Genomic DNA, 72089 nt, shown 5'->3' on the forward strand with positions numbered 1-72089 from the left:
TCCAAGGTCTGGGCAGTGCTTTGCCCTCATTGTCCTCAAGCCGATAAGCTCCATTGCCTAATACTGAAGTAATTCTGTAGGGTCCTTCCCAGTTTGAGCCAAGCTTGCCTTCCCTAGGGTCCTTCTTGTTCCCGACGACTTTTCTCAAGACTAGGTCACCGACTTGAAAATCTCTTTGATTGACTTTCTTGTTGTAGGCTCTGGCAAGCTGTTGCTGGTATACTGCAAGCTGAATTGCAGCTTTCTCTCTTCGTTCTTCCAATAAATCCAGATCTTGGGCTAAGAGTACGTCATTGGTACCATTTTCTACTCCCTGGGTTCTGATCCCTGGGATGCCGATCTCCAATGGGATGACTGCTTCTGTGCCATAAGCCATGGCAAAGGGGGATTCTCCTGTTGATCTTCTCGGCGTAGTCCGATATGCCCAAAGTACATTGGGCAATTCGTCTACCTATTTTCCTTTTGCTGCCTGCAGCCTTTTCTTTATTCCATCCAGAATTACTTTGTTGGATGCCTCTGCTTGCCCATTGCTTTGGGGAAAACTTGGTGTTGAGAAATAATTATTGATCTTGAATTTTGCACAAAAGTTCTTGATGAGTTTGCTGTCAAACTGTGTTCCGTTGTCGGCAACTATTGCTCTTGGAATCCCAAATCTGGTGATAATGTTTCTCCATATAAAATTCTTGACGTCCACGTCTCGGATTTTGGCAAGAGGTTCTGCCTCTATCCATTTTGTAAAGTAGTCTGTTGCTACCAGCAAGTATTTTCTTTGCCCAGTTGCTTGGGGAAGTTGTCCAACCAGATCCATCCCCCATTGGGCAAATGGCCAAGGGCTGGATACTGGGTTTAGGTCGGCGGCTGGTTGATGTATCAAAGGTGCAAACCTTTGGCATTGTTCACACTTCTTCACATAGGCTTCGGCATCCTTTTGCATGTAGGGCCACCAATACCCCTGGGTAATGGCCCTGTGGGCTAATGATCTGCCCCCAGCATGGCTTCCACAAATTCCTTCATGAATTTCGTAAAGAAAATCTTCAATCTGCAAAGGGTGTACGCACCTTAAAAGCGGCCCAGTGAAGGACCTTCTGTAGAGATGGCCTTCTGCTGTTAGACTGAATCTGGCCGACTTCAGTCTGATTTTATGTGCTTCCTTATGGTTTTCTGGCAGCTTCCCCTCTTTTAGGAATGCAATGATTGCATCCATCCAACTTGGTCCCAAGTTCACGCACATTGCTTCTTGTTCGGTACTCTGTTTATCTATGCTCGGGGCCGACATGTAGTCGATCATAATTGTCCTTGTTTTTCCAGTTTGAATTGAACTGGCCAGGTTAGCCAATGCGTCGGCGTGGGTGTTGTCATCTTGGCTGACTTGGAATAATCTGCAGTTCTGAAATAGGGCTGCTAATCTGATGACTTCCTTTGCATATGCCGACATTCTTTCGTCTCTGGCTGCAAATTCTCCTGTTGACTGGTTAACAATGAGTTGTGAATCACAAAAAACAATTACCTCATCTGCCTCTGCTGCTGCTGCCAGCTTTAGCCCTGCAATTAATGCTTCATATTCTGCTTCATTGTTGGAGGCTTTGAACCCCAAACGGATGGACTGTTCTACTATTTCTCCATCTGGAGATATCAGCAGTACTCCTGCCCCTGCTCCCTGGCGGTTTGAACTTCCATCGACGAATAGTCTGAATGAGTCACCGATGTAGATGCTGCAGGGTCTAAGCTTCTCCTTCTCTTGCTTTTTTGTCTTTGGCTGGAATTCTTTTTGCTTGTTGGGACAATGCTCATCTTGGCTCGACGGAGCCCGATGTGCGATGGTTTCAGGTGTGAGTTCTGCGACGAAGTCGGCCAAAACTTGGCCCTTTATTGATGTTCTCGGTCTAAACTCCAGGTCATACTGGCCCAGGGTTACCGCCCATTTTGCTATCCTTCCTGTTAAGTCTCCTTGGTGCAACAAGGACTTCAGTGGGTGCTCCGTTAGGACCACAATCTTGTGTGCCTGGAAGTAATGGCTCAACTTCTTTGAAGCCATTACTAAGGCCAGCATTAATTTTTCCAGTGGAAGGTATCTTATTTCTGCGTCGGCCAAAGTTTTACTTACATAATAAACAGCCTTTTGTTCTCCTTTTTCCTCTCGGATTAGTACTGCACTGACTGCGTGTTCTGAGACTGCTAAGTACAAAAACAGTTCCTCCCCTGGTACTGGGTTGGAAAGAACCGGAGTTGTGGTCAAGTACTTTTTTAGGTCGGTTAAGGCGGCTTCACATTCTTCTGTCCATAGGAAGTCCGTGGCTTTTTTCACCAGGTTGAAGAAGGGTCTGCACTTATCTGAGCTTCTGCTGATGAATCTGTTTAGTGCTGCGGCCTTTCCAGTAAGCACTTGAACTTGCTTTGCCGATGTTGGGCTCTGTAAGTCCAGGATGGCCTTGATTTGGTCTGGGCTGGCCTCAATGCCCTTTCTTGTTACCAGATATCCTAAAAATTTACCTGATCCAACTCCAAAGGCGCACTTTGAGGCGTTGAGTTGGAGCCGATATCTTTTGAGTATGTCAAAGACCTCTTTTAGGTCGGCAAGATGACCCTTTGATTCCTTGGTCTTCACGACCATGTCGTCGATGTAGACTTCTACTGTTTTGCCAATTAGATGCTTAAACATCTTTGTTACTAACCTCTGATAGGTTGCCCCTGCGTTTTTCAACCCAAAAGGCATTACCTTGTAGCAGTACAGGCCTTTAGGGGTGATGAACGCGGTCTTCTCCTCGTCTGGAGGGTACATGGCAATCTGGTGGTACCCTCTGTATGCATCCAAAAAACTCATCCTTTCATGTCCTGAAGTGGCGTCTACCAGTTGGTCGATTTTGGGCAGAGGAAAGCTGTCTTTGGGGCAAGTTTTGTTGAGGCTGGTAAAGTCTACACAAACCCTCCATTTGCCATTCTTCTTTTTTACTACTATTGTGTTGGACAGCCATGTTGGGTACTGAACTTCTCGGATGGCCCTGGCCTCCAGGAGTTTGTCTATCTCTTCTTCTACTGCTTCGACGTGCATCAACGTCGGTCTTTTGGCTCGTTGAATCACAGGTTTTGCCGATCTGTCGACATTCAGTTTGTGGCAAGTGACCTCGGGGTCAATGCCTGGCATTTCATAAGGTGTCCAGGCGAATACCTCTATGTTTGCCCTTAAGAAATCTTCCAGTTCTTTCTCTTCTTCTCTAGCTAAGCCTGAGCCGAGAAGAAAGAAACGCTCTTCGTCGTTCTCTTGGACGAAAACTTTTTTTAGCGCCTCTTCGCTCTTTTCGGCTGGTTCCTTCCCGACGTCTTCTAGGACCTCCATGTCCTCATCTTCAACTTCTGCGTTCCTTGGCTCCCGTATACTACAGGTGGATTTCATTGCTGTCATGGAGCAATTTTTTGCTTGCAGTTGATCCCCTCTGACTTCTTCAATCCCCTGCTCTGTTGGGAACCGCAGTAGTTGATGCAATGTTGAGGGAACTGCCCCCATTGCATGCAACCACGGCCTTCCCAAGATGATGTTGTATGGTGAGGGCGTGTCAATTACCAGAAATTCTGTTTGGATCTTCTTAGTGTCGGCTTGCACCTCTAAGCTTGTTGCGCCCAGTGGCCATGTCGGCGTTCCATTAAAGCCGACCATCGGGCCGCTGGATTGTTCTAAGTCGTCAGGGTGAAGGCCCAGCTCCTTGTAACATCTGACATACATGATGTCACAGGAGCTGCCTTGATCTATTAGGATGCGTTTTACTTGGCACTCCCCAACCTGGAGGGATACTACCAAGGCATCATTATGCGGATGTTGGACCAATTCCAGGTCGGCTTCAGTAAAGGCTATCATCGGCCCTTGGCATTTTTCTGGCCGATGTCTCTTCTCCCTGACTTGGTAGATATGCTGTAAATGTCTTACCCTCTGGGTCTCTTCTCTGACTTCGTTTTCGTTGACCCTTGAGTGGATCACATTAACTACCCTCGGTCCTCCTGCTTGTGGTAGTTGTGTTGGGGGAGGCGGTGCTGCTGGTGCTTGAGGCAACCTTGCCTGTTCTTCCCTTGTCCTGGCCTCATCGACCAGGTCCCTCAGAAGGCCTTGTCTTACCAGGTCTTCCAAGTGTGCTTTTAAGGCTCTGCAACCTTGAGTTGGGTGCCCTTCTTCATTGTGGTAGGCACAACGTCTACCAACGTTCCTTCCCATGAATTCCCCTGGTGCTCTTGCCGGAGCCCTGAAATAAGGTTGATTTCGAATCTGATCTAAGACTTTATGGATTGGGATCCGGAATACCGTTGTTACCGCCTGTTTATTTCTTAACTCTGTTTCTTGTTTGGTCGGCCCATTGTTGCCTCGGCTTTTCTTCGGCGAGCCGTTTCCCTTTTCTTGCTTTATCTCTTTGTTTCCCGATGTATCTTCTTCGGCTCTGGCATACTTCTCGATTCTTGCCATGAGTTCTTCCATGCTTTTTGGCAATGTTTTTGCCAAAGACTTCCGTAGCGGGCAGTCATCTTTCAGGTCGTTCTTGAAAGACACGACCGCTACCTCTTGGTTGCATTCGGGTATTCGGTTGAACACCTCGTAGTACCTCTTCGCATAGGCCCTAAGGCCTTCTTCCTTGGTGATTCTTAGAGCCATCAAAGCATCAACCCTCAGGGGTTGTAGCTTGTTGGTCACGAACCTGGCCACAAACATCTCGGCCAGGCCTTCCCATGTCTTTATGCTTCCCTTTGGTAATTTATGGAACCAATCAGATGTAATTTCCCCAAAGGATGAGGGGAATACTTTGCAGAGCAATGGCTCGTTCCCGCTATATAACGCCATTGAATTCAAGTATAGTCTAACATGAAAGTTTGGATCTGACTTGCCATCATAAATTTGGAACCTCGGCATGCTGAATCTCTTTGGTGGCTCGAATTTGTCCAGTTCCACCGAGAAGGCTGTCTTCGGCATTACCGGGGAGTTTACCTCGGCTTCAACATTCTGCTGCCTTCTTTTGAGGTAGTCCCTCAAGTCTTCTTTCCTCCTTCTTGGAGCTCGGCTGTCTATAGATTTTAGTCTTTTTGGTACACTGCTTTCGTCCTCGTGGTGGGCCCGTTTGGATCTTTCTCCATGGGTTGTGTCGAAGTAGAGTGCTTGCCTTTGAATATGCCGATGTTTTTTGGGCTCTGGATTCTTCGTGTGGTGCGTCCTTCGGGACTCCTCTTGCCTCGGTTCTTCTCGACCGACCTCCCTGGAAGGCCGGTGAGAATGCCTTCCGCTCCTGGTATGCTGAGGGACGTCGGGGATTGTTTTTCTTCCGCCCTTCTGGGCGTTGGTTGCTGGCATCGGCGTATCTTGCAGCGGGTATGGTGGCTGCATAACATTATTTTGCATCATGAAGTTGACGACTGACTGAAGGTCTGCCAACTTGTTCGCCAATTCTTTTACTTCCTCATCCCTCCGTAGGCATCTGTCCCTCCATACCTGGAGGTTATCTTCATTATAGTACTTTCCTTGGTCTGTCCTTTTTGACGTGTCGCCTTCCTGGATGACGTCTTTCTCTCTGTGACCCTGGTCACGGGCTTCTGTATTGTGGTTGTCTCCTTCAATGTCAAGGTCAATTGGTCTGCCACTCCCAGCGGGAGCGTCATCCCCAATATTTTCCTGCTGTCTGTTACTGGCCATCTATTCTTCCTTCGTTCCCACAGACGGCGCCAAATTGTGTGGGTGAAAATCTGACCACACTGCCTGCTTAGTGATCAACTAGAGAGCACAGGCAAAATAGATGGCTTCAGCAACCTGAAACAGAAAGAAAAGGCTCCTGCGGTGGTTCTTCCACCCGGGGGCACTCCGACGATCAAGTCAGTATATCTCTCAAAGATAATCAAGTGCAAAACTTAATACTCAAAACATAAATTGCATACCTTAGACCCACGGAGGTGCCTATTTTTTTATAATATACTCAACCCAAGTCCCACTAGAAGTATGACTTCTATGAACCCCAATTTAGTGCTTACTTTGGACTCTTTAAGAGATAAAGATAAACTCCCTTAAGAGTTTTATCTTGGTTAAGTCCCCTCTTTGTCTTAGGACTCTTGTCCCTTATCTGCTTATCTTGGATTCCGATATCTTCGGGGATAACCTCGGCAACTCCGAGACCATCTCGGCTTAATTATGACGACATGTGGCACCTCGGCTAGCACGTCGGCGTCACCATGCCACGTGTTGGTATTCAGAAAATATATCCCCACACCAAATATATTCGTTCATATCTCTCTCTCTCCTCTTCTGCTAACAGATATGTTACCCGGTTTACCCAATCCTTTTCGTACTAATATATTTGTTCCACACCCTGTCAAGGAACAACTTCCTGGTGTCGACTACTGTGTTAACAGCAATCCCTCATGGCGTGCGTCTCTCTCTCTCTCTCTCCCTCTCTCTCTCTCTCTATATATATATATATATATCTTATTCTTCTAAGCATTTCTCTGTTTTTTTTTGGCTGAATTATTATTCAGTTCTCATTGTCCTTTGTCTATTTGCTGATCATGTAAATGTTGCATTTTCTGTATATTCAAGGGCATTTGTACACACATACATGTATGTAAATGCATATATATATACATAATCGCCCTGTATTTTCTCTCTCTAAATTGCTCTGTTTACATTGTGCTTTGTTGATGATGAATTCATCGGCCATGATAATCTCCTGGTTTGTGGATTCGTTGTGTGAACCGATCGTTTCCCTCTAGTTTTCTCTTCTTATTGAGCTTTTTCCTGGAATGTTTTTGGTTACATTTGTGCCATCACGGAGCGCGTGATCTCCTTTTATTACTTCGACGGTCTCGAATTCGGATTTCATGAATTCCATTTGCGATTGATTTTGTTTTCTACGACGAGGTTCATTGTTGATTCTCAGCATCCTCAAGTGTTTCAATTAGATCGCTATGGAATCATGGTTTTCTCAATTTTAGTTGATTAGACTCTTTGGTTTATAAAACTTCTTTTCACTAAGTTTTGCTCTGCTGGGTTTATAAAGATGAACCAAAAAAAAAAAAAAAAAAAGAAGAAGAAGAAGAAGAAAACAAGGGCTTCTGCTAAAGCAGAGTTAGTTTGGGGAGGGATTTATGGGGAGGCTGTTTTAATGACTTAAACTAGTGTAAATAAGAACACTAATATGCTGCTTGAATCGTGGCCCGTTCCGGTATGTAGAGCGGGAATGTGATACACTATCGGCCATAAAATGTAGTACCATAGACTTGTATTGATTACACATTTAATGGAATTCTAAAGTAATTGTTTTTTAACAATTAGACATCTAATTAAATGTATTTTTATTTATTTATATTTCTTCAAATTAATTGCGTAGCAAAACATTTTTACAAGCATTAGGACTTTTTTTTTTTTTCCTATCAAAACTAATCCAATTTTAGATTTTCATTCATTATATTTGATTTCTTCCCCTCATAACGAAATATTTATCTTGCATTTGGTTCATAGATTTGGGTAAGAATTTGAAAATGAAAAGTGAAAAGGAAAAAGTATGTGAAATATGAATAAAATATAACTACAGTCCACCTACATTTTACACATCTTTTCTCTTTGTCTTTCCAAATCTTTTTCTAAATTTATGAACCAAATACAACCTTAAGGAAATATATTGGAATGAACTTTTAGAATGCCTTTGGATCACTAAAATTAACTTTTGGAATGAAATTATATCATGTTTTACAACATACATTCCAAAATATAATTCACTAGGCTATTAATATTTTCTAGATCTAAGTAACACAAGCCTTATTATATGTACCTCTAATTTGTGCGAATTAGTTTTGCCAATGCATTTTGAGTGGATGTATATGTTTTATTGGTCTGTTTGTTCGGACGGACTAGATAAAGAAGATTGGAATCTATCGGATTGTTAATTCTGGGATACATTGTCCCTAGATTATTTGGTTGGACTGGATTTGTATCTATGTTTGTTTAGTCATAAGATTAGATGTTAGGAAATAACTATTTGATTGGATAGGATATGAATCCTATATTTGTTCGGGATATTATGGAGAATATTAAATGCCCGAATGACTATTTACCCTTTTTAATTATTTACTAAGTAATAGCAATATTAAACATATCTTCAATATTTTAATTATTTTTAGCTAGATTAAATAAAAATATATTTTATTTTATTTTTACACAATTAAATAAATTTATTTTTTAAAAATTAAATAAATTAAATATCAATAAAAATATATTTTAGTTTTTTAATTAAAATTTTAAATAAATTTATTTTTAAAAATAATAATAATGAAATAAAAAATCTATTAAAATTTAAATAATAAAATTAAATAAAATATAAACAAAGTTTTAAAATAAAACATCAATAAAATATCTATAAAAAATTATTTTAAAAAATTAAACAAATAAAACATCAATAAAAATTAAATAAAATTATTTTATTTTTAAATTGAGACATTTAAATTTTATTAAATTTTACTAAATATAATACATAATTAAATAGTAGAAGGTCAAAATGGTTATTTCACCACCTAATCTCATATCCCCCTTATCCTCCCGTTTGTGTCCCAATCCCCCCATGGGATACAATAGTCCAACAAATTTGGAACTAATAGTCCATCACCAACAGATTTGGGTCCGTCATCAACAGATTTGGGATTAATAGTCCGGTGCAAAAATTTTGAATCAAAAAACGGACTATTAATCCGAATGAACTATTAGTAAAATTTCATGACTCAATCCCTCGAAAACAAACATTCTAAAATATAATTCACAAAGGTATTACTAACACAAGCCTTAATATCTACCTCTAATTTGTGGGAATTAGTTTTGCCAATTCATTTTGAGTGGACGTCTATGTTTTATGAGTTTTATCGAAGTCCAGTAACGGAAAATTTTGGATTGGTACATTAAATAATACAAAAAGTCAAAAAGTCACTATCCTATTTAAGTCACATCATCTTATTTAAATCATATCACCTCTCTAACACATCACATCAAACCCAACCCAAACCTAACACATATAAGCCAATAAATTAAAAAGTACACTTTTTTAGAACATCCCAAACTAACCCTTAATACAGCTGTGGCCATACTTCTTGGTTTTCAGCACTATGTGGTAATGCTTGGGATATCATAAAGGATATATTTTGATTGTCCTGCGTGCTATTTTAAGGAGAATAACAAATCAGTACATATTTTGACCCCTAAAAAAAAAATTTAAAAAATCAAATTAATGATAAATTTTGTAAATTTTAATTATTAAGTATAAACTTTTCCATATATATGTAATTATTTTTTAAAGGTATAACTGATTTGTAATTTCTCCTTATTTTAAAAGAAAACTACAGTGGTGTGGAATATGAGGAAAATTATTACTAGTAAATGGTTAGCAAGTGAAAACTTTATTTACAAACACTCCTTTGAGGGGTCGCTTGCCTCCGGTTTGAAATCGAATTGGATGGTACTGTTCGGTCCATGAGAGTTTATCACGAGTCCCGTTTTAATAATTCGAATCATTCATATGTAGAATTTGTTGAGTACTATATGCCTGTAAAAAATCACGTTGATCAAATATTGATAGCTATCTCATCGGATCAGTTTTTTGTCAACTATTAATTTATTCACTTCAATTTTTTTAATATAAAACTGATTTGATCACATAGTTATCGATATCCGATCGACGTGTTTTCTTACTAGCCTATAGTAATTGACGGATTCTAAGTATTGAACGGTTCATATTATCAAAATGAGACCTGTGATGGGCTCTCACGGGCCGAATAATACTATCTAATCCGATATGAGACTGGAGACAATTGCTCCCTTTTTTAAAGGACCTCTTACCTTTTTATTTTTTTATTCTCCTCTCCTACTTTTTTCTATCAAATATTTCTCTCTCTCTCTCTCTCTCTCTCTCTCTCTCTCTCTCTCTCTCTCTCTCTCTCTCTCTCTCTCTCCTTCCTTATTTTTATTTTTTATTATTTTATTTTAATAAAATATGTATAACTTTTAAAATATACACAACGTTGCTCACATCAAAAAACACAACGTAAAACTTATATAAGGCAGGTTGCAACTTGATGTACTAATACATACTGTAGATTTGCGACCTATGTTGTATCACTTGACTTAGAATCAACACGCTAGCTAGGGATACCACATTTTTACTCCATTAAAAAAATTATAAAAAAGAAAAAAAAAACAAAAAAAAAACAAGGATGAATCATGGAAGGAAAAGAAACAAGCTAGCTAAAATGGTATTATGTATTTTAAGGATTGAGTCCATTTTCAGGTACTATAAGTCTCAAATTCTCTACCAAATAAATGATTAAATGTCTTACATATGTGTGAGGTTCACTTTTTTGTGAACCTCACACCCATATGAGAAATTTTGCCATTTATTTGATAAAAAATTTAATATCCTAATATTACTTGTTAAAGTAATGTATCACTATTAATGCATTGATAATGTTATATTATACCTATTGTTTTGGCGATAATAAATCAACTTTATTTTAAAGGGGAATTTGTTGTGCAGTAGAATATGGGAAAATTAATGGTAACTTCCACAAAATTCTCATAGCAATGGCATGTGAAAAACTATGTATAAAAAAGGTTATATTATATATATTGCTTTGGCGAAAAAGTCTACATCATTCTTTTTTGACCCTTTTTGGTTTTATTTTCCTCTCACACTTTTTTCTATCAAATCGAGTGCAGGCACACGTATTCTCTCTTTTCTTACCATACAACTTTTAAAATATAATACTAATTTTTATAAAATTAATATTATTGAGTAGATATCGATGATACCTTTAAAATCAGGCTAATATTAATTATATTAATAAAAAAATTATATTATTTGAAAAAATTATATAATTAAAAAGACATGTATGGTTGAAATTGTGTAACCAAAAAAATTTATAATACAAATAATAAAATTATCTAAAATAAGTTAAATATAAAACAAAAATTTCAATCTCAAAGTGAAAAACAAATGAGAATGTTGAGTTTAAAAATAATACAGCTGTGTTGGGTGCAAGTAACACAGTTGTTATGCAAACTAATAAATTTTATAAATTTTTTGTTAGTAACCAATGTGTCATCCAATAAATTTTTTTTTTAAAATAGACAACATTACCCACTTCAATAATGTAATAAGTATCACATTAACAAATAATAATTTTTTAATAAAATTTGTTAATTTATATAGTATTAGAAAATGACTACATGGTTCCATGTACCCTCTAAATTATTACAACAACAATGATTCATCCCAGTAAAAACATCACCACTAATAGCACTAATGCATTAAAAAAGTAAAAAAAAAAAAAAAAAAACACAACTCCAAGACCAAAACATTACATCATTAATGGCGGGACCCACTGCCACCTAATTAGTGGGAGCATTAATTAGTGCTCCCAAGCATTTTTCTTATTACAATTACTTAAAGTGACTCTATTGGATGACTCTTCTTAAATAAGTCATTTCATGGCTTGTTTTGGCGGCTCTGCTAAAAGTCATTTTTTTTGGATTATATCACCTCTTTTATTTTTTATATATTTTTACGAAAAAAGTTACCAAACAAAAACAAAATCAAATATTAACTTTTAACTTATTTTTTAAAACAAGCCTATATCCAAGTTGAAAAGAAAAATCAAATATCAGCTTTTAACTTATTTTTCAAAACAAACCTATATCAAAATTGAAAAGAAAAGAGAAAAAAATAAAAAAATAAAATAAAGGAGAGGTTATTAAGAGGAAGACTAGCCCAAAAAGAGAAGAGAAAGTAACAATCATCATATTTTTTGTTTGTCAAATTATGGAATAATCTACTTTAAGAAATTTTTTTAATTATTTATTATTATTTTTTATATATTTTAAAAACTTTATTTCCACTTATCATTCTAGCATTACTCTAGCTCTTTCAACTTGTTCTACATTGTGTAATTCCACATCACTCATAAGCACAAAGGTAATCCCAAATATACTTTTGTTAACTATCCTACAATATTTTTCATTTGCAAGTCCTAATGTGCTATTTTTTAAGTCTATTATTTAGATATTTGATTCAATAAATCGTAATTTTCATAGTTAAAATATTTTATAAACAATTTCTTCTTTACAAATATTTTTTTGAACACTTAGCAATTTGGTGATATGAATATTCATGTTTTACAGTGTGAATGTTTACATTGACGTGTGAATTTTGACATTGACACATTGTTAATATAGATATTATTATTAGAGATAGTTTGATAATTTTGTCACTCATAAGACTTATTAGAACATAAGAAAATAATTTAGATTAAGTGAAGTATAAGTAGGTGAAGATAAATTTATGAATAAATATCCATATTTTTAACATATTGTAATATTTATTTTCCAAAAAAGAAATGAAATAAAAGGAAAAAGACCCATATACATATTCATCAATTTTTATCTTTTTTTTATGGTAAACGGATAAATTATTATTTTTATTATTATTACAATTCTCTATTCATTTTCTTTTTATTTTTCTAACCTTAAAAAAAAAAAAAACTAGCATAGTCCACTTTATTTTCTAAACTTTATTTTTTGCTTTTTTCATTCTATTTCCCTTAATTCAAGATCTATATTAATATAGGTATATGAAAAAGGGGACAAGGAATCTAACAAGTGAAAAAGTCCCTCGAGTTAGCTAATAAGTTGCCTTCAATAATATATTTATCTACTAAGCAAAATGGTGAAAATATGAAGAAAAAAAGTTGTTTATTATTAATTTATTGGGTAGAAATAATTAAATAATAATATGTGGAAGGTTAAAATTGGCACATATGTGAAACTAGTTACAACTCGTACATCTCATTAGGAGGTTAGTGATTCAAAAATTTTCTACTTGTGTGTGAGTTTTGTTGTATTAATTATTGTTATATTTGATTTATGTATGAATCAGATTAAAAAACAAAAGAAGACTTGTTTAGCAAATATTCTATTGACGAAGACTTCACTATTCAATTACTTCTCTTTTAGCACTAGGTAAAAGTATTTATAATATAATAAATTACAATCAAATAATTATACATACATCAGTGCAATAATTAGCCCCATAATAGAAGGAAAAAAAAAAAAAAAAACCAGTTGAACAAAGTTTCATAATAGGAGAAGAATTATCAATCTTTAGTAAGTTTAATTTTTAGATAGAAGTGTACAACCATAACTAACTGAGTTAACTTAATTAGTTTCCAATTATAAGTTAGTTGTATCCAAAATTAATTAATTTTTTTTATTTCCTTGACCAAAATTTGGTTCAAAATTAATTGACGTTGTAATATGAAGTTGTGGGTTCAGCTCAAATAAAAAAGAGTTTAATATCTTTTTGAAGTGCTTATTTTTCCTATTATAATGAAGAAAATTTCAATCCAATTGTAATATTTATGAAGTTACTCATAATATATAACCACTTAACTAAGGAGAGAATCATCAATGAAATTCAACATAATCAAATCTATAACTAATCATAACTTATTAACTTTATAGGTTTTGCTAGCAAGTATTTATAGAGTACAAAAAAAGCACAAATAAAAAAAAATAAAGAACATGATGAGATATTTTTCATTGAATTTAATGTATTTTTTTAATTAAAATTAATACATTTTTTGTAATATTTTTACCTACCTTCAAAATATTTTCTTTGCTCAATCCTAATATTAACCAATTAATGTCTCAAGACATTCATTAATATGTGCCTAAATTTCTATACAATTCATATCACATTAAAAAAATATTATTAAATACTTGTAACTGAGTTTATGTTAAAATTATTATGCATTAACTTTTTTGTTTTTGGCTACATTATAAATACACTTTCTAATTTACTTATGATACAGATTATTCTATATAATTTTAGAAATTACATATTGCCCTTTTAAGTTTGACTCATTTTATTAAAAAATTATAAAGTTAATTAATAATTTTTAATGATATTAGAAATATATTTTAATTAGTAACAAAAAAAAAAGAAAGAAATATAATTTAATTAACAATTCAAATAATTTATTACTGTGCAAAATAGTAGTTAAAAATTTTATTTTATTTTTATTAATTTTGTTAAATAAAAAATTATTTTTAATTTTTAAAATTACATAAAATAATTTATATTTAAAATAAATCTATAGAAATATATTTGTACCATTTGTGTTTTGTTCAATACAATTTCAAAGACAAAAATACTCTATGAAAAAAAAAAAAAAAAACTCTATGCTGCTGAGCCTGATGGCTAATCATTGTCAAAATACAGTGAATCTCTGTTATGTCCAGACAAATCATATGTCTAATCTTAGAGAATCTTGACAGTTTTTTAAGCCAAAATGACCAACAAGACTTTGTATTGGCTATTTTTTTAAAACGGGAGGGCGGTGATTATTTGATTCTGAAAATTTTATTATACACATTTTAGAAAAATGTTTAGGAACTTTCAGGCGTGTTTGGCAAAAGCTAGTTTTTAGTTTTTTGGAATAAAAATTCATAAAAAAAATTAAATGGACTATTTTAAAAAGATGGTTATAATTAATTTTTTGGTTAAAAATTGATTATAAGTTGATTATAATCAACTTTTTGTAAGAGAGAAGTGAGTTATAATCTAGCAAGTGGATTATAACTTACTTCCCAAAAGACCATAAAATATCATATTAAATCCATAATCATTTCACTTTTTCTCTCACAAATATCACATCAAACTATAAAAAAATTCAACTATTTTTCTAAATTTAAAAATTTTAGTTTACTAAAATAGCCAAAAGCTAAATAACTTATTAAAATAGTAATTTTCCAAACACCCACAAAATGTTTTATCAAATATCTCACATGGTGTGGGACTCATATCATGTAGGTCTCATGTGGATCTCACACTAATGTGAGACATTTGATAGAATATTTGCTAAAATATTTGAGATCCCTAGTATTATTCCACAGTTTATATCATATGGATCTTTAAGGTATGTTATATTTTTTTATTTTATTTACGACTATTTTTTTTAATTATGATTTTATTTTAATTATAACTCATGAGATTTTTGATTATATCTCATATATTGGTTAGTTATGACTTTTTTTTTAAAAATTTTAATTATGACTTAATAAATATGAAATTATGTCATTTATTATTTAATTATAAGATGTATATGATATACATCTTTTGAGAGATACGTATGATATAACAATTGAAAAATATATATTAAAATATTTTTAAAAATTACAAAAATACATGAAAATATACATTAAAATTTTAATTCTTTTTAACGTTATTTGATTCTTAATGAATATTTGAACTCGTAATCCCATGTGCACGTTCAAAGTTATTACAATAATGTTCCTACCAAATCAATTAACAACACATTAATAAGAAAATTTCAAATTAATAAAAATAAAAAATAATTATAAATTTATAAGGTAATGCCAGTGGAAATTATGTTGCAAATGACGACAGCCTCTTTTGGCAATTAAGTTAAAAGTCAATTTATTAAAGCTATGTTTGGTTTTTGATTTTTTTGCTAAAAAAATACAAAAGACAAAATTGGCCACATAAGCTAATAAGATAAATTGTTACATCCAAATCATAATCATTACACTTTTTCTCTCATACGGGAAGTGGGTTGGCTTTTTGGCTATTTTAGCCTGGGCTAAAAAACTTGGTTTGGGAAGGGCTTTTTGGCTTTTTGGCTTTTTTGACTTTTTTTGTGAGGGAAGAGTGTAATGATTATGGATTGGATGTGATATTTTGTTTTTTGTGGCTAAAATAGCCTATTTTGTCTTTTGTGGCTAAAATAGCCAAAAAAGCCCCAAAATTTTCTTCCCAAACGTAGGCAAAATTCAAAAAAGCCGAAAATAAAAATCAAACGAAGCTAAAAAAGCTAAGTTAAAATAGTCAAAAAGCCAAGTTATTTTAACTCTTCCTAAACGAAGACTAATTTTTTAGATTTTTTGGATCACATCACTTTTTCTAAATTTTTTTTTGGTACGTTTTTTCAAAAAAAAAAAAAAAAAAAAAACCGACTTTTAATCTGTTTTCTAAAATAGGCCATTTTTCGCTTAGATTGGACTATCACTGACTTATTCATAAATTTAGGACTTGTTTGACAAGTGACTTTTTTAGCAAAAAAGTCAAAAAGTCACTAAAAAAATCAAAAAGTCAATAACTCATACAAAAAAATCAAAGATCATCTTTTCTCTCTACTTTTTGCATATTTTCACAAAAAGTCATCCCAAACATATTAATTTTTTTTTTAATCCATATTTTAATTAAATAACTAAAAAATTATTAAATTAGACTGTTCCTAAACGAGTTATTTTTCACATTGTGAATCGACTGTTGTTTTTTATTATAAGAATATTGCACTGAAATAATTGCCTCCCATGTGATTTTTCATGCATCTTAACGAGTCACATTATTTTTTAAATATGGTGAAAATTATTCTCTATGTGAATGCCCGTTTTGATCCAACATTTATTTTCTAAAATAAATTTTTAATCCATTTACAAGTTTCAATTTTTAAAAAAAGGTTGGGGTTGTTTGGACTCATAGGCTCACTACGGATGTGTTTTTGATGATTTTAATGGTTTATTTTATAAGGTTTTCAATATATATCATTTATGAAAAAATTAAATCGATTTGATAATTGTATCATTTTTACTTTATCATATTTGTTTTTGAGAAAAAAAAAAAGACGACAAATGCATTTTTTTGGAAGATTTGGTCAAAACCTCCTAATAATAAAATTTTAATGCATTAAGGACAAATAAAAAAAAAAATTCTTGAAAAGTCCAACAAATATCACTATTATTAAAATATTAAATTTTAAAATAATATAACTTTTGATGTAGATGTTGGTTTTCAATAAAATTAATATTTTTAAAATTCTCTCATCAAAATTTATCAAAAAAGATTCACATTGGCTATGAAATTTTTTTTAAGAAAAATTATTACCGTTGAAATTAATGTAAACAATAACAGTAACATGTTATTCTGTTTGACAGTAATATGTTACTCTGACAATATTGTGCAAAAAAGAATTTTTTTTTTTTTTTAACTTTATCCTTATTCAATTATGTGTTTTTTCCTTAAGGGATTTATAAATAAAAAAATTGGACTTTCCTTTTCACCAAACAAGGGTCTAATAGAGGGGTTTTGACTAAATTTCTCTTTTAAAAATAGACATTTTTTTTTTTTGATTGTTGGAGACAAACAAAATAAAATAAAAAAATTACAATTATTAAATTAAATTAAATTTTTTTCATGAATAACAGACAAAGAAATTTACAAAATAAATGATTTGAATAATTGAACCAACAGAGACTCAATTCTAGAAGAAAAAAACATAAACACCATTAAATTATTAATATTTTGAGAAGATGGTTAAAAACTAATTTTTTGATTTTTTTTTTTTTACTTTTTTCACTATTTTATATGAGAAGTAATATAATTCAAAATAAGTTAAAAACTGAGTTTTAATTTTTTTTTTTTTTTTTCTTTCTTTTAAGTGTGTTGCCAAAACAAAAAATTATAAGCACCAAAAGGAATGACAAAACTGGATAATATCATATGAGCGATGAGTTTTATTATTTATTATTTTTTAATGAAAGTTGTATTTAATTTAATAGAAATATTAAGAAATTAGGCGAATCCATCTCTCAAGCAAGCAAGCAAAGGATGAACAAATCTCCATGTCCAAATTACAAATTTATGCCTGTGCTCCCTTTTCCTCTCTCTCTCTCTCTCTCTCTCTCTCAACTGCACACTAGATGGAAATATACGCCAGTGTTACAGTAATCAAGTGCAACTGAAAATTGAGAGAGAGAAGACAAGTTTGTTGCTAGTTTCGCACAAAAACCTGTATTTGTCTTTGTGTCGGGGTGAGGAAGTCACGTTTATTGCTGATGTTAGGTTGCTTTCCGAAGAATATACAGAGAGAGACCCACTCGCAAATATATTAGACTTCCCAACTGCTTAGAAAATAATATCAAATTGGTCGTTGGGGAGCTTCTTTTAGTCCCAACGTCCCTCGCCTAATCTTCCATTTCCACATCCCCAACATCGTCATCATCATCACCCCTCTCTCTCTCTCTCTCTCCAACTTTTTATTGTTCGCTCCAACACAACCACATTTCTGTGCTTTTATATAAATACATATACATATATGTAGAGAGAGAGAGAGAGTGAGAGAGAGAGTCGTCTTCCTGTCACAAACACTCATCTGTTAGCAGCAGGGGAGAGAGAGAGAGAGATATGGCGAATATATTTGTTCCACACCCTGTCAAGGAACAACTTCCTGGTGTCGACTACTGTGTTAACAGCAATCCCTCATGGGGTGCATCTCTCTCTCTCTCTCTCTCTCTCTATCTATATATATATATATATATCTTATTCTTCTAAGCATTTCTCTGTTTTTTTTTTGGCTGAATTATTATTCTGTTCTCGTTGTCCTTTGTCTATCTGCTGAACATGTTAATGTCGCATTTGCTGTATATTCAAGGGCATTTGTACGCACAAGTAGATTTACACACATATATGTATGTAAATGCATACATATAATCGCCCTGTTTTTTCTCTCTCTAAATTGCTCTGTTTGCATTCGTGCTTTGTTGATGATGAATTCATCGGCCGTGATAATTTCCTGGTTTGTGGATTCGTTGTGTGAACTGATCGTTTCCCTCTAGTTTTCTCTTCTCATTGAGCTTTTTCCTGGAATGTTTTTGGTTACATTTGTGCCATCACGGAGCTCGTGGTCTCTTTTTATTACTTCGACCGATCTAGAATTCGGATTTCGTGAATTTCATTTGCGATTGATTTGTTTTCTACGACGAGGTTCATTGTTGATTCTCAACATCCTCAAGTGTTTCAATTAGATCGCTATGGAATCATGGTTTTCTCAATTTTAGTTGATTAGCCTCTGTTTGGCTTGTTAAGTTTTGCTCTGCTGGGTTTATAAAGATGAAAAACAAAAAACAGAAAAAAAAAAAAAAAGAAAAAAAAAGGGCTTCTGCTTTGGGGAGAGATTTCTGGAGAGGCTGTTTTAATGACTTAAACTAGCGCAAATAAGAAACACTAATATGTTACTTACTGAATAATTACCCCTTGAAACGTGGCCCGTTCCGGAAGAATGTGATACACTACCTGCCATAAAATGCAGTACCATAGACCTGTATTGATTACACATTTAATGTAATTCTATAGTAATTATTTTTTAACAATTAGACATCAAATTAAATGTATTTTTATTTATCTATTTATCTTCAAATTAGTCATGTAGCAAAACATTTGTACGAGCATTAGTCATGGACCTTCTTTTTTCCTATCAAAACTTAACAAACTTTAGATTTTCGTTCATTATATTTGATTTCTTTCCCTCGTAACGAAATATTTACGCTCTATTTGGTTTATAGATTTAGGCAAGGATTTAAAAAGAGAAAGGAAAAAGAAAAAAGTAGATGAAATGTGAATAAAATATAATTACAGTCCACCTACATTTTTACACACTTTTTCCCTTTGTCTTTCCAAATTCTTTCCCAAATTCATGAACTAAATACAGCCTCAAGGAAATATATTGGAATGAACTTTTAGCATGCCTTTGGATCACTAAATTTAACTTTTTGGAATGAAAGTATATCATGCTTTACAACATACATTCCAAAAGTAATTCGCTAAAGGATTAGTGTTTTCTAGATATAGTAACACAAGCCTTACTATATCTACCTCTAATTTGTGTGAATTAGTTTTGCCAATTCATTTTGAGTGGATGTATATGTTTTATGAGTTTTATCGAAGTCCAGTAACGGAAAATTTTGGATTCTAACATCTTCTAACTTAATGCAGCTGTGGCCATACTTCTGGGTTTTCAGCACTATGTGGTAATGCTTGGGACTACTGTTATCATTCCCTCGAGCATCGTTCCTCAGATGGGCGGTGGCTATGTAATAACTTTGTGACACTTCATTGTACACTTGGATTTTTTCACTTTTTTTTCTCCTCTTGGAGTATTTCCATGGTTTCAATTTAAGGTTCTTCTCTTCTTTTCTTTGTGGCAGCGAGAGAAGGCTGAAGTGATACAAACTTTGCTATTTGTTTCGGGAGTGAACACTTTATTACAGACTTTGTTTGGAACTCGGCTTCCAGTGGTGATAGGAGCTTCGTACACATTTGTTTTTCCTATACTTTCTGTTGTGTTAGCTGATAGATATAGCATATATGTCGATCCTCATGATGTGAGTTTAGTCATTCTCATTCCCCTTCCTTTGAGTTCTGATTGTATTTCAATAATTGTTCATTCCTGTCCTTACATTGGGGGTGTGATTAATTTCTTCAGAGGTTTGAAAGGTCTATGAGAGGAATACAAGGAGCTCTCATGATTGCATCCATTCTCCCCATATTAGCTGGTTTTCTGGGTGTCTGGAGAATCTTTGTGAGGTAGGATTTTGCAGAAATGGCATGGTGAAAGAGCAAATTATTGTTCAATGTGTAATTCATTTTAATGACTACACTTTCAATTGTCTGATAATGCTATAGGTTACTCTCTCCTCTTTCTTCGGTTCCCCTTATTACGCTAGTTGGTCTTGGGCTCTATACGCATGGTTTCCCACAGGTAGGAATTCTTAAGCCTTCATTATATTATCACAAAATATGGATGGTGGTTATTTGATTCAACATTTTGTTCTATTTATGTTTTAATGATAGTTTTGTGGTTGTCTCCTAGTCAGCTAGACTGATTTGAGCACTGTAATCACACTGATGAGACGGGATATTTCATGTAAAACCTTAGAATTGGACCTAACCATCATAGTTGTAATTAGGGAAACCTTGTCTCCTAGAAGTACTATTCATTGCTTGTCCAAAGGAAATCTGATGATCCATTCCTTTGGTTGAGAATAATGAAACTGGCCATGGCTAGATCTTATTGGGAGGCACAGTTGCAGATGTCTCCACAAAAATAGTTGGCCAGCCCAAGGATTGAACCCTTAGTTTCTAAGTGATCAGAGATATTTTAGTCTTGTTGCATACAGATAGGGGTGTAGTAGTGAAAGTGTGAAGCATGGAAGAGGGTTTTCCATCAATTATGACCCACCTATTTTGTATTGCTGGTTATTCTATTCAACTCGACTTGCAGTAGTTAACATCATGATAGCCATCTCATTGGCCTTAAACTTTCAAGCTAGCCAAAATGATCTGATAAGTTGGATAGTTCCCAGAAAGCTAGCAAAATGATATAGAACCTCAGGTCATCTATTTAATTGAATAGTTAGGCCCAAAAAACCAAAAGCAGGAGCCTTTACTGGTTGGGCTGTCAGTGCAAGTTTACTGCAAGTTGGCTCGGAGTATATTATGTCACATGTTGTAATGCCTGGAACTTGATGATATTTGTTTGCTGCTGTTACTTATATAACATTTTTTTAAATGTATTCTGTTTCATAAAGGTATTCATATGTTTACTTTGTGCTTTTCATTTTTGCTGATGGTTGTAGCTGGCGCATTGCGTCGAGATTGGGCTTCCAGAGTTGATTGTGCTAATTATTTTAGCTGAGGTGAGCTGGTTCTTGATTACTGATTTATTTCATCTGACTATTATTTAATTTCCCGTAGTTTGAGATGCTTTGACATATTTACATATATTTATTTATCTGAATGCTATGTTATGAGTGGATGGTTCTATTTGCTTTCCTACTCGATTGAAATTTGTGTCCAGAAAGCAATGATGCATGAACAGGGGCCTTGGACCAAGCACACCATGGAAGTATTTTTACTTTTTCACTTTACAAAGGAAGTTTGATCAATCAATTTTTAGAAGGAAAGTGAAACATATTAACAATATGCCAATGGACTTGAGGTTAATGATCATTCAGTTTGGTTTATCTTTTGAGTAAAACCCTGAAGAAAGATTGGAATAGTTATGGTCATGGATGGATTTTGTTTCACCGGGAACTATTCAGCTGTATGTGGTATAGATTGGCTTTCAAAATCCCCTCCTGTGCTCAATTCTTGCTGCACTTTTCAGTTTAGTGATTGGAATAAGTTCTCCCATGATTTAACCCATTTTTATGTGGGATCTGATTTCGTTTTTGGCTATAAAATTGCTGATTTATTTCAATCCTTTGTTTCTTAAGATAGACTTCAACGTGAATTTCTTGAGGTGATATTTGATTTGGGTGACTAAATATTTTGCAGTATATTCCTCATTGGTTTAAAACCAAAGGAGCCATATTTGAGCGTTTTTTCGAACGATATGCAGTCCTTTTATCGATAGCAATTATATGGCCATATGCAGCACTTCTGACTGCAGCAGGTGCATATAAAAATAGACCCCCAAATACTCAGTTTAGTTGCCGTGTTGACCGCTCTGGGCTTCTTGAAGGCGCTTCTTGGTATGATCATTCCTAAACTTGCATTTCACTTAGTCACTCTTTTAATCTTAGGCCTTTTGCATTATTCAATGTATTTTTCCATGCTAATTTACATTTTGATTTTGTTTCTACTTTTCAGTTTGGTATTTTGCTTCCTAAAATCCAGTTTCACAATATGTTATGGCATGGTCAGTGTATGCTATGAAGTATTTTCAGTTATTCTAGTTGACTTTGCTTGGCTACTAAAAACTTGAAATGCTCATTCAGTTCTATGAATCAGGGATATCTAGGCATGTGTTGATGAATTTCATGTTAAGTAGTTTTGCAATGTGGGCAGTAGGAATCTAACATTTAGCAAATTCCAGAGTTGTGTTTTTCAAAAAATAATAAACTCTCTTCAGTGTTAATAAGGCCTGTAAAGTGGTATTAACAAAATTTCTTGCATGATTAATTTTGTACTGATCTGTCATTTGTTGCAGTAACCAAATGTGTGAAGGAATAAAATTGAATAATTTCCTTTTTTTTTTGTGTGTTTTTGTTGTAGTGTGTGGTTTATTAATTTTTTGTTTGTTGTGTATTTTTCCTCCATGCATCTAAGTTTCTCCAAATTAAAAAAAAAAAAAAAGGAAACAATTGGAGCAGGAGTGATGGTACCAATACCAATGCAAGGTAGAAAAGCTGTTACCAGGGGCATTGGCTATGCTGTTCAATCTCTGTGTATCTACTTCTATTATGATCAAATAAGATTTGGCCGAAAATTAACTTGTTGCCTAAAGTTATGTTATGAATATGATAATTGCCGAAACTAGCATTAAATCCCGGAAAGTGCTCTCTTTGTCTCTCTGTTCTTCTCCTTGTTCTTTTAGTACTAGAACACCTTAAGTTAGTCTTAAATTTTTAAATTTGAAGCACAATATTCTTGATTTCTTACTTTCTAATATATTTAATGGTAATTTACCAATAGGTCCTACTTTTGGGACTAATTACCCATTAACTCTTATTGATAAATTTGTCAAGTGATAAATTTATCAGTCTCTCTTGTTTTTATGAATAAATTTACAGTGATAAATTTTTCTACAAGGACTTGTAGGTAAATAAGTCCAGTTAATAAGATTGATTAGTAAGTGCCCCTTTATTTAACTTCCAATATTTTTCTTCATTCTGCATTTGGTCAAGGTTTTACATGCATAATTCTAACGTCAAAAGATGAATTATCTGTTTCATATCATGCTCTTGGGAGAAATGAACATTATTTAAGCACTGCAAATGATTTTCCCCTGCCAACTTTGGTTTTATGCTTCACTTGTTATAAGGGCTTCTGTTACTTCTCAACATGCAGGATAAGGTTTCCATATCCATGGCAATGGGGGACTCCCACTGTAAATGCTACGGATGCTTTTATAATGATGGCGGCTGCTATGATTGCGCTTGTTGAGGTTGATTTATTCTAGTGAATTTTTGAAGTCTTTTGATTTTATATATAGCTGGTGTCTTGATTTTTATATTTTTCTAGAAGTAGAATGACGATGCAAGGTGTTTGACAAATCGCATAGATAAATTTCTTATCTTTGTTGTGTATTTATATAACGGATGAGCTGGATTCTAATGTTAGGACTCCTTAAATGAGTCACCCCCATATTATTTCCTCATGTTCTGTCCATGTGATATGATTGTTGTTCCTTTACTTTTGGAGATGAATTTGGGATTCATATTGAACTTATTTCAATAAATGCTTTTTTTTTTCTTCTTTGATTATTGTTATTGCAGTCTACCGGCACATTTAAAGCAGCATCAAGATATGGGAGTGCCACACCTCCACCGCCTTCTGTTCTCAGCCGTGGTGCAGGCTGGCTGGTAACAATGGATCCTTCGATAGATTATTATTTTTTGTTTCTAGATGTCATATGTTCCACAAATCTGACTCACCACTCCTTTCTTTTGTGAGTTAGGGAATCGGATTTTTGCTGGATGGTTTGTTTGGTGCTGCAAGTGGTTCCACTGCATCAGTGTAAGAAGTTTAATCTTTGAACTGAAAAGACTGAACATTGCTTTCACTGGAGGATACTAAGATGAAGACATCTGTTACTCTAATATCTAGTTTACTCTAATATTTAAAGCAGCATCAAAATCCATACACAACAGATTTTCAAAAAATAAAAGACAGGTGGGATAGCCATGTCTAGATCATCTGGATTGATTGGTTTGTGAAGTAGAAATTTACTCTGACCAATCTTTAGATGAATCTCACAGCTGGGTCCACTTATGAGTAGATGTCCCGATCCAAGTATCTATTTTGCCTATCCAAAAATGCTAGAGACCACAATTTATATCCCAAAATTTACTCACAATGACGTGGCAAATGAGTTGGGCATTATATGGTTGAGTTTGTGACAAATCAAAAGTTGACATGCCATGTCATTGTGGGTCAAATTAGGGGAGGATTTTTAGGGGTCTTGAACATTTTCCTTTGTCTATTTACAGGATCTTATTATGTTCTGCAATGTCTTTAGTGAAAATGTAGGTCTTTTGGCAGTAACACGAGTTGGAAGCCGAAGAGTGATTCAAATATCAGCAGTATTCATGCTTTTCTTTTCTGTATTAGGTGTGTTTAAATCAATCTTCTAGCATCCTTAATAACCACGAAAAATTGGGTATTTGTTGGTTGGGCTTATTTGTGTCATTCTTTTGTCCATAACCAGGAAAATTTGGGGCTATTCTAGCATCTATACCATTGCCAATTTTTGGAGCTATGTACTGCATCTTGTTTGCCTACATGTGTATGTTTCCTTTCTCTTTTTAGGAGATAATACTATTGAAATTTCTTTTTGCTAATTTTTATGTTTGGCCATAATACCTTTTATGATCTAACAAGGGATTTTGACAAAGAAGCATTTCTGATTTTCAAAGGAGAACATTTGAATACTTCCAGAAAATAGAAAGAATAAATGTTTAAATAATTCAGTGCTACAATTTATTTGTGGAATGAAAATGAAGACTTGCAACCATTGCCAAATGGGTCCTAGTCATCAGGAAACCAAATTTTATTTTCCTTCATTGGTGAAATTATTTAGCGTTTTCATGTTTTTTGGCTCAATCCATCAGCAGGCAATCAAAACTGATCAGTAGAAATCATATGTTTTAAACTAACACAAATTTACTGGGTTTGACTAATTCAAACAAAACTACCACCACCATGGTTTTTTTTCCTAATCATGTATTCTAGCCAGACGGACATGATAATATACTCATAGTGTGAACTGGACACTAATAGAATATTCTTATTCCAATCCACACATTAAGATAATGAGACACAAACATCATATGGCATAGAGGAAAAATAAAATGTATTACTGAATTTATGTTGCTTCACACCCTCAATCAACTACCAAAATTTTTATCACTGAATAAAGTATGACAGGCATGCTCCTACTGCACTGGGCTTTTCTGAAAGACGTGCTATTTAATTGGCCAAACATAAACTTTCCAGTTGGTCATCATCATGATAATTTGTAATTTCTAGTCAACAACTTTTGACTGAGTGCTTCAAAGATGATGTAGAACAACCAAGATAATCCCTTACAGTCATCTGGATATGACATACAAGGGGAGGCAGATCAGAAAGAAAGAAACTGTGTTGCCGGAATTGAGAAAAAATCATTGGGTGCTAAAGATTTAGAATGTTGTAGATGGAGTCAGAAACTTGATTATTGCACTGAAACTGTCTTGTTGGTACTGATTTCTTGAGTGATAATTGATCATCAATTCTATTGCTCAGAACAATTGAAAATTGTTGCGCAACCTTGTATTGCATTTGACAAGTTTTATGCCTTTTTTAATGTCCTTCTGGCCATTATTAGAATTTTTTAATTGCATTTTTTTTTTTGAAAAAAAAATTGTATATGCAAATAATTAATTGTTAATGCAAATTTGGAAATTAATATGGTATCCATGGTGGTGCAGCTTCTGCTGGTCTTGGTTTGCTTCAATTCTGCAACCTTAACAGCTTCAGAACAAAGTTCATTATAGGTTTTTCAATCTTCATGGGTCTCTCAGTGCCACAGTACTTCAATGAGTACATGGTAACTTCTGGCCGCGGTCCTGTTCACTCTAGTTCAGCATGGGTATATAGATGAAATTTAACTTCGTCTGATTAATTGGTTTTTAGTAGTTACTGAGAGAGTTTTATGTTTGGAGAAACTAAATCTGATTTTTTTTATATTTTTTTTAAACATGATTTGCAGTTGAACAAAACTATGCAAGTGGTTTTCACATCCCCGGCCACAGTGGCAGCTATAATCGCTGTGTTCTTGGACCGCACTGTTGCTCGTAAGCATAGCTCAACTCGAACAGACAGTGGCAGCCACTGGTGGGAGAAGTTCAGGTATTTCGATACGGATCCAAGGAGCGCAGAATTTTATTCACTACCTGGGGGCCTTACAAAGTACTTCCCATCTGTCTAGCATCTTGAGTTATTTTTGTTCAAAAAAACAGAAGACATTACCCAAAGTCATTCTCCCATTGAACTCTCAATACCAGGGAGAAAATCAAGAAAGGAAAAGTATATTGACATATATATATAGGAGTAGAGAGAGTGAGAAACCTACTTGATCTGGATACAAATTCTGTATATTGACAACCTTTTAAGATACGGTGGTCTAAAATGAGTTCGCAACTTCTGATGATAATAATTAGGTTTTCTATGTAAAAGATAAAGTTCTGGACATATTTATATGAAGGAATTTAATGCTGTGAATCATTCTATTTGGTGATATTGTTCCAATTTTCTTTTGTAATTGGTTTTATGCTTTCAAATGCTCTAAATCACAAGTGGGGTTTGGTCATTGTAAGTGTGTCCAGATGATGGAATTTGGAATGCTGTGTTTAAGTGAATGAAACAGAAGTTAATAATATTACCTGATGGACCTGTGCCCTATTAGGTGAACAGCATAGAGATTAGAATAAAGCGAAGAGTAATATTAAGGATCATGAAAAAAATATCATGAAAATGATCATGAAAGATTGTCTCCCTTTAGATTACACATATAATAAAACACCATACTCTAATCAAATGATAAGAAATCTTCATGATATATTTTATGATATTTTTTTCATGATCCCTAATAATATTATATAGAGAATATATGAATTGGGTTGTCGCTTAATTGAATTTGAACAAATGAAAAACGATATATATGCTTACTTTTGGCTTGAAACTAATTGATGTGTTGAGTATTGATTGGTCAAAGCTACGTGCTTACTTTAGCACTAATCAATCAGTACTAGACAAGTCAATTTATTTCGAGTTGAGTATTGGCTTGAGTAACCCTACTCTCAAACACATACAAGGTTGTTTGCATCGATGAGAGTTTCTTTTGTGGTAATTTGATTGATGAGACTGGACTTTTAAGCATTGTAGTTCTACTATGTGTAGGAAGTGCTGGCATAGTAGCATTGCCTATGACAAATCAAGGTTTCTTTCATTAAATCGCTATGGCAGTGCTACAAATAAATTGAGTTATTCATAAACAATTTAACTAATAACTTGTATGTTACTATATTCTGTTTTGAACTCTAGGTTTCTATATTCTAACTGAGCTTCTTACAACTTGATTAATAAAAATTGAGTTTGATTTAAAAAAAGTTTCACTCAATTATAATATATACATAAATAATAGTCACATATGTGTATAATAATTAAGGATATAGCTTTTCTCATTTCAATTTGAGAGAAATTTTAGGCTTGATAAGTCTATTTTGAAACTGATTTTGGTAATCTAAATTGTTCACTTTTTAGAACTCATTGAGCATAATATTTATGCAAAAAATAAGATAATTAGACATCAGTAGCTACATGTTTGAATAATATTGATTTTTTTAAAAAAATAGACGACAAATATAATTTAAAAAATAATCATTCATTTTTTGTAATACAAATTTGATTAAAATATGTAGTTATCAATGCTCGATAGTTTTGATTTTTCGTATGAATATTTCTACTTAATGAGTATTAAAGAGTGAACTATTCAAATCACCAAAATTGGTTATAAAATGGTGTAGAAACTGTAGACTGCCCGAACTCTGCTTCGCGCGCGAGGGCACGAATCATGGTTCTTAGCTATTACAGTTCGGACTCACGTCACGGTTTTGAATCTAATCTTACAAATTGCAATGTAAGACTGATAAATCACCAAAGTGTTCAAATCCGACAAATCATTTTGGAAAATCAATTTTAATCAAAAAGCACCAAACATGGACTGCTTTGCCAGATTTCAGAGTCGCCACCTAAATATTTTATTTTGAAAAATTTAGAAAACCCTAGCTCGTGCCTAAGGCCACGTGTCCGTCATCACCAAAGTTGCCTCGGCTTGGGAACTTGGGTACGAGAGGGGAAGGTCCTGAAATGAGCACCCCTGCTCGCCCGATTAAAGGATCGGCCTCTACTAACATGGTATGTTGTTTTTGAAAACACATGTGTTCTTGTTTGATTATTAGCTAGCCTTTACTACGTGATGCGCACAACAAACAAGTATAGACTAAATCACTCGACTTGGCACAACACACAAGTATAGACTAAATCACTCGATTTTGAACAAAACATCTCATCTTGTTTTTCAAAAATGGTTTGAAGTTGCTACTCACAAGTAGGCTAAGATGCAGATTTGCCACTCTCAAGTGGGCTTAAAACTCGCATTTTGATGAATTGTTCCAATTCGAGCAATGAAGCCTTCATCCACAGGCATTCATGCAGTTAAACACATAAGCACATAGCCTCATGGCAAGCATGCTATACATGGCAACATACACATCTTATGCAGTATGCTAAAGCGTAAAAGCTTACCTAGTACTCCGAACCAAAACAAAAACTAGTTAGTAATCAATGTATGACCCTAGCTATGTTAAGATGCGTAATGCAACACATAAAAAAATGCAACTAAGATAGGCTCGGCTATTCTAGAATGGCATGTGAATGCAACTTAATAACATGTATTTAAATTGGTATTGAAATACAATGCAGTTTGTATGATGCGCCGAACCCGGTGCATGCAAAACAGATGAATGAATGCAAACATGCAAGCATAAGTATGCTAATTTGAAATATGTCCTAAAACTAACCACTGAAAGCAGATAAGTAAAAAGGAGAAAGAAATGGGGGTTGGAAAACATGCATCACACACACGCACGCTTATTACAACATTTGCCCTCTCGACGGAGGGTCCGAATAATAAGCTAACTAGCTAATCTAAGCTAATTAAACTAATTATTACAAAACGAAACTAATTAACTAACAAGTTAACTAAATATTACAACTCAAATGAATTTGAACAATTAGCTAATCTAAGCTAATTAAAGCGCTAATCTAAGCACAAAATGAATTAATTAATTAAACGCATTAACTAATTAATTACAAAATCGACGAATGCTAACTAAGATAACAACTTATTCTAAGTTAGCAAAAACTCTGAAATGGCCTCGGGACGAGGGATGCATGTATGCTTAACTTCGCTCAGAAATCCGTTACTATGCCCTAAATTGCCTCTGTTTGCATTTGATCTCAGAACACTGTACAAACCTCCAGATAGCTTCTACTCCAATATGGAGACCTCCAAGAAGGCTGTCGACCACTTAATGGTGTTGTAGACCACCTAAGTATGCTGCAGATCAGAAAAAGTGGTCGGCCAACTACTTTTTCTGGTCTGCCGACCAGAAATTTCTACCACACTCCAATTTGCTGCAACAGAGAACAAGAAGGGGCACAACAGTGTATTTGCAAGATATGTGTGCACAACCACCCTCCCTATCATTTCTCAAGCTTAAGGGAGTGCGGTACTCGACTCTCGGACCACCAACCGAGCATCGCAAAGCACGATGGCCGAGAAGCCAAGATTGCACAATTCAATGTTAATGAATGCACAAATAACACATAAGGGCCTTAACCTCTATCATGCATGATCAAAAGGATCGACGACCGAGAAATAAGGCACGCTTCATCACTTCAAGTATGAAACGTCCTTCGTTTCTCGTGTTTAGATTAATACCCTATCCAAACACAATGCATTGCAACATGATCAACCTATCAATACTAATGGCATGTAAACACAATGCAATGTAACAATATGCAAAGAACATGCAATGCTACAACATGCAAACAACAATTGCAATGTAACAACATGCAAACAACATGCTCTTCTATGAATGCTAGAATGGCATGCACAAGGTTCCAACATATGAACAATGCATGCATGGCAAGTTTAGAAGCCTAAGGCATCAAAGCTAGAAAAGAGCACCATACAAGGGGCATGCAATACAATGCACAATGGACTTAAACCGAATATGGACAGACCTAAATCATGCCAAAACAGTGGCCAACACACCAAAACTTAGGCACAAAAAGGCGAGATATGCATGCTCATGCAATGGCTCATCAACTAGGCATAAAGGTCAACTTTCAAACATAATGAAGAAGTGACAAATGTGAGAGTGTAGCTACACTATATGCACTGAAATCATATGTGAAATGATGCCAAATCACTCAAACAACACAAGTATAGCATGCAAGAAGGCCTAAGGCACAAGGTTACCAAAATAGACTACACAAGAGGCATGCGATACATGGTACAAATGACTGAACCAACCATAGACAGAGTTCAAATAGGTCAAAACAAAGACCAAAACATGCTGAGATGAGAGCTCAAAAGTCTAGGCATGCAGGCATACGCATTGGTTCACAAACATAGCAATAATGCACAACTCTTAAAAGCACTCAAAGAGTGAAAGAAGTGAGAACATGACAATGCTATATTCTCTAAAATATCATGTTAAATGATGCCAAATCATGCACATGTCACAAATGAAGCATGCTAGGAGGCTCAAAACTCAAGGCTAGCAAGACCAATTGCACTATAGCTATGCAATATATGAACCATAGGTTGAGACAACCCAAAATAGTCCTAGAGCATGTCAAATCAAGGCTAAAACATGCACGGAGTGTAGCCAAAATAAGCTAGCATGGTAAGCCAAAACATCAAGTAAGCTAGGCCAATGAGTATGATTACACTACACCTATCAAAACCAAGCATGAGGTGACTTTACCAACAAAAATCAGAGTTGTATCATGGCAAAATAACACCAAAAACACACTGAAATGATAGCTCAAAAGCTTAGGCAAGAAGGCATGCATATTGGCTCATACTTAAGGCATAAAGCACCAACCCTCCAAAGCATTGAAAGAGCGAAAGATGTGAGGGCATGACAGTGAAACATGCTCTGAAATCACATATCAAATGATTCCAAATCATGCAAATAGCCTAAGTAATGCATGTTAGTGGACTCAAAACTCAAGACTAGTCAAAGCATTTGCATTATGGCTATACAAAGCAAGGCATGCATGACCAAAACAACTTAAAACAGAGCTTAAGCATGTTAAATAATGGCCAAAAATGTGCTGGAGTAGAGCCAAAACATGCTAGAATTATAGGCTAAAATAGCAAGCATACAAAGCTAGTGAGCAAGATTTATACTACAAGTGTATAAAGCATGCAAGAGGTGAGTCCACTAATTAAAATAAGAGTTATAACATGCCAAAATAATGCTAAAAACATGCTTGAACTAAGCTAATTCAAACCACAAGAGCATGTTACTTTGTAAGGCTAACAAGGATAGTGAGCAAGATTGCACTACAAGTGCAAAAAGCATGCAAGAGGTGACCAAGCTGACCAAAAACAGAGTTATGGTAGGTTTCAAAAGTCACAAAAATGAGCCTAAACAAAGCCACAAAGAAGTAAAGACACATGCTCATTTGGTTGGCCATCAACACATGCAAACAAGAGAAGAGGAGGGGGGACAACCCCCTCCTATTTGGGGCCTCAAAACCACCTTTTCACCACTGAAATTCCTCTGGAATTCAGTGGTTTAAAGGCCAAAAAAAGTTGGTTTGAAAGGTGGTGAAAGATGGCTCAAAAGGCTTTACAAGCCAAGAAGCAAAATGGAGGAAATACCCCCTAGCCAAACAAGGCTTAAACCACCACTTTGAGGACTGAAAAGCAGAGTTTTTTTCAGTTCAAAACCAAGCTAAAAACACTTTGAAAAGGGTGGCAAAACAAGCATGCAAAGTTGACCAAGATAGTGTACAAAAATGAGCTTATAAAAGGGAGATGCTTACCCTTAAAGCATAGCTGCAAAATAGCCAAAATTCTTAGCTAAAACCACCTTAGGAGCTCGAAATGATCCTTAAAGAACCTCAGCCCAATGGTGGTTAAGTTTGATCAAGGATGCCTAGGCAAAAGAGAGGTAAATCTCCAAGTATATCTCTTGCATGCACACAAGGTCAAGAGGGAGAGCCAACTAGAGAAAAAAAAGTTGAAATTTAGCTCTGAAATTTCTAGAGAGAGAAAAATTTTTAGAGAGAGAGAGGCTCCCAAAATTGCTTCAATGTTCTTCTTTTTGCAAAATGAGAGATATGGCTCATATATAGCAAAAAATAAGAGTTGGTTCGAAATATCTGTCTATGGAACAGCTGGAGGTTCTGGAAGACAGTTGGAGAGAAATTATCTTCAAAAAATATGAGTGTGGGACCTGCAGACCACTTTTCTGGTCGACCGACCACCTTTTTGGGTCGACTAGATACTTTTCTGGTTGGCAGCCCATTTTTCTGGTCAGCAGGAAAATTCTGTTTTCCAGGTCTAACTTCAAATGGGCATAACTCCTTCATCTAGACTCCTTTTCAGGTCATTCTTGTGTCCAAATTGAAGTACCGGAAGTAAGCTTTCCAATGGTGGCATCCTTGCATCAAAATTCCAACTGTGTGAAAAGTTATGCTTGTTTTGGTGAAGTCGCTCAGTTTCGATCCTCCCCGGGTTCATGCCGAACTTCTCCCAAACTAGTTTTGTTCTCTCATTTCCTCTTTTTTTCAACTCTGAACCCCTAAATAAGGTGTTTTGAAATATTTTGCACAGCCCAAACTTAAGTTGAAATGGACAACTTGATATAGTAATGCCATTAAGCCAAGTTTACAGTTAGGACTGTTTAAAATACCGCCCAATAAAACCTGACAATAGTAATTTTATATCTAATTTTTTTATGTTAAATTAGAATAATATAGATATTATTTTTTTGAAGTCGCACTATGAACTTTTGCCACTCAAGTCAAAAAAAATATAAATATAAATATAACCTCACTTTGATTTTGATTATTAATAGAGAAAAATGGAATAATAAAAATAAAAAAAAAACTTTTGAAACGAAGAGTGAGAGTAGAGAGAGAAATTGCATGTGAAGGTGGGAAGACAAGTTAGTGATAAGTCAAAGAGATATATTTATGGGATAACCCATAACCCTAAATCTTAAATCGCGGTTTAAACTTTAAAATTTATAATATGTCAATCGAACCGTTCCGCTTCGCTATAGTTGATACATATACATTTTTTAACCTCTAATAAAATATCTAATGTAAAAATGAGTTTGCGAGATATTTAAGATATAAAATTTATTACAAATTAGTAGTTATATATATGAAACATATTGTGTAAAATTACTTTGTGTTATATATCTAAAAAATATTATACAAATTAGTGTTATATATTATGCAAATGTATGATAATTAGTTAGAATATTCTTCAATCTGCCAATCCGCCAAAAATCGCCCCAATTGCATTTTGTCAATCCGCTAATTCGCCAACCCGCCATTCGGTTTGTAATTTTACTCTCAAACCGCCCGAACCGCACCGTGCACACCCCTACTTACAGTGCAAAAAAAGTCGGTTTATTAACTTTTTGATTTATTTGAGTCATATCATCTCTCTAATTTTGTATGTCTTTTTGTAATAAGTAAAAAAAAAATTATTATTTTTGACATTTTTTAAAATAACCCTAATAATTAACGAGTTGAGCTAGAACGCATTTTTACACCAAAAATAAATAGATATAAATGAATTTAATTAAGCATAAATGATAAAATCCACTAACACATGGGTCTTTTGGGAACACACCAAAAAAATCAGTTTTTTGACTTTTTAGCCAAAGAAGTCAGTTTTTTTTTTTTTTTTTTCCAAAAAAGCCATCAAAAAAGTCAAAAAATCAACTTTTTACCAGCTTCCTAAAAACCACACAATACGTATAGAAAAATCAATAATGTGGGTCAAATTTATTTTGAATGTAGTCCAACCCACATAGAATGAATTTAGAGGAAATGTATTTTTTGTCCTTTCCTACAATAAAAAATCAATTTGAAATACATATTGATTTTTTAGTGTACACTTAAGCCTCGTTTGAGAACAAATTATTTTAGTAATTTTATGATTTTTTACAAAAAGATGTGCATATAAATAGAGAGTGATGTGACAACTTGTAATAATTTTTTTTGACTTTTTGGCTAAAACATGTAGTTGCCAAAACGAGGGCCTTAGCCAAATATGTAGTTGACATTAAGGTTAGACCTGACATGATGAAATATTTAACAAATCAAAATTTGACACTTGTCAGACATATCATTAGGAGTAATTTTTAAATATAATAAATTAAATGTCTTAAGCATTTTATTAAAATGAAATAAGACACTAATAGTTTGAGACAGAAAGAATATAACTTATTTTATTTTTTAACTATTACAAAAAAAGGTGAAAAAAATAATATAACTCAAATAAACTAATAAATAATAAAAAGTTATCAAATACTCCCAAAATATTAAGGGCGCGCGTGGGTCGATTGTGGCCATGGAACTTTCAATCTGTCATTCATTCACCAGTTTGGCGAATTGGAGAAAATCAATCCGTATTCGTCTGCCAATTCGGCGGATGTGGGTTGAGCGGATTGGCGGATTGATGCAAATCGGTTTGGCGGTTTAAAATTTTATAAAATTTCAATATAATTCAACTTGTGTACTTCTTAAAAAAGAAAAAAGTATTACAGTGAATGACTTAAAAAAATATTACAATCACTGCATGCCTCATTTAAAACAAGAAAGTTTGAAACTTTAAAATTAGAATATTACAATCACTGCATGCCTCATCCACATATTAGAATCATATCATATTTCATCCACATAAAGTATTACAATCTGTGATTCTTAAAATATAAAAATAATTCAAACCACCAAAATCATAAACAAAGTAGTAGTAGAGATTGTATGTCTCTGTATTGTTACATTTATATCTGTTTTTGAAAACAAAAACCAACCAGCATATATCATCTTTTTTATTTATTATTTTTAGAGTTAAATTTAAAAACCAAAAAATATAGATAAATAATACATTTATTTTTTTTCAATTCAAAAAATATATTCAAGTTAAAAACTTTTTTTCAACAGAATATTTAAACTCTTTTTTAATTGAAAACACAAATAAAATATATAAATAAATTGAAAACACAATTTTACAAATTTTTAGGGGTGCTCGCAGTTTGGCAATTCGGTTGCGGTTAAAAGAATCTCAAATCCGTCACCCGTCCAAAACTAGACGGATTGAAAAAAATCAACCTACAACTGTCCGCTTGTCACCACAAATCAGTTCAAAATGTGATAAATCAATTCGATTCGATCGATTTAGACGGTTTGTAATAACCGTGGATTACCCTTACAAAATATCACCTCTCCTAAGAATTAATAGGCTTATTTGAGGTGATTGTTTTCATATTTATGTCTGTTGATTGAAGTTTGAATATTGGTGGTCCAATTGTCTGCTAGTTTGTGATTCAGGTACAATTGTTAAGTTAATCATGGCGAACAAAAAAATTGATTTCTTCTTTAAGAAAAGAGGTTCTGAAAATATCGTTCAAAGTTCTACCAATAATGTTGAAACTTCAACTCCTTTGGAACAATGTCCTTTTAAACTTCCAAGAGTTGAATCTAAAGATGTTGATACATCTTCTTTGGTGAGGGATCTGGGGTTGCGTAAACAAATATGGGATTATCCGGTATCTGAACGTGATAAGATCAGACGTGCTTATATCAAATCCGGGCCATATCAACCCAAGGCTCTGAACAATCAACCTTTTGAAATTGATAAGAATGGGCTTCGTTTTTTAGATTCTTGGTACAAGTTATTTCCGGATTGGTTGGAATACTCTCTAACAAAAAATCGTGCGTTTTGCCTTCCATGTTTTCTTTTTACTAAGCCAACTGGAGGCCCTGGATCTAGTGCTTTTACAGTCGAGGGATTTTCTTCTTGGAAGAAAGTCAATGAATGGAAGAATTGTCCTTTGTTATCGCATATGGGCAAGGATCCTAACTCATCGCATAGAGTTGCTATCAAATGTTGTTGTGATTTAACAAATCAAGCGCAACATATTGAGGCAATTATTGAAAAACAAACTTCCATACAAATTGCTAGAAATCATTTGCGATTGAAGACCTCGATAGATGTGATTAAATGGTTAACATTCCAAGCCTGCGCTTTCAGAGGTCGTGATGAACGCCACGAATCTAACAACCGAGGGAATGTTATTGAATTGATAAAGCTCTTGGCTTCTTATAATGAGGATGTGGTAGCAATGGTTTTGGAAAATGCTCCTCAAAATGCTTCCTATCATTCCCATGGGATTCAAAAACAGATTCCTAGTATTTTCTCTAATAAGATACAAAGATTCATTCGTGAGGAGATTAATGATGGGAAGTTTTGCATTCTAGTTGATGAATCTGAAGATGAATCGAAAAGAGAGCAAATGGCAATTGTTTTGAGATTTGTTGATAAATATGGTTTTATAAAAGAGCGTTTCTTTGACATAGTTCATGTGTTAAATACCACGTCGGCAACTTTGAAAGAAAAAATTTGTATTGTCCTTTCTCGTCATAACCTTGGTGTGCAAAATATTCGTGGTCAAGGATATGATGGTGCCAGTAACATGTCTGCAGAATGGACTGGGTTGCAGGCTCTATTTTGTGCTGAGTGTCCATTCACATAGCATGTTCATTGCTTTGCTCATCGGCTCCAATTGGCTTTAGTAGGAGCATCTAAACAGGTTATATCTATCAATCAGTTTTTCTCTTACTTGACTCAAGCAATTAATATAGTTGGCTCATCTTGCAAAAGACATGATCAATTAAGAGCTGCTCAGGTTGTAGATATTGCTGAAAAGCTTGCCATTGATGATGAATTCGAGACTGGTAAAGGAAAAAATCAGATTGGAACATTGAAACGAGCTAGAGATACTCGATGGGGTTCTTATTTGGGTTCCATTTGTAGTTTGATAAACATGTTCAGTGCTACTTGTGCAGTCTTAAGAAATATAATTAATGATGGAAGCAAATCGAATCAACGAGCTGAGGCAGATGGAGTTTATGATTCCATTACATCTTTTGAGTTTGTCTTCATCTTACATCTTATGAGGGATATCATGGAGATTACCGATGATCTTTGCCAAGCTTTGCAAAGTAAATCTCAAGATATATTAAATGCAATGCATTTGGTGTCTACAACGAAGATACTTATTCAAAAATTTAGAGAAGATGGATGGGTTCCATTTTTGGAGAAAATTAAATTATTTTCTAATGATCATGGTATATAGATTCCTGATATGAGTTGTCCTTATAAAGGAGGTCGAGGTTGGTCTCGTTCTGAAAGAGATCAGCTCACCATGGAACATCATTTTCGAGTTGATATTTTTATGGTTACAGTTGATTCCTAGTTACAAGAATTAAACAATAGGTTTAAGGAAGATGTAATGGAATTGCTTGTTCTTAGCTCAGCTTTGGATCCTAGGAATGGTTATAGATCATTCAACATTGAGGATATTTGCAAACTTGCAAATAAATTTTATCCCATGGATTTCTCCGAGCAAGAAAAATTGCATTTGAAGTATCAGTTGGAAAACTATAAGCTTGATATTTCCATACTTCCCGAGTTTCAGAAGCTGTCAACCATTTCTGAGTTGTGCCAAATGTTGACAAAAACAAAAAAGTCGACAAGTTATCCTCTTATTGATAGATTGATCCGTCTTGTGTTGACTTTACCTGTTTCAACTGCTACATCAGAACGTGCATTTTCAGCTATGAAACTCGTTAAGTCTAAATTGCACAATAGGATGGAAGATGGTTTTCTGGCTAGTTACTTGATTACGTATATTGAAAAGGACATTGCTTAAGGGTTTGATGTAGACTTTATCATCGATGCTTTTGATATTATGAAAGAATGTCGAGCTCAATTGCAGATGCCTAATTTTAGTAAATAAATGTATGTAGAAATAGTTACTACTTTTTGTAAGTGAATATGGGCAAAAAAATATTCTCAATTGTATGATCATCTTTTGGTACTCAACTATGTTGACAAGAAATATATAGTTCAATATTTTATCGTAACATTATTGATTTTTTTCATACTAATAGAAATTGGTATTGAATTTCAAATTTTATTAGTTAGAGATTAAATGTACTTTGGCCCCCCAAAATTATAATCTTGAATCCGTCCCTAAGCATACCCAAGTCAATTAATGAGCAATTGTGAATAACTTTCCCATCTCGTGAACAGTGGCTAAAGACTAGTTGTCCATTCCGAAAGTCAGAAATATATATGTATAAAAAAAAGATGAGGGGATTACAAATATACATTTTGAGATTTGTTTAAAATACATATTATCTTTTGTGATTTAAAAAATTATAACTATTCTCTTATTAAAATTTTTTATTTAATAAAATTAACTAAAAAAATAAAATTCATAATTACTCTCAAATACAATAATATTAATTGAAATATATTTTTAATATCATTAAAAACTGTTAATTAACTTGATAATTTATTAATAAAATAAGCGATTTGTTATAAAATTAAAAATTTTAGAGGGTAGAATGTAATTTTTAAAATTACATGAAACGATTTATATTTTAATCAAAACTCGAGGAATGTATTTGTAATTTTTGTAAAAAAAAAAAAAAAAAAACATGAATAATCATAGGCATCATCAATCATCAATCATTCATACTCCATGCATAGTGGTGGTGATCAGATGAATCGCAACAGGCAGATCACAACCGTCCATATCCCCCATCTCTGAGCCCACGCTGCAACGTCCTCCACGTGTTCTCTCTCTCTCTCTCTCTCTCTCTAGAGTGAGGCTATTTAGTGAGAGAGTGTTGAGAAATCAGAGTTTAGTAGAGCGAGAGAGAGAGAGACAAAAGCGCTAAAAACATGTTTCTGCCCAAACCATAAGCGGCATGGGTTCCTTCTCCACCAATCTCACCTCCCCACCTAAGGCGATTCTCGGTATTCACAATGTCGCCGCCTTTACTCAGCCGTTAACCACCGCATCCCTGTTCGATGGCCGCAGCCGCAATGACTCACTCTCCTGATCACTCCGCTTCTAACTTCTACGCCGGCGGCGATGTCTCCGATGCCGACATCGGGATCTCCGATTTGCAACCTTCCGATCACTTTCCACCGCTTGATGAAAGTTTGACTAAACGACTCATCGATTCCGAACACGATCACATGCCCCAACCTGACTATCTCCGCCGCTGCAGAGACCGTTCGATCGATCTAACCACTCGCCAAGACTCCATCCACTGGATCCTCAGAGTAAATGCTTGAAATCCAATACAGTTTCTCTATGATTGTGTGTGTGTTTAGATACAGTTTTTTGGATCTGTATTGATGATGTTGGTGAATACAGGTGCATGCACACTATCATTTCAGACCGGTGACGGCGTTTCTCTCCGTCAACTACTTGGACCGTTTCCTTTCTTCTCGTTCCCTTCCGGTACTGTGAATATCTAATATAATATAAGTAGGATTAATTATATTAATGGTCTTTCTAATGGTGTATTTGGTCTTTATAATTTTATCAAAATTGTTAAAATGTCCAAATGAATTTGAAGGTATTTTACAAATTTTCAAAGGGGTGTGGGACCCACGTAGGTCCCACGTTCACGATTCTCTCTACTTGAGTGAAATTTTATTTTATCTCTATAATTCTAATTTTTTAAATTGAATTTAAATTATATTTTTTTATTTTTGTTTTAATGTCATTTATTTGTCTTAATATTTTAGACCCAAAAAAAAAAACCTAAAATTAGAATGACTAAAGTAGAATTCAAAAAAAATTATAAAAAAGGTCACTCAAAAAAAAAAAAAAAACACACTATGTTTGGAGACTTAAGAGAGAAAAAAAAAGAAATTATTACTTAAGTTATAAGAGAAAAGAAATGAAAAGAAAAAATTGTGATTTCTTTTTTTTTTTTTGTTTGGATAAGAAATAAAAGAAAAGAAATAATTGTAATTTCTTTTATTCTTGTTTGATTATATTTTATAAGAGAAAAGAAAATAAACTATTTTATATTACCAAAATAATCTTTTTATATTTTGTCAATCATTTAATTTTTTTTATTTTTACAGGGACAAAATTAGTATTATGAAAATATAAGAATCTGTTGGTTTCTTTTCTCTCTCAATCTCTCTACTTTTGGGAAGATTGAAAATGAGGGTTATAAGAGAGATAAGTTTCTCTTCGTTTCTCTCCATTTCTCTTCGTTTCTTTCCATTTCTTTTCACTTAAATTATCTAAACAAGTAAGAGAAATACATATCTTTCAATTTCTTTTATTTTCTTTCCAAATTACTCAATCCAAACATAGTGTAAGTGCAAGTTCTACTAAAATATTAATGACGAACTTTATTAAAATAAAATTGAAAGTGTAAAATTTAGCCAAGCTTGGATGACAAAGAATGAATTGGCAGAAGAAAGTAATTTCTGGTTGTTTATTTTAATAGAAATCAAATTTCTAAATGGAATGGAAGTCTAATTCTCTCACTGTTTTAGGAGAATCTCATATTTGTATAACAATCTCATAAATTGAATAGAAATCTAATTTTCTCACTTTTTTAGTAAAAAATCAGTAAATCCACAATATTTATTTATTTATTTCATTTTTCATTAAAAATTCTTATAATCGAATATGAAACAAATATTTTAGAATTTTAGGATAAATTACTTTGATTTCTTTTGAAATTTAAAAAAAAATATAACAAATTTTACAATTTTAGTATAATTACATCAATCTCCTTTTTAATAAGATTAAAGTTAATACAAATTTACTAATAAACAATGAAAAATATATATTTTAGTATAGAAAAGAATTAAGTTTAATATGAATAAAACCTTAATAAAAATCTCAAAATCAAAGAGAGGTCAATGAGATTCTTTACAACTAATAAGATTTACATTCCTTTAAAACTTTTGTGGTTTAAAGATGGTTTTACATTGATGAATAATAAGTCCAAGTACAGATAGGACTAAATACAGAATAAGTTACAAACGCTCACAATGGGTAAGGTCCACATAATGTGAGACTCACCTGTGGGACTCAACTGACATTTGTGTTTGGTCTTGTGTTTCTCGCCTTGTTCATCGATGAAATGATGAGAAAGTGAACTGTTTTCTCATGTTTGATTTATAAGTTGATATAAGTTGAATGAGAAATGGTGAGAAAGAAGATTTCTTTGCTAAAGCTTGGTTTGGGAACGCAATAAATAAGTTGCTTATTGGCTTATTTTAGTTACATCACCTCGTTATTTTTTTACATGTCTTTTTGTAATAACAAAAAAGTCAAAAAATAAATTATACCCAAAACAACCGTAAGCCTATTTCATTTTTTACCAAAAGTGGTGAGAAAGAAATTGATTTCTACTCATATCTTTCTCTCATATGCTTTGTTTTCTTATACATCCAAATATGATAGTGAAAAAACACTTTGTTTAGTTTACTTTTTAAAATGAGTTTTGAGTTATATTTTGAAAGATAAGTTTTTGAAATGAGTTTTGAAAAGGAAAAACTTGTTTGATTATGAGTTTTAAAACTATATAGTGAAAAAACATTTTGTTTAGTTTAGTTTTTTAAATGAGTTTTGAGTTATATTTTGAAAGATAAGCCTTTGAAATGGGTTTTGAAAAGGGTTTTAAAACTAGTTTTTGAGTTGTATATTTCAAAAACTTGTTCGGTTATGAGTTTTGAAAAGAATTTTCAAACTAAATTTTTTATTTAATTTATTTTTTTAATTTTTCAAACAAAATATTTATTTTATTTTTCAAAAATTATTTAAAAAATTTTAGACAAAAGTTATTTAAAACAATTTAAAATATTTTTTATTTTATTTTTTAAAAATTGCTTATTTTTCAAATATTTTTAAATCTTTTATATATATATATATATATTTTAATATTTAAATATTTAAATTAATTTTTTTTTTAATTTTTAGAATATTTATTTTTAAAAAAAATTGGATTGCCCAATATATATTTAAATCATAACAAATTATTTGGTCAATACTTAAAAAAATAACGAAATATTTTTTTTCAAAAATAAAAAATACTTTTTTTCAAATATATATTTTTTTTGGAAAAACATTTTTTTAAAAAAATAAAAAATAAAAAAATTTAAAGAACAAAATAAAAAAAATTAAATTTTTTTATTAAAAAATGTATAGTTTTGAAAACTTGTTTAGTTATGAATTTCTGAAAAGAGTTTTCAAAATTTTATTTGGTTATAAGTTTTAAAAAGAATCTTGAGTTTCAAACTACGATTTGAAAATTAACCAAACACTATCATTTCTTTTTTTTTTCTTCAACTGATGAGAAATCACAATAATTTCTTTTATTTTCGCATCCTCCGTTTCACATGAAGTGTAAGATTATTAGGGGTAAAGGATTTTTTTTTGTTGAATCTTGTGTATAAAAGGTAAATTACGCCAATATCTCTTGATGTTTGGAAAATTATATTGACCCCCTGCTAGTGTCATTATTTAGACGGAATTAACATTGGAATCAAAAGACATTTTTGCCCCTAAATCTTTACATGCAAAAATTAATAAAATAATGTAAACATTTTGTTGCTAGGGTTTTAGAAAAAATGACAATTGTTGTGATTTGACCATTTTCTTTATGGTATATCGATAGTTTTAAATATAATATAAGGCTACAAATGACTTTTTAAAGTCCTAGAGGGCAATTTGGTCACTTTTCCTTCTCTTAACAGGTCTAACATTCATTTCACGGTGGGAGTTTTTGTTAAATAAGATTATTAACCATAGAAATGGGAATGTAATTTTCAGAACTTCAGGGGATAAAATATAATCGTATCAAATCTCAAGGGGTGTCAAATCTTAACGGGGTGTCAGTGTAATTTACCTTAGTATTATAAAATATATTTATCGGTATCTAAATGAACAACTCACATGTTCTTATTTTGATGACTTCTCTTTATAAGGCATGTTCTTATTTTCCTATTTGAAAAAAATAAAAAAGATAATTGATAAAAGTAAGGCTCGAACTTAGGACCTTAAGTTAATAAACAAAACTCTTACTATAACATATAGAGTAAAAATTTTGTTTTATTTTTATTTATTTTAATTGTGTATGCATGGCATGTATCATCTACTATATATATAGGAATGGCAACGGGACGGGGTTAGGGATCACACTCCCCGTCCCGGATCCTCGAAGGCACAAAAGTCCCCGTCCCCTTTCCTAATCCTCGGCAGGAAACCCATCACTCTCCTCGTCCCTGTCCCCTAACGGTGATCGGAGATCCCCATCCTCGAAAAATCCCCGTACAAGAACAACATCCACAACAACAGATCAACAACCACAACCACAACAGATTAACAACCACAATATATACAATAGATCAACAACCAAAAAAAAAAAATGGATACTGATACACACTCACATATACACATATATGTATACATACACACAAATCTGTGTGGATTGCGCACAGATCCATGTGGATCGACTTAGATTTACGCTGAAATATGGCTGATACCGCCGTATCTCGAGGCATTGGCTAGGGTTTCATTATTGGAATTGAGAGAAAAAGAGAGGTGGGATGAGAGAAAAAGCGAGAGGAAGGAAAAGAGAAGAGAAGCGAGAGATGAGGTGCTACGGCGGTGCTGTGATGGAGGATGGCAGAGGAAGTGTTGTGATGGAGGACGGCAGAGCGGTGGTTCTTGAGGATGGTGACCTTTGCGAAGATGGAGAATCTGGATCGACATAGGTTTGAGATTAGGGTTGAGAGTGTAAGAGAGAGAGAGAGAGAGAGAGAGAGAGAGAGAGAGAGAGAGGGGAATGGATATATATAATATGAATAGATAGAGGGTATAATGGTAATTTCAATAGGGGAAACGGGGATGGAGACAGGATTGGGACGGGGCTGGGGAACGCATCACTGTCACCGGCCCGAAACTTGTCGGGAATGCATTTTCAAATACCATCCCCAACTCGTCGGGGATATTTTTCGGAGAAAAACCGTTCTAATTAGGGTCGGAAGATCGAATCCCCGTCGAGCCGGGTCCAAATTGCCATCCCTATATATATATACAGCTGTATTAAGTGTTCAAGTATTCTCCTTAAGACGTGTTTCTCATTTTTTTTTATATAACAGTAAATAAATAAATAGTTGAGAAATGATGAGACTTTAAACATTGGCCTTAAAGACTCTTATCACTTGAGTAACATAATATATAATGTGTCGTTTGGCGAACTTTGGCTTTTTGGTTTTTCTGACTTTTTTAGCCTGAGATTTTTATGTTCGTTTGGTTTTCTTGTTTGGCTTTTTTGCATTGGAATGACAAAATTACCCTCCACTTAGAAATAATGTTTTTTTGACATTTTGTTTGTATATGGGTCAATTTGGTAATTTTGCATTAACAGTCAAGCGTTTTGTCATTTTGTGATTCTGTAGCTTTTTTTGTCTTTATGTGTTTATTTTAGTCCCAATATGTTTACCAAACAAAGGCTAAATATTTTATTTTATTTTTATTTATTTTAAATTACACGTATAGTTAGTATTTTGGGTAAATTACATTGACACGCCCCAAGGTTTATATTTATTACAGTTCCCCCTCACCTTTCGGAAATTACATCCCCCTCATTTAAGTTTAAGTTTCATTATAGATTGCTCTCTCAGTTAGTTGATTGTTAAGTCAACTAACATATTTTGATGATGTCAGCAATTTAATTTTTTTTAAACACCAATTTTTCCCTCACTGGATAAATTACATTGACACCTCTCATATTTTAGAAATAACAGTTCCCTCCCCAAGTTTAAAGCAGCATTATTAATTGCCCACTTGGTTAGTATTAGCTGACAAAAAAATTAATTGAAAAAAAAATTATTTGAAAAAAAAAATTAATTGAAATTTTTTTTTGTTAGTCAAAATTTTAAATTTCTGTTTAAAAACCAACGTAAACTCATTTATGTTTTTTTCTCAAATTTACAAACTGAGACAACCATTTATAAACTAAAAAAATTATCAAACAAGTTTTTATGACAGTTTTTTAAATTTTTGTAAATATAAATTGAAAATTGAAAACGAAATAGTTACCAAACAAGACTCAGATGGTAAAGATGTCGTAAAATTAATAAATAATTAAATAAGTTATCAACTTAAGAAATGACTTATCAAAAGATTTTTAGGCTATGTATGGTTTGATTTTTAGAATTTTTTTGAAAAATTAAAAATTAATCTGATTAAGAAATAAGAAATAAAAAATAATTATCACTTTTAAATAATTTTTATTTTTCGAGTGGTTAGAAATAATTTTTTACGAATTAAATATATTTTTTCATATTTATTTTTATTAAATTAATTTTTTTTTTATTTATAAATGTCGTGGGGGAATCCGTATTAAATTAAAATCTCAGGGGGTGCCAATGTAATTTACGCTTTAAAGTATATGGAAATGTTAAGGGTAAATATGTTATTTTAACTTAAAAGTTAATATCGTTAAATAATTATACTGACAAGAGGTGTCTTTGTAATTTATTTTAGTATTTTTTATTTTGAAAAGATGGTTAAATTTTTTTTTTTTACTTTTTTTTTAATTTTTTTTAAAAAAATAGTACAAAAAAAATATTAAAAATAACATGACTCAAAATAAAAGAAGTTGAAGAAAGAGGACTTTTAACCGCTTTTCCAAAAGGAAAATGCTAGAGGTCCCAAATTTTCTACCAAATAAATGACTAAATGTCTCACATGGGTGTGAGGCCCACAAAATTGCGGACCCCACACCCATGTGAGACATTTGGTCATTTATTTGGTAGAAAATTTAGTGTCCCTACCATTACAATATTCTACCAATGTCTCACATGGGTGTGAATGTGGGTCCCATGTGAATCCCACACCCATGTAAGACATTTGGTAAAATTTTTGGGGCCTCTAAGCATTTTTCTATATGTATTGGTTGGTGGAGAGTGAGGCAGTGGTAATTTGATGACAGAAAGCAAAGGGGTGGCCGTTTCAGCTTCTAGCGGTGGCGTGTCTGTCTCTGGCAGCCAAAATCCAGGAACCATCCGTTCCACTGATCCTAGATCTCCAAGTGTTGGAACCCAAGTTCATCTTCGACCCCAAAACGGTTCAACGAATGGAGCTCTATGTCATGTCCAATCTCCATTGGAGGCTCCTCTCGGTCACTCCCTTCGACTTCCTCGACTACTTCATCTCCAAGCTCCCTTCTTCAGCTTCCAATTCCAATTCTCTCGGCCCCGTTCTATCATCTTCTTCCGATCTCATTCTCAACACCATTCGTGGTAATTTCGAACCCAAACACTCCTTTGATTATCCTCTTCTTAATTAAATCAATTAATTTGAATTTTTTTTTTCTGTTTTTGCAGTGGTTGATTTCTTGGGTTTTCCTCCGTCGGCAATTGCAGCGGCCGCCGTGCTCACCGCCGTCGGTGAAAGTGTCGATTTACCAGAAGGCGTCTTTTACGAGAGAGCAAATAAAGTAATTTTTTATGGTTTGTGCTATATGAATATAGTTGATTACATATTATCAGTTCTCAAAATATACATTTTGTTACACTTCTGTTTTAAAATTTTTAATTGTTGGACTTTGGTATACCAAAGTATGCGAGCTGTTACATTTTAATTCTTAATGTTAGTGCTGTTCAAAATTAATAACGGGAGAATGGATAATTTTTTTAGATTTTACATGAAATATCCACAAAAATAAAATGATCAAATACATACAATCTCAAACTGTGCATTTTTTTTTTTTTTTGGGTTTTGTTTTGTATTTTCATTCTTGATCTTCTAATTTTGTTATTTTGATTTGTTATAAAATTTTAAAAATACTGTTCTTCCCGTTACTGATTTTGAAAAGTGTTGATGTTAGGAACTAATGTGTAGATTGTATATTTTGAAAACTAAAGTAAAACAATTAAGGTGGTGTTTGGCAAGTTGGGTTGGGGCTAAAATAGCCACAAAAAACAAAACAGGCTATTTTAGTCACAACAAACAAAACATCACATCCAACCCATAATCATTATACTCTTCTCTCACAAAGAAAGTCAAAAAAGTCAAAAAGCCAAAAAGTCCTTCCCAAATCAAGTTTTTTAGCCCAGGCTAAAATAGCCAAAAAAACCAAAAAGCCAAAAAGCCAACCCACTTCCCAAACGGAGGCTAAAAGATTGATGAGTGACACATTCTTGAAATCCTTCACTTTTCTTTCATTATATTTAAATTTAATAAAAAAATATTAAAAAATAATTTTTAATTTTTTCATTAAATGTTTATCAAATCAAAAAGGAATCATTTTTTCCCCCTTAAATTATGAAGTATATGAGATGATTTTTTTCCATAAATTTTATGAAAAATGAAATTTGAGATTAAAAAAAGAATTTTAAAAAAGAATTGGAATAATTTATATTAATCAAGTTTTTAGTCAAATTAGATTAAAAAATTGACGAAGAGTTGAAAATATTCTAAAGTGTAACAGAAAGCATATTTTGGGAATAAAAAATGTTATGAACTCTAAATGAATTATTAAATTTTTTATCAAATCACTTACATGGAGTGAGACCTACACAAATAACGTGTGTGCGAGTCTTAGAAGGTTTAATAGAAAATTTGATAATTTATTGAGATCCCTAACATAACTCTTTAAACATGTTTGTTTGGTGAGATTGAAGGGTGGGATTGGACTAATAGTTCGTTGTTTGTTTTAAATTTTTTGCATTGGACTAATCCGGACTATTAATCCCAAATCTGTGGGACTATTGTATCTCAAAGAGGGGGTGGGACGCAAATCATGGGATAACTTATCTTATGGGATTAGGTTGCTAAATTATATTGTTGACCCTCTAGTATTAAATATCTTTTTTCTCATGGTATTAATTATACTTAATAAAGTAGTCTCAATTTAAAAATAAAATAATTTTATTTAATTTTTATTGATGTTTTATTTTAAAATTTTGTTGATATTTTATTTAATTTCATTATTTAAATTTTAATAGATTTTTTTTATTTAATTTCATTATTTAATTATTATTTTTTTTAAAATAAATTTATTTAAATTAAAAAATAGCATATATTTTTATTGAAATTTTATTTATTTAATTAAAAAAAAACTATTTAATTGTGTGAAAAATAAAATTGTATTTAATCTAGCTAAAAATAATTAAAATATTAAAGATATATTGCTATTATTTAGCAAATAATTAAAAAGAGTAAAATAGTTATTTCAGTATTTATCATTTTTCCTAATATCCCAAACAAACATAGGATTCATAGTCACCTGACATCTAATTTTATGACTAAACAAACATAGGATGCATATCTCATCCAACCAAATAGTCCTAGGACTATGAATTCCAACATTATAATTCGATGGATTCTAATATTTCTTTATTCAGTCTGTCCAAATAAATATATTGTTTGAGAACTATTTGTGTAATTAACCCATACGGGTATAGTATTGTATCAGCAATGGTAGAGGGCCCAAATTTTGTGGCTCAAATGTAGCTCAAATGGCCAAAACGACGTCGTTTTGAGTACAAAACAACATCAAAATGGCCAAAACGACGTCGTTTTGGCCATTTGAGCCATATTTGAGCCACAGAATTAGGGCCCCCAAACATTTTTCGTATTGTATTTGAAATATAAAATTTTGATTTCTTTAGGACTGGTATGTAAATAGATACTATTTTTCGCGAGATATTCTAATTCAAAGCATGAAAAGCTGTGTAGAATTTCGTGGGTAATTTAGGGTTCTTCTTAAAGTGGTTTGGCTTTTAAATTTTTCAAAAGGTTAGAGGGTCACAATTTTTGTGATCATAATGACTCAAAATTATTAAAACGACGTCATTTTGGCATATTTTGCATAAAAAACGATGTCGTTTTGTCAGTTTTGAGTCATTGTGGTCACAAAAATTGTGGCCCTCAAACATTTTCCTTTAATTTTTTGACTATTTTAGTTTAGGTTAAAAAGTCTAGTTTGAGATAAGTTTTTTTATTTTTTTTTTGATTTTTTTGAAAAAAAATATATAATAATTATGAGTTAGATTGATATTTTGTCTTATTAAATTAAAAAGGCTATATATATTTTTTTGGGACTAAAATAGTAAAAAAAAAAAAAAAAAAAAACCACCTGGAAGCCTTATTTATTTATTTATTTTGTCTTGGGGACAGGAAATGGTGAGAAGCTGTCACCAACTAATGGAGGAATACCTGGTGGACATGTGTCCTTCGGCTGGCTTTAAACGTCAAACAGCCGAGCCGCCTTCACCTTCGAGCCCAGTCGGCGTGCTGGATGCGGCGGCGTGTGCGAGTTGCGACACTCATTCGGACAATCGGGTCTCTCTTTCCGGGTCTGGGTCAAGTCAAGCCGAACCTCCGAACAAAAGGCTTCGATCGTCTGCGTCGGATGTACAGTAGCATCTATCATTGATAGAATCATCCCATCATTACTGTCAATCTTTTTTTCAACTTATATTTTGCGGAGAAAAAAAAAAAGGTTCTTTTTGTTGTCAATCTCTTTGCCGTTGATTGCATGTCATGAACGGCGGGGATTGTAGAGGCTATTTTTATAATTTTATCTTTATTTACTGTTCTTAGTATTATATTAGTATCATACTATATAAATATGCTGAGTGGGATATTTGAAATTTTTTGAACGATTAGAATGGAATGTTGTGGGAGTGAAAGTGAAGAAAAATTCATATGTTAATATTTACTGATTAAAGTTGTGGAATTCACATGTGGTCTTAGGCCAGGGCTCTGCTTGAGTTTATTCTGCATGAGCAGACATTATTTTTTAAAACTATTTAAATTTAATTAATATACCCAATTAATTTTAATTTAGATATTTTAACATTTTTGATATGTGACTTTAAATTGAGATCCATGACGGCATAAGAATTCTTGATATTTTTTGTAAATGGATATTTTACGTGATGGGTTTTTGGCACTTAGACCTCTTAAAACAAAAAAGATAAATTATAAATATATCTTTTGAAATTTACTTAAAATATAAATTATTCATTATTATTTCAAAAATTACATCATGCTCTTTAAAATTGTTAATTTCATAATAAAAGTCTCATTTTATAAATAAATCATTAATTCAATTAATAATTTTTAATGATGTCAGAAATATATTTCAATTAATAATTTAGCTAATTTTATTATTGTATAAAAGAACAGTTATGAATTTTATTTTTTAAATTAATTTTATTAAATAAAAATTTCTTACAAAAAAGTATTTATAATTTTTTAAATTATAAAAAATTATTCATGTTTTAAATAAATTTTAAGAGATGTATTTATAATTTATTTAAAAACAAAAAAAGAAAAGAATTAAACCTAATACAATTGAGGGGAACACAGATCTTGCCCCCTGCTAAAAGCATGCCAAAATAGTCATGGAACAAAAGAAAGAAGAAAAAAAATAAAAAATAAAAAATAAAAAATAAAAAATAAAAAATAAAAAATAAAAATCTAGTGGACCCCAAAAGAAGATCAACATAACACTAAAGAAAAGCAGATCAGATTGATGTTCCATGCGAATACACAAAGTGGGAATTCCAAATTGTCAAACCACAAAAGTTGTTTAGCTTTCGTAAGGAGTTTAGTTAGTGAAAAAAACACCTACATTTGAATGAATATATTAGCAACGTGATTACTCATATAATGGATTTGAGTGACATAAAAATAACAAGTAACGACAAACTCACTCAATTTCTATAAAGAATGGAAAGATTGCAACAAATCCAATGGCCCTGTTTGGTACAGTTTAATTTCAGCTTATTTCAACTTTCAGCTTAATTTAAGCTATTTTGATGTGTTTGGTTTAGCTTATAGCTTATAGCTTATAGCTTTGTGGAAGTCAGAAAACAGCTTATTCTTTGAGTGGGGCAGGAGATGCTTTAAGAATAAGCTGGAAATCAGCTTAAGCTGAAAGTTATAAGCTATAAGCTGTTTAGGCATAAGCTATAAGCACTTTCCCACAGCTCTACCAAACAGGGCTAATGTCTAAGACAGCTGGCACTTAAAAAAAAAAGTTCCAAATCCACTTTTTTTCTTTCAACAAAATGTTCTCTTCTTTAATACTTTGGCCACCAAACCTTACCAAGAAGGTAGTTTTGGAGTATGGTTCAGGGAGATTGTGATTGGATAGATGGAGATTCATGATTTTGTGTTGAATTATAAAGAAATAATATAAAATATGATATGATTTATGGATGATAATTTGACAAAAACACGTGATATCTTTAAAGTATTTGTGGGGATATATTTTCTGAGTATCAACACGTGGTAAGGTGACGCCAATGTGTCAGTCAAGGTGTCACGTGTCCTAGTCATTATACCGAGGTTATGTCGGCGTTGCCGAGGTTATCTCCGAAGATATCGGAATCCGAGATAAACGGATAAGGGAAAAGAGTCCTAAAATAAAGAGGAGACTTAGTCAAGATGAGGATAAAACTCTTAAAGAGTTTATCTTTATCTCTTGAGGAGTCCAAAGTAAGTACTGAATTAGAGTCCATAGAAGTCAGGCTTCTAGTGGGACTAGGATTGAGTTAACTATAAAAGAGAGGCACCCCGTGGATTTAAGGTACACAATTTATGCTTTGAGCAGTAAGTTTAGCACTTGATTATCTTTGAGAGATATACTGATTTGATCGTCGAAGTGCCCCCTGGTGGAAGAGCCACCACCGGAGCCTTCTCTTTCTGTTACAGGTTAACTGAAGCCATCTATTCTACCGGTGCTCTCTAGCTGATTACTAAACGGGCAGTGTGATCAGAAAATCACTCACACAATTTGGCACCGTCTGTGGAAAAGTAGAAGAATAGATGGCCAGTAACGGACAGAAGGAAAAGATTGGGGACACACTTCTGCTGGGAGTGGCAGACCTATCGACCTTGATATCGAAGGAGACAACCACAATGCAGAAACTTGTGACCAGGGCCACGGAGAGAAAGGCGTCGGCCAGAAGGGCGAAACTTCAAAGAAGACAAACCAAAGCAAGTACTATAACGAAGATAACCTCCAGGTATGGAGGGATAAGTGCTTGCGGAGGGATGAAGAAGTAAAAGAATTGGCAAACAAGTTGGCAGACCTGCAGTCGGTCGTCAACTTCATGATACAAAACAATGTCATGCAGCCACCGTACCCGCTGCACGACACGCCGATTCCAGCAATTAATACCCAGAAGGGAGGAAGGAAAACAATCCCCGAAGCCCCTCAGCACACCAGAAGCGGAAGACACTCTCACCGACCTTCCAGAGAAGTCGGACGAGAGGAGCCGAGACGAGAGGAGTCCCGAAAAACGTATCACGCGAAGGACCCAGAGCCCAAAGAATATCGGTATGTTCAAGGGCATGTGCTCTGCTTTGACACAACCCATGAAGAAAGATCAAAACGGGCCCACCACGAGACCGAAAGTAGTGTGCCGAAAAGATTGAAGTCCAAAGATAGCCGAGCTCCAGGGAGGAGTAAAGAAGACTTGAGAGATTACCTCAAGAGGAAGCAACAGAATGCTGAAGCCGAGGTAACTTCCCCGGTTAAGCCGAAGACACCATTCTCGGTGGAACTGGACAAATTTGAAGCACCAAAGAGATTCAGTATGCCAATGTTCCAAATATATGATGGTAAGTCAGATCCCAACTTTCACGTTGGACTATACTTGAATTCAATGACATTATATAGTGGGAACGAGCCGTTGCTCTGCAAAGTATTCCCCTCATCCTTCAGGGAGATTGCATCAGATTGGTTCCATAAACTACCGAAGGGAAGCGTAAAGACTTGGGAAGGCCTGGCCGAGATATTTGTGGCCAGGTTTGTGACGAACAAATTACAGCCCTTGAGGGTCGACGCACTGATGGCTTTAAAAATCACAAAGGATGAAGGCCTTAGGGCCTACGCAAAAAGGTACTACGAGGTGTTCAATCGAATACTCGAATGCAACCAAGAGGTGGCGGTCGTGTCTTTCAAGAACGGCCTGAAAGATGACTGCCCACTACGGAAGTTTTTGGCAAAGACATTGCCAAAAAGCATGGAAGAACTCATGGCGAGAATCGAGAAGTACGCCAGAGCCGAGGAGGATACGTCGGGAAACAAAGAGACAAAGCAGGAAAAAGGAAACGGCTCACCGAAACGAAGCGGAGGTAATAATGGATCGATCAAATAAGAAACGGAATTGAGGGCTAAACAGGCAGTGACGACTGTGTTCCGAATCCTGGTCCACAAAGTCCTGGATCAAATACGAAACCAACCCTATTTCAGAGCACCGACAAGAACACCAGGGGAATTTATGGGAAGAAACGTCGGTAGGCGTTGTGCTTACCACAATGAAGAAGGGCATCCAACTCAGGGTTGCAGAGCCCTAAAAGCATACTTAGAAGACTTGGTGAGGCAAGGCCATTTGAGGAACCTTGTCGATGAGGTCAGGACAAGGGAAGAACATGCAAGATTGCCTCAAGCACCAGTAGCTCCGCCTTCCCCAGCATAGCAACAACAGGCAGCAGGACCACGGGTGGTTAATGTAATTCACTCAAAGGTGAACGAAAACGACATACGAGGGGAGACCCAGAAGGTAAAACACCTACAGCACGTGAACCAGGTCGGACATAATAGACCTCGGCCTGAGGAATACCAGGGACCGACGATAGCCTTTACTGAAGCCGATCTAGAGATGGTCCAGCATCCACATAATGATGCCTTGGTAGAATCCCTCCAGGTTGGGGAGTGCCAAGTGAAACGCATCCTGATTGATCAAGGCAGCTCTTGTGACATCATGTATGTTAGATGTTACAAGGAGCTGGGCCTTCATCCTGATGACTTGGAGCAGTCCAATGGCCTGATGGTCGGCTTCAATGGAACGCCGACGTGGCCACTGGGCGCAACAAGCTTGGAGGTGCAGGCTGGCACCAAAAAAATCAAGACAGAATTCACCATCATCGACACACCCTCCCCTTGCAACATTATCTTGGGAAGGCCATGGTTGCATGCAATGGGGGCAGTTCCCTCAACATTGTATCAACTATTGCGATTCCCAACAGAGCATGGGATAGAGGAAGTTAGAGGCGATCAACTACAGGCGAAGAATTGCTCCATGGCAGCAATGAAATCTACCTGCAGCGTGCGAGAGCCAGAGAAAGCATAAATTGAAGATGAGGACGTGGAAGTCCTAGAAGACGTCGGCAAAGAACCAGCCGAGAAGAGCGAAGAGGCACTAAAGAAAATCCTCATCCAGGATAGGGATGAAGAACGCTTCTTTCTTCTCGGGTCGGGCTTAGCCAAAGAAGAGGAAAAAGAGTTGGAAACTTTTTTGAGAGCAAATATTGAGGTGTTCGCTTGGACACCTTACGAAATGCTTGGCATTGACCCCGAGGTCACTTGCCACAAACTGAATGTTGACAGGTCGGCCAAGCCTGTAATTCAGCGAGATAGAAGACTGACGTTGATACACGTCGAAGTAGTAGAAGAAGAAATAGACAGACTTCTGGAGGCCAGGGCCATTAGAAAAGTACACTACCCAATATGGCTATCCAATACAGTGGTGGTAAAAAAGAAGAACGGTAAATGGAGGGTCTGTGTAGACTTTACCAGCCTCAACAAAGCCTGTCCCAAAGACAGCTTTTCCCTGTCCAAAATTGACCAGCTAGTAGATGCCACTTCAGGGCATGGAAGAATGAATTTTCTAGACGCCTACAGGGGGTACCACCAGATCGCCATGTACCCCCCAGACGAAGAAAAAACCGCATTCATCACCCCAGAAGGCCTGTACTGTTACAGAGTAATGCCTTTCGGGTTGAAAAACTCAGGAGCAACTTACCAAAGGCTGGTAACCAAAATGTTCAAACACCTGATTGGCCGAACAGTAGAAGTCTACATCGACGACATGGTCGTTAAGACCAAGGAGCCTAAGGGTCATCTCACCGATCTAAAAGCAGTCTTTGAAATCCTTAAAGCATATCGGCTCCGACTCAATGCATCGAAGTGTGCATTTGGAGTTGGATCTGGTAAATTTTTAGGATACCTGGTAACTAGAAGGGGCATCGAGGCCAGCCCAGATCAGATCAAGGCCATCCTAGAGTTGAAGAGCCCGATGTCAGCAAAACAGGTGCAGATGCTAACTGGAAGGGCCACAGCCCTAAACAGATTCATCAGCAGAAGCTCAGACAAATGTAAACCTTTCTTCAACTTGGTGAAGAAGGCCACGGACTTCCTATGGACTGAGGAATGTGAGGCCGCTTTGGCCGACCTAAAGAAATATCTGATCACGGCTCCAGTCCTCTCAACAGTTGAACCTGGAAAAGAACTGCTTTTGTATTTAGCAGTTTCAGAACATGCAGTAAGTGCAGTGCTAATCCGAGAGGAAAAAGGGGATCAAAAGGCTGTTTATTATGTAAGTAAAACCTTGGCCGATGCAGAAACAAGGTACCTACTACAAGAGAAATTAATGTTGGCCCTAGTAATAGCTTCTGTACGGGGAGCAAATATTCCGGCAAGCCCGTATTTCTTTCTTCCGAGCTCCGTTATTGTCCGATCACCTGCGAGCAAATAACGATGAGCTACTCGGCGGTGTGTGGCCGGAAAACCCATCCGACGATCAAGTTAGGACACACACAAGGGATAGATAGAGAGAAGGGAGAGTGTTGAGTGTAAGTATTACTCTTACCAAACGTTCATCCCTCTGTATGGGGGGCGCAGTCATGCTTATATACCTTCTGCGCCCCAAATCTACTCCCAGTGATCTCTCAACACGTGGCACTGCTATCCCATCTGTCAGCATAAACCTTGCTGAGCACCACCTAACCCAACTGCCTGCCCATGCTCCGGGGAGCTCGGCAACCGGGCAGTATCATCTCGGCCATCGTCTGTCATGCTGCGTTTCATGCCCAAGTACTCCAACAGCTAAGCTCAGAGGACCGGACTCGGCGGCATCTCGGCAAAGCCGAGCTCGGAACTACTCACACTTGTCTGCGGTCGACCTACCTGCCGAACAAACAGGTACCTCGGTCCAACCTTGCCTTTCCGGGCGCCGGTCACTTAACTTGACTGGCTCCGCCCCTGCCAAACATGTAGCTCGGTCCAACCAAGCGTTGCCTTAACCGAGCAACTTCTTTCCAAACTGGGCCACACATCCTCGGCCCAACACTTGCCCGACCCAAATCTGTCCGGCAAAACTCTGTCTGGCCTAGATCTATCCGGCCCAGTACCAGATCATTAATCTCCCTCTCAATTGCCCCTTAATTTCGTCCGCGCGAGCGTGACTGGGATTACCTATACTGACCGGGATAATCTTTTCCTCGGTCCGCAGTTTGCAGAATGGCGATCAAGCCGGTTATTATTCCTAGCTTCAGAACTTGCCCGGTTCAACTTCTCGGTGTTTCATTCCTGTCTTCAAGACCAGCCCGGTTGACTCCTCGGTCGTCGTCTCGCCTGACCTCCCTGTCACTTCAACTCTGGCGCTGCATTAATGGGAACACGTGTCGTCCTTCTATTCGCCCTTGAGCGGCTAACCCAGCCGTCTTTGCAAATTTGAATTTGGGCGGTTTCTTACCCTTTATATATATGCCCCTGCCCTCTTCCTTCCGTTCTTACTGCATCTTTTGCTTATCAAGCTTCACTGAGCTCCTGCCCCTTGTTCCTTGCCGACGCTGAGTTTGTGCTTGAAGAAGAGGACTCTGCCCTACGCTCGTAAGTCCTCAAACTTCTCTTTTGTTGTCGATTTCTTTGATATTTCACATATTAGGGCATGAAATCGTAGCTTTTAGGCATTGGGCACCTAAAACCATCCCAAATCCTCCATTGTTAACGGTGTTCTTCATTTTTCCTCAAGAACACTGAAGAACTGGGGCGGACCGGGCTCCTGGTCTTCATTTGATCCAAAAAAACAATCTAACCGAGCAAATAACATGTTTGTATCAACCCCAGCAAAAACCGAGATAGCAAAAGGAATCGGTCGCTCAACCGGGCTAACATCTGGTCTGCTTAGGCGACCGAACTCCTTAGTTGGCTTAGACGACCGAGGTGGTTTGACACTCTTAACGACCGAGCTAAAGTCCAGCTCCCTTCGCGCGACCGCGCTCACACTTACACTTGCCATCATTTTCCTGCAGAGTCCAAGTGGACCCCTGACCACTTCCGAGGCTCTCAAAGACCGAGCAGCCAACAATTCACAAGTTAGTGCCAAACCTCCTCAGCCGAGAAAATTTGGTCGGTCCTTCATGGGGAAATTTCGATTTCTCGTAGATACCCCGGCTGCACTGGCTGCGTTCAGGGAGGAGTACGGCATCCCAGCCAATGTCCACCTTGAACTCGCAGAAATTGAGACAACGCCTTGGGGCAGGGAGGAATGCCCCTTCACCGTGCTATCAATTGTCGAAGGGGGCCTTCGTTTCCCACTCAACCCATTGATCACCGAGTTCCTCCGTCGCACCGGGCTTACACCCACTCAAGTGTCCACCAACACCTACCGAATAATAAACGGTGTGCACGAACTTAACAACCGGCTAGGCACAAACTTAGGCTTAGCCGAGATACTGAGACAATATACTCTCGGTCACACCGGCGATGGTCTCGCTTACTATCTTAAGATCAGGCTGGGCAAAGAAAAAATCGTGACCGGAACACCGGACAAAGACTTACACGATGACGATTTTTTCTGGGTAACCGGTAATTACGAAACAGCCGAGGTACCGGGTTGGTTCATAAGCAAGAAATTCGGTTCCACATGTAAGCCGTGCTGTCTTGTTTGGTCAATTCGTTTTAACTATTCTGCGCTTAACCATTTCCCTATTCCTCATGCAGCGATTCAAGCCTTGCAAGCGAACTACCAATACCCCAACGCAGAAGCAATCAGGATCGTGCTCCGCTACAGCCACCAAGATTGCAACGAATTGCTCGGCTACACCCCAACCTACAGGTACTCTGCTCCGCGCCGGAGTAAAGTAACAGACTTCCTCCGTGCTCCATCGCCACCTCCAGACCCTACCCTTCCTGACGTCCCCTTAATCCGGTTGACAGACGAACAAGAAATGGCCAAAAGAAGCCGAATCAAAAACCTTCTCACTGCAACCTCGGCCGAGATACCGAGCGTCGTCGCCCGCTCCTCGGCTGCCGGTCCATCAAGTGCCGCCGTGGTCGTCTTAGCTTCTCCAGCCGCCGGGCAGTCTAGCAAAGAAACATGCCGGGCTGGCAAAAGACCACGGGCAGATCCCTCTGCCGAGTTTGTCGCCGAACTAACAACCGAGCAACCTGCCGTCACGGTCAGCCCCATCCCAGCATGGCGGCCGCAGCTGAAGCACCGGGGCAAAGAGATCCCAGCAAATGCTTCGGTCAAAGGCGACAAGGAACACTTGCTTGCCTTCGACCTCTCAAAGGCTCTACAGCTGCCCAACGATGTGGTTGGCAGCGACCACATTCCTGACACCCGGCTGGTCAAATCCGCCGTGAAGTCCATGACCAGGGTAAGAATTTCAATTTTCTGCTTCAATTTTCACAAGTGTTTGCACGGTTTCTTCTCTGATCAAATTTTCATTTTGCAGGCCATCCAAAAGCAGCACTTGGTCATGGAGCGCATCCACAGACTTCGGCAGAAGGCGAGTGATACCGCCAGCCAAGTCGAAAGCCTCCAAACCGAGCTTGGCCGAGCAAAGTCCTCGCTCGAAGCCGCCAATTACGACAACAACAGGCTGCTCGGCCAACTTGAAGCAGCCGAGAAACAGAAAGACGGGCTCCAGGCCGAGCTTGACGCGCTTAAGAAGTCCAGGAAAAAAGACTGCGAGGATGCCAATAACGCTGGCTTCAACGAAGCCGAGGAAAACTACAAGAAACAAGTCTTCGCCACCCAGGACATTTACTTCCAGGTTGGATAGAAGGCTGCCTGTCAACAGCTCGGTCGGGTCTTGACACTGACGTGTTTGCCTCTTCACCGGCTGTCTTCTTACCGACCTACCTCATTCCATATGCCAATGACGTCTTCAGCGCGCTGCAAGCTGAGGCCGAGGAAGGACTTGAAGAAGAGGGCGAGGCCGATGCTGAAGGAGAGGACCAAACCGAACAGGAGCAGGCCGGCCAGACTGGGACCGGTGTCCAGGACCCAACTGCCACGGTCAACCTGGAGGCTGATGAGGAATTCCTTGATCTCTCCCCCCTAGCTTAGGTTTCTTTTTTCTGTTTCTGTAAATGTAACCGGGCTAAGTTCCCCACCTTTTGTATTAACTGTTTATCAATGAAGATCAAGTGTTTGGACGGTCGTCATCAATTCCTTTTTCAGCAAAACATCTCGGTATAAATTGTAAAATTGAACATAACACCCAAGTTGAACTCACCAACTTTTTCAACCGGAATACCCATCTCGGCTGGAAATAACTATGTTGGACAAAACATCAACGTCTTCAACCGGGGTAAAGCATCTCAGCTGGAAATAACAGTTGAACAGATCACCAGTTTCTTCAACCGGAATAAATCATCTCGGTTGGGAATCCGAAGTTAGGCAAAACACTAACTCTTCGAACCGGAGTAAATCATCTCGGTTGGGAATCCTAAGTTGGGCAAAACACCAACTCTTCCAACCGGAGTAAATCATCTCGGTTGGGAATCCGAAGTTGGGCAAAACACCAACTCTTCCAACCGGAGTAAATTATCTCGGTTGGGAATCTGAAGTTGGACAAAACACCAACTCTTCCAACCGGAGTAAATCATCTCGATTGGGAATCCGAAGTTGGGTAAAACACCAACTCTTCCAATTGGAGTAAATCATCTCGGTTGGGATTCCGAAGTTGGACAAAACACCAACTCTTCCAACCGGAGTAAATCATCTTGGTTAGGAATCCTGAGTTGGACAAAACACCAACTCTTCCAACCGGAGTAAATCATCTCGTTTGGGAATCCTGAGTTAGACAAAACACCAACTTTTCTAACCGGAGTAAATCATCTCGGTTTTTACATTAAAACAACAGTCCAAGTGCTAAAGCAAAATTACTTCTATATATTGACAAAAAGAATTACATTCTGAAGTGCAAGCCAAAAAATTCCTTTGCACAAGAAAAGAAAGAAAAAGCTTAGAAATAATACAGTGTCAGGTTGGCCGCATTCCATGGCCGGGGTATTGCTCTTCCCTCTAGATCCTCCAAGTGGTAAACCCCCTTGCCCGCAAGACCGGTGATCTTGTAGGGTCCTTCCCAATTTGCCCCTAGTTTGCCTTCACCTGGCACCAGGGTGTTGCCCATAACTTTTCTTAAAACCCAATCACCAACTTTGAACGGTCTGGGGTGCACCGTCTTGTTGTACTTCTTTGAGAGCTCTTGTTGGTAGGCGGCCACATGGATGAGGGCCTTCTCCCGACGCTCTTCCACTAGGTCCAGCTCCAAGGTAATAGCCTCGGCATTCAGTTCGGGCTCAAAACTCTCGCTTCTTAGGGTGGGCATGCCAACTTCCAAAGGTATGACCGCCTCCATGCCATAAGCCAAAGCAAATGGAGTTTTCCCGGTAGATCGCCGCGGGGTTGTTCGGTATGCCCAAAGGACGCTGGGTAATTCCTCAGCCCATTTTTCCTTTGCCTTCTCCAACCGTTTCTTCAACCCATCCAGTATAGTCTTGTTCGATGCCTCGGCTTGACCATTGGACTGCGGGTAAGCCGGAGTGGAGTTGTAGAATTCAATCTTCAAATCTTCACAAAATCCTCTGAATAGGCAACCGTCAAACTGGGTGCCGTTGTCAGAGATCAAGATCTTGGGGACACCAAACCGCATGACCACGTTCTGCCAGACAAACCGCTTCACGTCTTTCTCTTTGATTGTTGCCAAGGACTTAGCTTCAACCCATTTCGTGAAGTAATCTGTGGCCGCAATGAAGAATTTCTGGTTGCCCGGTGCTGTTGGCAGTGGCCCCACTATATCTAGCCCCCATATGGCGAAGGGCCAAGGACTGGTGAGGGGAAGAAGTTCCCTAGCAGGCTGATGGATCTGATGGGCGAATTTCTGGCATTTTTCACACTTGCAGACGTATTTTTGTGCGTCGGCTTGCATGCACGGCCACCAATATCCCTGCGAAATAGCTCGGTAGGCCAAGGACCTGCCCCCTATGTGGCTGCCGCAAATGCCTGCGTGAATTTCGTACAAGAAGGCCTCCACACTACTCGGGTGCACGCACTTTAGATAAGGACCGGTGAAGGACTTTTTATACAACGCTCCAGATGGAGAGAGCCAAAACCGCTCTGATTTCATCCGGACTTTGTGCGCTTCTTTCTTTTCGGCTGGCAGAATCCGATCTCTGAGAAACAGGACTATAGGGTCCATCCAGGAAGGACCTAGCGCGACGCAGAATACATCCGTCTGTCCGGCTTCCTCTATGCTCGGCCGTAGAAGATAGTCAATTAACAGGGGGTTAGGAGATGCGCAATCAACCATTGAGGCGAGGCCGGCCAGCTTATCAGCTCGGTTGTTCTCTTCCCGGCCAATCTGTTGAACTCTGATTGCCTGAAATTGCTTGATATGTTCCCTGACCAAAGCTTGGTACTTTGCCATTCTGTCATCCTTTGCTTCATAAATCCCAGCGATTTGGTTAACCACAAGCTGGGAATCACTGTACACCATTAGCTCGGAAGCTTGCATCCGAAGCGCCCTTTTGAGACCGGCCAAAAGCGCCTCGTACTCAGCTTCGTTGTTGGATGCTGGGAAGCCAAGGGTGATAGAGTGTTCAATTGTCAACCCGTCTGGGGATATCAAAACTATACCAAGCCAGGCACCGTGACGGTTCGAGGCTCCATCAACAAAAAGTTTCCACATCTCCCCCACAAAGAGCTTCCAGCATTCTGAGGGGTCCTGAGAGGCTTGAAGGTTGATGGGATCACGACTGCTCGGCTGTGCGGTTTCAAGTTCCGTGTTGATTGGTTCCACTCCAGCCCCCCTTGGTGATTCGGCACCGGACTCAGCAAGTCGGTCTACAATGCTTAAGTCCGTAGGCGAATCACCAGGTGGCGGTATTATGTCGGCCGCAGGCTCTGTGCTGAGTAGTTCCATTACTTCACCCTCTGACGACGCGGTACCGGACAGAGTGGGTGGGAAAACAATACCCGACTCCGTCATCGCGTCACCGGTTGGTTGAATTGTACAAGTTGAGGGTACTAGGGTGGGGCGCGCAAATTCCGCGTCGGCAACTCCACCTAGTTGTGGTATCTCGGTCAAGCTTGCAGTCCCTTTTTCTTTTGCCGCGGCAATATCGACCGGGCATACCGGATGAGTTCCTGGCGAGAATTCAGCAACGAAATCGGTCAAAGTTTGGGCTTTTATGGCTGTGCGCGGTTGGAACTTTACATCAAACTGTCCCAATTCGACCGCCCACTTGAGAATCCGGCCTGAAAAGTCCGCCCGTTCAAACAAGGCCTTAAGGGGAAACTCGGTCAGTACGACGATGGTATGGGCGTGAAAATAATGTGCCAACTTCCTTGAAGCCATCATCAACGCCAACGCAAGCTTTTCCAGCGGCAAGTACCTCGTCTCAGCCGGCAGCAAAGTCTTACTGACATAAAAAATTGGGAGGTGCTTGATTCCTTCAGCACAGACTAGCACCGCACTGATTGCGTGCTGGGAGATGGCAAGGTAAAGGTAGAGTTCCTCACCCGGCTTTGGTGTAACCAACAGTGGTGGATTAGACAGATATTCCTTGAGCTCGGCCAAAGCTCGGTCACACTCTTCGTCCCACGAGAACTTTGACTTCAATGATTGAAAGAAAGGGCGGCAGCGATCTGATGACCGGCTTATAAACCGATTAAGCGCGGCGGCCATCCCGGCCAGATGCTGCACGTCCTTAGCCGAGCTAGGCTACTTCAACTCTTTCACGGCTCTGATCTGAGTAGGGTCTGCTTCGATGCCTCGGTTCGTGACTAGGAACCCAAAAAATTTTTCGGATCCCACGCCAAGGGTACACTTTGACGCATTCAAGCGCAGCTTGTGCTTCTTTAGAATGGCAAACATCTCGGCTAAGTCGGACAAATGGTTCGCCTCATGTCGGCTCTTTACCACCATATCATCGATGTAAGCCTCCATTGTCCGGCCAAGCAAAGGAGCAAACATTTTGGTCACCATCCTCTGAAAAGTCGCCCCGGTGTTCTTCAAACCAAAAGGCATGACTCGGTAGCAAAAGAGTCCCCTTGGTGTAGTAAAGGAGGTGATTTCTCGGTCGGGGCCATGCATGGCAATCTGATGATAGCCGCGGTAGGCATCTAAGAAACTTAGCTTGTTATGTCCAGCCGTCAAATCCACAAGCTGGTCAATTCTAGGCAAGGGAAAGCTATCTTTCGGACAAGCTCGGTTGACGGTCTTGTAATCAACGTAAACCCGCCACTTCCCATTTTTCTTCGGTACCACCACTGTATTTGAGATCCAACGAGGATAGTGTACTTCTTGAATTGCTCGTGCCTCTAGCAAATTCTTGACTTCTTCCGTAACTACCTCGGCGTGATGCAGCGCCGATCTTCTTGTCCGCTGAATAACTGGCTTGGCACCGGGGAAGACATTGAGATGATGGCTAATAAAACTAGGATCGAGGCCGGGCATGTCGTAAGGCAACCATGCAAAAACTTCGATGTTGGCCATTAAAAACTCAACCATCCCAGTCCGTTCTATGGCCGTAAGGCTTGAGCCGAGCAAGAAGAACTTGTCCGGCTGTTCTGTATCAATTCGCACCTCCACCAATTCCTCGACAGCTTTGTCTTCGGCCTTGGTGCCCACATCATCCAAGACACCCTGGTCCTCCGGTCCCTCAATCATTTGAACGAATCCTTTGGCAGCCCGGCTCCTGTTGACCGCCACGAAGCACTGCTTGGACATGACCTGATCGCCCCAAATCTCCTCGATTGCCCCCATAGCCGAGGGGAATCTCATTACTTGGTAGAAAGTCGACGCCACAGCTTGCATAGCGTGAAGCCACCCCCTTCCAAGAATCAAATTGTAAGTAGATGGCACCTGTAATACCAAGAACTCCACCTGTTTGACCATGGATCCCGCTTTGACCGGCAGGATAATCTTTTCCAAAGGCCACTCAGGTTGTGTGTTGAAACCAACCAACGGCGATGTCGCCGGGGCCAAATCCGTATCTCGGAGCTTGAGCTGTTGGAAAGCGTCGTAGTACATGATCTCGACCGAGCTTCCCTGATCGATCAAGATCCGTTTCACTTCAAAGTCTTTGACGCGAAGTGTAACTACTAAGGCGTCATTATGCGGTGTCTGAATGCGCTCCAAGTCCCTCGAGGAGAAACTGATCACTTCTTTCGCTTCCGTCCTCCCCCTCTTGAGCGCAGGCTGAACTGACAAAACTTCCCTCATGTGCTCTGCCTTTTTTATCATACCACGGAGCTCGCAAACGCGCGCCGGTTCCACTATGCCGTGGATGACATTCACAACCCCTTGAGGGGGTACATCTCGGTCGTCCGGTCCCCGCGGATCAACCGGAACTTGATTTGCCTTGACGCCTTCATCAATGTAAAGATACAGGTGCCCGGCCGCGACTAGCTCTTCCAGGTGTTGCCTCAATGGCAAACAATCCTCAGTCCGGTGGCCTCGCTCCCGATGAAACGTACAACGATACCGCGGATTGTAGCCCTTTTGTCCATCGCCCAACTTAGCAGGAAACCGGACATACTCCTCATCTCGGATTTCACTAAGTATGCGATAGATTGGAATCTTGAAGACCGTGGTTATGTCAGTCCTTGCCTTCAACCTTCTGTTTGCGTCCGCTACGTCATCTCGGGGGTAGTCATCCCGGTCATTCCGACGTCCTCTACCCTGATTTTTCCGATTCAATCCACGGTCCGATTCCTCAGCGCGGTCAGAAGATCGGCCGGACTCCTGTCCGACTGTATGCACTTTTCCAGCTTTCTTGTCTATCGGTGCCGGAACTGACTTTGCGGTTGACGCCGACACGTCATCCTCAACTCGAATATGCTCATTGATGCGTTGCATAAGTTGGCCCATGGATGTCGGCTGATGCATGGTAAGCGAGTCCCGCAGTCTATGTCCGACCGGAAGACCACGCTTATATTGCGTGATTGCAAGGTTGACCGGGCAATCCAAGATCTCGTTGAAGGTTTCCCAATACCTTGAGTTGTATGCCTTCAATGTGTCGCTCGGTTCCATCTTGACACTAAGTAAATGATCGACTTCTTTTGGTGTTTTTGTGTTGGTTTTGAAGTGCGTCACAAAGGCTTCGGCCAACTGATGCCACTGTTGTATGCTCCCTTCTGGTAACCTCTCGAACCACTTCAAGCCCAGCTCGCCTAAACTCGACGGGAAGATCAGGCACATAAGTCCGTCATTTCGCCTATGTCCGGCCATAACCTGTCGGAAGTGGCTCACATGCATGTAAGGATCGATTTTTTCGTCGTAGAGTGTGAACTTAGGCTGGTGGAAGCCTGCCGGAAGCGGTGTTGTTTCTATTTCCAGGGAAAAAGGGGTGGCACTTAACCTGGCCAAATCTGAATCCAATAGGAGTGGCGCTGCTTGGCGGGGTGGAGGCATTCCGACCTCTTCGCTGGCGTGAACCCCGTAGGATAGCCGCTGGAACGCCAGTATCCTCTGAGCTTCCCGTCGGCGAGCCCGCTCCTTTAAGACCGCCTGCAAATCCTCTGAATGAGCGGAGTAAGAGTACTTCGACGTCGTCACCGGACGTGAGGGCCGGTAAGTGTTATCTTGCGCGCTAGACTTCTCCGCATGCACGTCAGAATCACCAACCTGGTAATTTCTGGTAATAGAGATGGATAGAGTGCGTCGCTGACTCTGACCGCCTGAACGGCGGGATGGGGTGCGCTCACTGTGGTCACCCACTCCAGCTACACCCTTTCCTTTGACATGCCGCTTGAGCTCCTCCATCTCTGCCGCCATTCGCCGGATGACGGCGTCTTGGTCCCTCAACTTGTGTTCCAGACGCCGGGCATGTGATTCTCTCCGCCGCCGATGACTGTCCGGACTTCATGAATGACCATAACTTCTTCTGCGCTTATCCCGCGCGTCTCCTAACTGTCCGTCGGTGGGTGCCTCTAAGTCCGCCATTGGATGGATAGCGGGAGGTCCTTCTCTCCTTCGGGTGAACTCTGGGGTGGCTCCTTCTATGGCAGACAACGGAAACTCATCGTTGTTCGCCATAGACGGCGATCAGACAAGCCTGGAAGACAAGGTTTTGTTTGTCAAGCTTCCCACAGACGGTGCCAATTGTACGGGGAGCCAATATTCCGGCAAGCCCGTACTCCTTTCTTCCGAGCTCCGTTACTGTCCGATCACCTGCGAGCAAATAACGATGAGCTACTCGGCGGTGTGTGGCCGGAAAACCCCTCCAACGATCAAGTTAGGACACACACAAGGGATAGATAGAGAGAAGGGAGAGTGTTGAGTGTAAGTATTACTCTTACCAAACGTTCATCCCTCTGTATGGGGGGCGCAGTCATGCTTATATACCTTCTGCACCCCAAATCTACTCCCAGTGATCTCTCAACACATGGCACTGCTATCCCATCTGTCAGCATAAACCTTGCTGAGCACCACCTAACCCAACTACCTGCCCATGCTCCGGGGAGCTCGGCAACCGGGCAGTATCATCTCAGCCATCGTCTGCCATGCTGCGTTTCATGCCCAAGTACTCTAACAGCTAAGCTCAGAGGACCGGACTCGGCGGCATCTCGGCAAAGCCGAGCTCGGAACTACTCACACTTATCTGCGGTCGACCTACCTGCCGAACAAACAAGTACCTCGGTCCAACCTTGCCTTTCCGGGCGCCGGTCACTTAACTTGACTGGCTCCGCCTCTGCCAAACATGTAGCTCGGTCCAACCAAGCGTTACCTTAACCGAGCAACTTCTTTCCAAACTGGGCCACACATCCTCAGCCCAACACTTGCCCGACCCAAATCTGTCCGGCAAAACTCTGTCTGGCCTAGATCTATTCGGCCCAGTACCAGATCATTAATCTCCCTCTCAGCTTCAAAGAAGCTGAACCATTACTTTCAAGCGCACAAGATTATAGTGCTAACAGAGCACCCACTGAAGTCATTGTTACAACAAGGAGACTTAACTGGAAGAATAGCAAGATGGGTAGTGGCCTTGGGCCAGTACGACCTGGGGTTCAGGCCGAGAACAGCAATTAAGGGCCAAGTTTTGGCCGACTTCGTGGCCGAATTCACGAAGGAGTCCATCGAACATTGGGCTCCGTTGAGCCAAGATGAACGATGTCTAAGAAAACAAGGAGAAGCCTAGCCAAAGGCAAAAGAACAAGGAAAGGAAAAACTCAGACCCTGTAACATTTACATCGGCGACTCCTTTCGCCTGTTTGTCGATGGGAGCTCAAACCGGCAAGGAGCGGGGGCAGGAGTAGTGTTAATATCTCCTGATGGGGAGATATTGGAAGAGTCTATTCGATTAGGGTTTAAGGCCTCGAACAATAAGGCAGAATACGAAGCATTGATTGCAGGACTAAAGCTGGCAGTGGCAGCAGAAGCAGATGAGGTAATAATTTTTTGTGATTCACAACTTATAGTGAATCAGACAACAGGAGAGTTCGCAACCCGAGATGAAAGGATCTCGGCATACGCAAAGGAAGTCGTCAGGCTAGCAGCCTTGTTTCGCAACTGCCGACTTCTTCAAGTTAGCCGAGATGATAACAGCCACGCCGACGCATTGGCCAACTTGGCAAGTTCAATACAAACTGGAAAAACAAGGACAATAATGATTGACTATTTGTCAAGCCCGAGCATAGAACCACCGATCATAGAACAAGAAGCAATGTGTGTGGACTTGGGACCAAGCTGGATGGATGCAATTGTTGCATTCCTAAAAGAGGAACAGCTGCCAGAAGACCATAAAGAAGCACACAAGGTCAGATTGAAGTCGGCAAGATTCAATTTGACAGCAGACGGACATCTTTACAGAAGGTCCTTCACTGGACCCTTTTTAAGGTACGTACACCCTTTGCAGGTTGAAGATTTTCTATATGAAATTCATGAAGGGATCTGTGGAAGCCATGTTGGGAGCAGATCACTAGCTTACATGGTCATTACCTAGGGGTATTGGTGGCCCTACATGCAAAAAGATGTAGAAGCCTACGTGAAAAAGTGTGAACAATGCCAAAGGTTCGCACCTTTGATACACCAGCCAGCTGCTGACCTGAACCCTGTATCCAGTCCATGGCCATTTGCCCAATGAGGCATGGATCTCGTTGGCAGTTGCCCCAAGCAACTGGGCAAAGGAAGTACTTGCTGGTAGCAACGGATTACTTCACGAAGTGGATAGAAGCAGAACCTCTTACCAAAATCCGAGATGTGGACGTCAAGAACTTCATATGGAGAAACATCATCACCAGATTTGGCATTCCAAGAGCAATAGTTGCCGACAACGGAACGCAGTTTGACAGCAAACTCATCAAGAACTTCTGTGCGAAATTCAAGATAAAGAATTACTTTTCAACACCAAGTTTTCCCCAAGGCAATGGGCAAGCAGAAGCATCCAACAAAGTAATTTTAGATGGGATAAAGAAGGGGCTGCAGGCAGTAAAAGAAAATTGGGTAGACGAGTTACCCAATGTACTCTGGGCATATTGGACTACGCCGAGAAGATCGACAGGGGAAACACCCTTTGCCATGGCTTACGGCACGGAAGCTGTCATTCCACTGGAGATCGGCATCTCAGGGATCAGAACCCAGGGAGTAGAAAATGGGACTAATGATATACTTCTAGCCCGAAATCTGGATCTCTTAGAAGAAAGAAGGAAGAAAGCTACAATTCAGCTTGCAGCATACCACCAGCAGCTTGTTAGAGCTTACAATAAGCAGGTCAATCCAAGATATTTCCAGGTCGGCGACCTAGTCCTAAGAAAAGTTATTGGCAACAAGAAGGATCCCAGAGAGGGCAAGCTTGGCCCAAACTGGGAAGGACCCTACAGAATCACTTCGATATTGGGCAATGGAGCATACCGGCTTGAAGATAATGAGGGCAAAGCATTGCCAAGACCCTAGAACACTTGTAATTTAATTTTTTTTTATCATTAGATGTTCCTTGTTATTTTTTGCCGACGTCATCAATAAAATCTTAGCAGAATTTCCCAAGATTTGTGAATTGATAAAAGATGCATAATGTTGTTTCTGAATAATGAGAACCCAAGTGGAACTTAGGTTCACATTGGGGGCAGAGAGAAGACACAAATGTTTAATGCTTGTTGAAATTTGTAGCAATTTACAAGTTGAAGTTAAGCTGAGATTATTGTTTATCTTCACTTGTTGAAATTTGTAGCAATTTACAAGTTGAAGTTAAGCTGAGATTATTGTTTATCTTCACTTGTTGAAATTTGTAGCAATTTACAAGTTGAAGTTAAACCGAAGTAATGCTTAACGCTTGTTGAAATTTGTAGCAAATTACAAGTTGAAGTTAAGCCGAGATTATTGTTTATCTTCACTTGTTGAAATTTGTAGCAATTTACAATTTGAAGCTAAACCAAAGTCATTGTTCGACATTTGTTGAAATTTATGGACAATTTACAAGTTCAGTTAAACCAGTAAGATGTTCAACACTTGTTAAAAGTTTACAAGAAGTTTGTCTATCCGAGGTGTGTCACCCCGAGAAGATTGTACAAAGAAGGAAAAGTGTGTGAAAGACATGCAGAATATTCTAAGTATAGAATCATGCAGAAGCAATAAAGAGAAGACAAGAGTGCAAGCACTTAGAAAAGAAAAGTTGCATTAGCATTCATCAAGAAAAGGGCACATCGGCCATACAAAGGGCTTATATTGTTCCAAAAGATAAAGAAGAAACAAAATACAACTAAGCAAAAGAAAAATATGAAGCTAAGACTCCTCTCCACCAGTTGGGTGAATTTGAAGATCAGATGTTTGTTGAGAAGACATCTCAGCAGTCTTATCCACCGCGACCTCGGCGTCAATTTCTGCAAGAGTGTCTTCAAGGTTTTTATCAGCAAGGATGGCATCGGCTGATTCCTTCTCATCAGCAGCATCTTTGTTAACCTCATTGCCTTCTTCATCCTAAGTCAAGTCTAGGACTTGCTCATTTTGAAGAGGGGGCTTGGCAACATCTTTGGATTTTCTTACCAACGCCTCATCCCCTTCCTCATCACCATCCTCAGACTCAGATTCGCCGACGTCTTGACTTGGAGGTTGAGCTGGAGGGAATGAAAGAGGAATGGCATCGACTTTCCTCAACGGTGAGTTCTCTGGGACATTGAGTTTCTTTAGAAGGGACATCCAACCAAGGGTGAAACCCTTGTTGCATGCCTCCTTCACCTGTTGTTCGTAGGCATCTGTGACGTCGGCCATGCCTTGGGCATATGCCTTCTCGTCGGTATCTTTTATTTCGGCTTCTTTGGTGGCCAGTGCCTCCTGAAGCTCCTTTTCAGCTTGAATCATTTTCTTCTCGGCTTCTCTCTTCTAAGACTCAGCCACTTTCCTGATAGCCTCAGCAGCCTCAGCATTCTCTTCAGCATTGGTCTGAGCTTTGATTGCAGCCTCGGCTTGGTCCTCCAGCTTTTTCATCTTTAATTGAAGACCTTTGTTGGTCTTTTGGAGGGAAGAGAACTCTCTCTTCATCTTGACAAGCCTCTCCCGATTCTCAAAAGACTGCATTGAGAAAGAGTGGGCATGCTGGATGGCCTGAAAGAAAACAGAAGTATTAGAGAATATTCAAAGTACGAAATAAAAAGAAAGAAGAACATTACCAAATAGAAGACATCAACCTGAACGGAGTGCTGAAGCATTAGAGCGTAATTCTCACACTCACTGTACTAGGCGTTTCACTCCAAATCGCTTGGTAACAGTAGAGCAGTACTGAGCGCAACGCCGACGTTAATATCCTCAGCACTGTCACTTGCCATAACAGGCTTATCTTCTAGAGTAATTGAGGGAGCCCAGGGGGCATCAGGTTTTTTTGATCCCGAGGTTGTTGTAGAAGAAGACCTCGGCTTTTTTGGATTTTGGGATTTTGGTGGTTGAGACTCAGAGTGCCTCTTCCCAGCAGAAGGCTGAGATTTATCACTCTCAGCCAACTTTGAGATCGACAAGGAGTCTTCAGATTCAACCTGAGCTATCTTGGTCTTTGGTTGAGCCTTCTTTATTCTTTTCGGCTTCAGTGGAAGTTGGGTTTGTGCTGGTTGATCATCAACAGATGATGGAATGTTGGCTAAGAGGTCTTTTGCAACTGGTTTTGAGCGGCCCATCTCGGCAGTAAAGACGAGTCGTCGCCGATGTTTTCGTTCTGATATTGGAACCAGGTATGGAGCCGAAGTTGATGGCTGATCAGCTGGATCGGATGTTGATCCTTGATCTGTTCGTGATGTGGATGCGGTCTGTGGAGTTGTGGCAGAAGGTAGAGAGAGGCTTTTCTTCTTCCTCTTAGGGACGTCGGGCAAGGCTGACTTATAAGTTGGGATAAAGTTGAGGAGCAGAGGCGCCTTTCGTTTGTTAATCGGTAAGTTCTGAAGTTTTTTCAAATCCTTACTGGGACAGAAGGATTGGCGAAAATTCTTTGGTGGCTGAA

The 72089-nt window shown here is 37.4% G+C and overlaps 3 protein-coding genes across 4 annotated transcripts; all 3 read left to right on the forward strand.

The window, feature by feature from the left end:
* Nucleotides 1-6241: 6241 nt before the first annotated feature.
* LOC114281114 (nucleobase-ascorbate transporter 4) lies at nt 6242-27132 on the forward strand. 2 transcript variants are annotated; one of them, XM_028223550.2, is made up of 14 exons: nt 6242-6386; nt 19845-19942; nt 20057-20233; nt 20335-20435; nt 20535-20610; nt 21488-21547; nt 22188-22384; nt 23703-23799; nt 24131-24217; nt 24313-24371; nt 24874-24965; nt 25063-25140; nt 26324-26484; nt 26605-27132. In XM_028223550.2, exons 1-14 carry the CDS (start codon nt 6278-6280, stop codon nt 26821-26823), a joined length of 1611 nt encoding a protein of 536 aa, XP_028079351.1. In that variant the 5' UTR covers nt 6242-6277; the 3' UTR covers nt 26824-27132. The 2 variants fall into 2 exon arrangements, with proteins under 2 accessions (XP_028079351.1, XP_028079352.2); XM_028223551.2 differs by lacking the exon at nt 6242-6386 and adding an exon at nt 17678-18339.
* Nucleotides 27133-36565: 9433 nt separating this feature from the next.
* On the forward strand, nt 36566-38434 carry LOC114281085 (uncharacterized). The gene is made up of 3 exons (XM_028223531.2): nt 36566-37222; nt 37331-37807; nt 37979-38434. The coding sequence occupies exons 1-3, from the start codon at nt 36566-36568 to the stop codon at nt 38432-38434; spliced, it is 1590 nt and encodes a 529-aa protein (XP_028079332.2).
* Nucleotides 38435-39392: 958 nt separating this feature from the next.
* Nucleotides 39393-50300, forward strand: LOC114281115 (cyclin-D4-1). Its single transcript, XM_028223552.2, has 5 exons — nt 39393-39861; nt 39956-40042; nt 46557-46866; nt 46951-47063; nt 49748-50300. Exons 1-5 carry the CDS (start codon nt 39604-39606, stop codon nt 49991-49993), a joined length of 1014 nt encoding a protein of 337 aa, XP_028079353.2. The 5' UTR covers nt 39393-39603; the 3' UTR covers nt 49994-50300.
* Nucleotides 50301-72089: the final 21789 nt, after the last annotated feature.

This window comes from Camellia sinensis, chromosome 2 (genome assembly GCF_055761805.1).
Source record: "Camellia sinensis isolate YWXY chromosome 2, ASM5576180v1, whole genome shotgun sequence".
Taxonomy (NCBI): Eukaryota; Viridiplantae; Streptophyta; class Magnoliopsida; order Ericales; family Theaceae; genus Camellia; species Camellia sinensis.

Excerpts from the sequence above, each read along its gene's own strand:
- LOC114281114 (XM_028223550.2), top strand. The coding sequence starts at position 6,278 with ATGTTACCCGGTTTACCCAATCCTTTTCGTACTAATATATTTGTTCCA. Across the intron at positions 6,387-19,844 it reads TAACAGCAATCCCTCATGGC|CTGTGGCCATACTTCTGGGT; the intron begins GTGCGTCTCTCT and ends AACTTAATGCAG. Across the intron at positions 20,436-20,534 it reads GTCTGGAGAATCTTTGTGAG|GTTACTCTCTCCTCTTTCTT; the intron begins GTAGGATTTTGC and ends ATAATGCTATAG.
- LOC114281085 (XM_028223531.2), top strand. The coding sequence starts at position 36,566 with ATGGGCAAGGATCCTAACTCATCGCATAGAGTTGCTATCAAATGTTGT. Across the intron at positions 37,223-37,330 it reads CAGAATGGACTGGGTTGCAG|TTTTTCTCTTACTTGACTCA; the intron begins GCTCTATTTTGT and ends TCTATCAATCAG. Across the intron at positions 37,808-37,978 it reads AATTTAGAGAAGATGGATGG|TTACAAGAATTAAACAATAG; the intron begins GTTCCATTTTTG and ends GTTGATTCCTAG.
- LOC114281115 (XM_028223552.2), top strand. The coding sequence starts at position 39,604 with ATGGCCGCAGCCGCAATGACTCACTCTCCTGATCACTCCGCTTCTAAC. Across the intron at positions 46,867-46,950 it reads CATTCTCAACACCATTCGTG|TGGTTGATTTCTTGGGTTTT; the intron begins GTAATTTCGAAC and ends CTGTTTTTGCAG. Across the intron at positions 47,064-49,747 it reads TTTACGAGAGAGCAAATAAA|GAAATGGTGAGAAGCTGTCA; the intron begins GTAATTTTTTAT and ends TCTTGGGGACAG.